The 72089-nt window shown below is 35.3% G+C and overlaps 2 pseudogenes; one reads left to right on the top strand and one right to left on the bottom strand.

Annotated features, from left to right (window-relative positions):
- Nucleotides 1–25389: 25389 nt before the first annotated feature.
- Nucleotides 25390–25507, bottom strand: LOC116864447 (annotated as a pseudogene).
- Nucleotides 25508–52259: 26752 nt separating this feature from the next.
- On the top strand, nucleotides 52260–52374 carry LOC116864443 (annotated as a pseudogene).
- The last annotated feature ends 19715 nt before the right edge of the window (nucleotides 52375–72089 follow it).

Here is a 72089-nt window from a genome sequence, read left to right as displayed (position 1 = left end):
CAGCTGGTGAAAAGCCCTGCTGTTGCAGTCAGTCATTTCTATGGAGTTCAACTTTCAAGTTCATAAGCAAAAGGGTTAGATTAAAGGATTTTTCCTCCCAGTAAATCATTAGCACAAATGCATCATTTCAAAATTAATACTTTAAGATTGAGCTGTATTTTAAGGTTATAGAGTTGCTAGTTTAAAATGTGACACACAATGTATAAGTAATTCATTTCACAGTGTGTTGTATATTTTTAGTTTCCATATTTAGAGCTAAATAGAATATTTTAATTTGTGGAAAATCCATCTTTTGGGAGCATATGCTGATGTTCATACTATATATCTACATGATAATCAAAAATAATTTTGGGAAAAATGTAAGGAGGCCACACAATACATTAAAAGGGGCTACAGTGAGGGGAAAAATAAGGTAGGAATGTGGTGAATGAGGTGCCTTCAGCACCTTTTGTTTGTAACAGACAAACAAACAATGGGACAGTGAAAAGAGAAAACTAGGTAAGAAAGACATCACATTCAGTTACCCACCACAAAAAATGAAAACCCAAGATTTCTCAACTGTCATAGCAAGCAGAGAGGGTGTGAATATGCTTATCTGAGAAATCTGTCACTGATGATAGACGTATTCAGTTGCTGGTATTGTTGTTGATTTGCTTTTCCTATATAATGTTGAATTTTATTCCTGCCATGTTGCTCTCCAGGTGAGTGCACCTGATGGTACATGCCAGGTGCTCTATTGGGATTGAAGAAGATAACACTGACGCTTCTGCATATATTTATTTTCTTTTTTTCATATTTTCTTCCCTATGATTTATCCTGTGCATATTGTATTAATGTATAGTCCATATATATCTACACACATCAAATAGATGAACATAATGGTGCACAACTAAAATGATTTGGAGGCTACTGATCTATATAGTGATTATGTTTCAATTATCATCAAGGTCCCTTCAAGCATAACTTCATATTATTCTAAGTATGCCATTGTATGACTGTTTATATTTGTATTTAGATTAAATATTTTTTCCTTTTTTTTTCAAAGATTTTATTTATTTATTTGACAGACAGAGATCACAAGTAGGCAGAGCAGCAGGCAGAGAGAGAGAGGGGGAAGCAGGCTCCCTGCTGAGCAGAGAGCCCGATGTGGGGCTCGATCCCAGGACCCTGGGATCATGACCTGAGCTGAAGGCAGAGGCTTAACCCACTGAGCCACCCAGGTGCCCCTTAGATTAAATATTTAAATAATTTTATATTTGCATACATGGAGGAAAAGTTTTCTATTATCTACCCAGCATCAATTAAATGCAAGTATCTACCCGCATACCTCTATTATCTTGCTGGCAGTCTGGGTGTATATTACATCTCACCTTTGAAAACCACGATTACTGTTTAATCTTTATTGAAAAGAAATGTTTCCTAAGAGATTGTAGACATAGCTTCATTTGCATATATAATTCAGAAACTGTAGGATGATTGGACAGTTGTTTTAACACCCATTTGTATTTCCATAAGCATCCATAAGTGATAGTAAAGAAAGAAGAGCTAACATAGAAAGAAGCAGCAGCTGGATGAATCCACCAGGTATAGAGACTGAGAGGAACCAGAGACTAGATACCAGAAGAAAGTATACAATACTACTCAACCCTAACTGGCAGGGTGCTCAGCACTGAGTGGTCTTAAGGACCATGCTGGTGGAAGCCAGCACAAACATTACCTCCATCATTAATTGTACTTCAGTTTTTCAGTCAGGGTACTACAGGTGACGATAGACCACTCTTTTCCACAGATGGAGTCTTATAAGAACATAGGCTTTTTGTAGTAAATTAATGAGAACATTCTGGAATGCTCAGTTCATAGCTTCTCTGTTTTGCTCTTAGGATAGAAGCCACTAAGGTATATGTGGTCATTTTTGTTTTCTAATGGGTAGAAGAAGGTGGTTCTAAAGCCAAGCAAAGGGTGAGGAAATATTTTAAAAGTGTGGAGCGTAAGCCATATCCTCAGATTCTGAGATCTCTGGTGTAGCCCAGGAGTCTGCCCTTTGGAAAAGAGGATACTGATGCAGTTATTTAAAGCACTATGAAAATACTTTTCTCTAATCCCTTGCTCAAAAGTTTAATCATGAGAAGTATTTCAGAATTCTGAACTTTTTGCATTTTAGAAAGGTAATATTGTATATATGCCATGTATAACATTATATACTCAGCAGGTTCTGGGGGGTAACATATCAGTATCAGTCATGATCGAGTCAAGAAAAGAGAAATCTTAACTAGATATTTCAGTAGAAGAAGTTTAATATAAGAGATAGTCTACACAGGTGTTGGTGAGATAAAATAACAGAGAAGAAAACACTGGGGCATCCAGAGAAAATAAGAGCAAGAAGAGTTTATGGGAATTTATAAGGTTAGGAAAAAAGAATATCCCAACTGTAGCTATGGGGCTCATTCTACAGGCATCAAAAGAAGCTAGAGGCTGGAACCAACTGTGGAAGGGGTTCTGTTAGGAACAGCAAACCAACAGAAAGAAACAAGTGTCCTCTCCTGTTCCAGCCTCCCTTTAGTGCCACTTACTGGTAAAATAGAATGAGAAACCAGCTGGCAAAGAAGAAATGTGTTTGGAGTGTCTCAGCCCCAGCTCTGCAAAGCCAAATAAGGAAGGCTATATTGGAGTAAGAGACAAAAGCTTAATAACAGGTTACTATGTCTACAACAAAAATAATGAGTATTTACCCCAAGTAGGAACAATGAATAAATTACATAACATCTGCTCAGTTGAAGTTTTGTAGCTAAATGATTTTGTTCCTAATTTGGAAAAAAAAAATAGATACTTTTGGATTTCAAAGTTATGGATAAGGCAGTTTGTACTTGTACTACTCTGTGTTAGAGGAAAGCACGTTCTCTGCTTTTTCAGTCTTCTGGAAAGATGTTCCCTAAGCACACATTTTGCTCCTTTCCTGACTGAACTTAGAGAGGTAGAGTGGATTCTTTGAGAAGAATAACTATCACCACTCAGGTCATATCTGTCCTTTTCCTACTCTTGAGTACAAACTTGACTATGAAAGAAAGAGTTTCCTTATGCTCCTTTATGTCATAAATCAGGCCCATGCTGGACCCTTCTATGTGGAAAGGCTTTGCTAGTTCAGCTTTGTCTATGACTGGAATTTAATAGTGCAAACCTACATGGCAAAGAGATCTACATCCACACTCAGCAATTTGGCCCGAAACAGTAATAAAGTTAATAATTTTACTCCCTTTTTTACTCAGTAGGGAAGTTAGATAACAGTGGTATGGATATTTGGGGCTCTATAAGATAACTTAATTGTTCAACATAATAATGTAAATTATAAAGTTCATTGATGGAGAGGCTATTTTGCAAATATTTTCTACCTCTTAAGGGTATTAGCCTATACTATCCTTTAAAATTGTTGGTCCTTGGGGGCCGCCTGGGTGGCTCAGTGGTTAAGCCTCTGCCTTCAGCTCGGGTCGTGGTCTCGGGGTTCTGGGATCGAGCCCCGCATCAGGCTCTCTGCTCAGCGGGGAGCCTGCTTCCCTCTCTCTCTGCCTGCCTCTCTGCCTACTTGTGATCTCTGTCTGTCAAATAAATAAATAAATAAATAATAAATAAATAAATAAAATTGTTGGTCCTTGGGAAATGTGTACAATGATGCCCTGGCTTACAAGTAAAATAGTTAAAGCATCAGGTGTGTTGAAATCCACCCTGGTAAGGAAATCTAACCTGGCTGGCCTTTACTCACTCTGGATTTGTTTTCTGAATTTGGAGCCCCAAAGCTTCTTCCCAACCTTTCTTATATTCAGCTTGTGGCGTTGTGACCAGCACTTATTGTGTTACTAATATTCTGAGATAATTTCTGGAATCAAAGACTCACAGTTGGGAAATGCGCAAATGAGATAAGAGAGATGGATCCAAGATGATGTCCTCACCTGTGCATATAGTGAAGTTTCATGCAAGGAAATTCTGAAGGAGTGGGTGGCAGTGCCCAGTTTGAAAGCAAGGGAAGGTGATTAGGAACTGGAGGCATGTTCACACCTTTGTGAAGAGGAGCTTAAGCTTTCAGGTAGTCCTTTGGACCCTGAAGGAAAATCTATAGTAACCTTGAACCTTTTATCAACTTTAACTATTGACCATGTTTGCTAAAACTCATAAATAGCCCTGATCCCTGAATTAAAAATTGTACCATGTTTATTTGTCCAGCCAAGATAGTCATCTTGAATTCACTGAGGGGATGATTGATGGTGGAAAAGGGTGGCTTTTCTTATTTGTATTTCTTTGCAGATGCCCACGGAGAGGAAATGGCATCTTTTTTGGAATTTTGACCTTGGATTTTTAGGTGATGATCAGCAGTACAACGAGTACTAATATGTAATAAAACTGAGAGTAATTGGCGGGATAAAAGGACAAATAAGGGAACAAAGAGGTGGAAAATCAAATCCTTCTATGCTAGAAGATGCTGACATAAGAACCAGGTGGATGAATGCTTACATTACCCAATTAATGCAACAAAATTGTAATCTGAAACCAAGGCTGCTAAATATAGACGCACTTTCTGGGCTCTGGATCTGCACAAATACTGTTAAGGAATACAGATATTGGGCATGGAGAGGATTCTGCCAAGGCCATAGATTTAAGGAGCCTGAAGTTATTGTCTACTTGCTAGAAAACATTGTTCCAATTCAAATAGATCCAAATGAGTCCATTCACATGGAGACAAAGGTATTGATAGATGAGCGCAAAGATGGGGAACAAAAAGAGACCCGGGGGCACAGAGTGGGGGAAGATAGAGAGGGTTTCCATGCAAGCCATATCCAAGGTGAGCTAAGCTTTTCTGAGCATATCTTTCTATTGGTCATCTTCAGGTTTATTATGAAGTAATAACTCTGTTACATCTCTTCTATATCATCTTACTACAGTCTCCAACAGGAAAATCCGCCTCAAGACCATAGTTAAAGGGAGGCAGAAATCTACTACTCATAATTAAAGGGTATCAAGGACAATGTTTATTTTCATGTTTGAAATAAAAGTCATCAAAGATATATATTTTTTAGATTTAATTCAATCTCCTAGGTTCTTTAAAAGCTCCTTAAGCCACTTAGAAGTCAAAACATTTATTATGTTAATGAAACAAGAATTTCTCACTTGAATATAAACTATTTTTTAGGTAAGTAGCATTGTCAGTGTCCTTGGTTATTCAAAAAGAAAAAAAAGAAATAAAAAAAGAAAGAGAGAAAGAAAGAGGAAATGTACCTTGACTCCAGCAAGTTAAATTATAAGCATAGACCAAAGATAAAGCATCAGTATTATCAGTTACTCAATTTTAGATTCTTGGGATGACATTCTTCTTTTGTCAGTGTCTAAATCTAAGGGTCACATTGGAGTTATAAGGATGGAAATAATATCATACCAATTAGAACCCTTTATATCTGTAAATGACATCATTGCCTGCCTGCTATGTCTACCTATATAGAGGTTGGGGTGATAGCTCATCTATGGGGGGGAGTTATTCAATAACTATCTTTTCAGTGATTGTGAAAGTTTTCACTCTTGAGTAGTGGCTACAGCAATAAAAAGAGGAGCTGTGCTCTTGTTTGCTTCTCAAGGTGCCTTATACACCCTCTCTTTTGTTCCCTCTTACTATTGCCAAACAAAACAAAACAAAACAGAATAAGAATAAAATAAAACAAAACCAGTTGTGGGGTACCTGGGTGGCTTAGTTGGTTAAGCTTTGGACTCTTGGTTTCAGCTCAGGCCCTGATCTCAGAGTCCTGGGATCAAGCCCCGCTTTGGGCTCCCTGCTCAGTGGGGAGTCTGTTTCTCCCTCTCCCTCTGCCCCTCTCCCCAGCTTGTGCTCTCTCTCTCTCTGCAGTAAATAAATAAAATCTTTAAAAAAAGGATTCTCTTTCTTTCTCTTCCTCTCCCTCTGTCTCCCCCCCCACCCGTGTGCATACATGTGCATGCTTTCTCTCCAAAAAAATAAAATAAAATAAAATAAGCATCACCATTTGGAAACAAGTAGACTAATCTGGAATGTGGAGTTATTTGAAAACTGACCTGATATCTTTAATAATTCATAGTAGCCAAATCAGCCTGCAGAAATTTTTTTTTAGATTAAAATTCAAACAAATTGACTATAGAATGACTTCATGTAATTGGGGAAATTTGGATATGAACTAGGTATTAAAGTACAATAAGGGTAAAATGCCATGATGTCTAAAATTTCCTTTAAACTACTTCAATATGCAAGCAAATATGGCAAAATAATACTAATTTAATCTAAATAGAACATACGGGATTTGCACTACTACTTTTACAATTGAAAGATTTAAAAAAAATAATCACATGAAAGAAAATTTTACAATCTTCAGAGATCTGCTTTAATTCCTTTACACCACTTAAAGTCATCATGTGCTGTGCTGAGTTGGCTTAGGATTCTCTCTCCCTTTCCCTCTGCCCCTTAAATAAATAAATAAATAAATAAATAAATCTTTTAAAAAGGCAACACAAAACCTGTTGTCTCTTTCTTGACGTAATTCCCTGCTAAAGTTTAATAATATATATTTGTTTCATTTTAAATATGTGTAAAGAAGGACAAGGACGTACTTATATCACAGGAGTTTTTTTTTTTTTTTAGATTTTATTTATTTATTTGACAGAGAGAGAAATCACAAGTAGGCAGAGAGGCAGGTAGAGAGAGGGGGAAGCAGGCTTCCTGTTGAGCAGAGAGCCCGCTCTAGAGCTTGATCAGGACCCTGAAATCATGACCTGAGCTGAAAGCAGAGGCTTAACCCACTGAGCCACCCAGGCACCCCGGGGGTTTTTTGTTTGTTTGTTTGTTTTTTGTTTTGTTTTGTTTTGGGTTTTTTTTTGATAGGCTATTTAGCATCTCTCTAAGCTATGAGCTGATTCTATGTACTGAAATCAATCTTTTAATTACATAACTTTGATTTTGGGTAACAAGATATCAGGAAAAACCTAACAGAAAATACTAGAAAAATACGCAAAGACTAGGTATATTTTTTCTGCAAACTTTTTTTTAAAGATTTATTTATTTGCTAGAGAGAGCATGCACTCAAGTGGGGAGAGGGACAAGGGGAGAGATTCTTTAAGCAGACTCCCCGCTGAGCAATGAGTCTGACTCAGGGCTCATACTCATGACCCAGGAGACTACCACCTGAGCTGAAACCAAAAATCTGACACTTAACCTACTGAGCCACCCAGCCACCCCAGGTAAACTTGCTTCTTAATAACTACCTTCTTGAACTCTATACTACTGCTAGATTGTGCCACATGATGTTCTTCTACTCCTTTCTTGTACCTACATACCTTTCTATGTGAATCTCTGTCTAGAAAGTTCTTTCTATGAGTGTTCACATGGCTAATTTATCTGTTACAATATCACTCCAGAAGTTTTTATTGTCTCTCATATTTGAGTTTTACCATCCTTACATTGTACTATAGCAACCTGTGTTTCCTTATGTTAAAGCTTTGACTTCTGGTTTCTGCTTTAACATGCAAAGAGATTGGAATTTATCACTCCTTACAACACCAACAACAACAACAAAAAGGACAAACTGAAAATCAATGACTTTTCTTGGCTCTGTCAAAGAACTGAGGTTACAGAGCAAATTTCTACCCCCAAAATTTGGAGAGAGAGACTCATACCGAAAGACACCATTGAGATCTGCCTATCTGGAGCATAAGTTGCTGGCGTCTTGCACTGGTAGTAACATTTAAATGTTAATTTTGACAAGTGCTGGAGTCTGAATGTCAACTGACACAACATTAAGAAACTCTTGGGGTCAGAGTCTTATGGGAACCATCCCCCTTTTTATAAGCTTTATATCTAGCAACTACCCTTCCACACCTAAGTTCTCATGGTGAAGATCTGAGAAAGATATCCTCCTAATTCTGGCAGGGGAAGGGAAAGTGTAATCATTATGAAAAATGTCCAGAAACTTTTCCGTATAAAAGGTCTATACTCTGAAAAAATGGCTTTGCCAGTATTTTATACTAGTTGGAAGAGGGGCATTCCTTCTCCCATTAGACCAGCTTGTAGCCTTGCTGTCTCACCTGAGGGAGGAGAAACAAAATTCAAAGAAATAATAACAAAAAAAAATACTCAAAATGGATCAGGGATTCAGAAATAAACTAGGGGCAGTGCAGACAAGGAAAGAAGTAGGTGGCAGAGGAAAACAACAACAACAACAACAACAAAACCAACTTATACCACTAAAGACACACTTGTGAATGTCATAGCCCTAAGACACAGGCTCACTAAAAGTGGTGAGATTTAACTAGAAGAGTATAGAAGCCTATCTCCCCTCTACACATTGCTATAACACCAGTATTCCTCCAGTTTAACAGTGAGTTACAACTGAAAGACATTGATACTTTCAGTTGAAAAATATATAGGGAAGCCCAAAGTCAAGAGGAGAGACAACAGTAAGGATATTAGAGGACTTTGCTACCTATAGCTAGAATAACATTAAACATAGCCTGACTCCTAGCCAGATTACCATACATTCTCACACTAAATACCAGATTACCTCAGTTCTTGTTATATATTACACATGTCCATCTTTTAATAAAAAATTACAAGATATGCCAAAAGGCAAGTAAAAACAGTATGAAGAGATAAAGCAATAATCAGAAACATACTCAGACGTAAATGCTGGAATTGCCAGACAGGGAATTTAAAGTAACTATGACTAATGTGTTAAAGGAACTAATGGAAAAAAAAAAATAGACAACAAGCAAGAAGGGATAGTTAATATAACCAGAGACATGAGAACTTTAAGAAAGGGTTATCAAAAAGAAATGCTGGAAATAAAATTCTAACAGAAATGATGAAAGCCTTTGATGGACTCAACAGTGGACTCAACATAGCTGAAAAAGTAAGCTTTTCTAAGCCTGAAAATAGTTCAGTAGAAACTTCCCAAGCTGAAAAACAAAGAGAGAAAAAACAAAAAGAAAATAAAAGAAAACAGAAGAACAGTAGGACAATATTTTTTTTTAAAGTGTAACATACACACTGCCAACATACCTGCCCTAGAAGAAATGTTCCATTTTTCATGAAGAAGAAAAGTGATACAGGTCAGAAACTTGGATCTCTATAAAGGAAAGAAGAGAATTAAAGAATGAATTCATTAAAGCAAAACAAGATCTTTTATTTTTCTTGTTATTAACTTATCTAAAAGATAACTGTTCAACATAATAATAACAACGTTTTATGTAATTATATCATGTGGGTAAGTAATGTCACCGGGGGTGGGACAAAGGGATTGAGAATACTCTTATAAGTTACCTGTACTATGCTTGAAGTGATTTTATTAGACAATCTACTCCTTTATCTTAAAATTTCCTGTTAAAATATATTTATCTTTGGAGACCTGCTGTGAAAGAAAAGATTTTTGAAGTAGATAAATTACTCTCCAGTGATGAAAACAACATAATGACCATTTAGATTTCTCTATCATTGATTTTTAAGCAGCAGAACCTTATAGAAGAGTATTGTAACTAAGCTAACTGGATGAATTTCCATGGAAATTTCAAGTTGTCTCAGATGTAAGTATATAAAATAGATGTAAATCTATTTTAACTGGTGTATATAAAACTTTCTTTTCTGGGATACTACTATTTGTACTCACAGAATGGTACTAGCAATGGCCTGAATCCATAATAAGACAAAGCAGTTTTTAAAAAATGTCTTCTCTTGAGCTAGACTAAAAACCTATTATCATCTATGTATGACAATACTAACTTGAATTTAATTTCTTTCTCACACAGAATAATTTTATATAAGCCCAGCCTACTGGCTCATTGGAAGTTGATGTTCTGCCCTTCAATTAAGTAACAAAGACAAAAATCCTAATCAGTATTAGAGTGTAAACATATACAAAGTACATAATATGAACCTCCAATCACTAACAGGTAACATATGAGGTACTATCAAAGGTCAGTTCATTTGGCACTGACAGGAAACTGAGAAAGCTATAAATATAGATTTATTTTGTCTAGTTTATATTATAATATATATTATATTAGAGTACATATGTTCTATATATGTATACACGCACACATATATATATACATATGTACATGTACACATACACACATATATATATATACACACACCAAAGGACAGTGAAAAAAAATCACTCACATAATGTAATTTAGGGCAAATACTGACATATACCTTTAAGAGTTACCCTTGAATCAGAGACCTTCAAATATCTAACATTTAACAATGAACATATTATAATAAAAACTGAGAAAAAATGTTATATTAATTTTTTTCTCAAAGCTAATTTTAAAATGGGACATACCATATTTGCATAGGAAAACTTATTTAGTTTTATTTTCTCCAGCAATTATTTGCCAAAGCTAATTTATTCTTCCAAAATAAAGTGGAAAACTCCAAGACTACTTGCATAATATTCATACAACATGCTTTTCACAGGGTTTACATAAGAATGTTCTTGCAGTGTAAATGGGTAGGGAAGCAGAGGGCAATGAGGTAAAGACTGGAATCTTATATGTGTTCTAAAAAAGCACTTCCATTTCCCACTTTTCCCCCTAGTAAATGAAGACAGGATGAATAGCTAAAATTACTAATTGGTTTACTGATCAGTTGTACTTTGTTCGATTGATTTGCAATTAATTCTGGTTTGTGGTGCACTGAAGAAGAAGGTTGGCGCCAACCTTTGAGACAACTGATACTTAATACCCTGCTGGAGACTACAGGGCAAGGGCATCCATATTCAGTCTGGAGACAGCTCCTAGAGCCTTTCATGAGGAATTGCTCTGCTTCATCTTTCTAGGGAAGGTGAATGCATTTTATTTACTTCAAGTAATAACAAAATGTAAAAATGCTTTTTAAGGTGATATTTTTAATTAGGAACAAAAATACTACATACAAACAGTTTGGGAGTATAAATCTTTTTGCTCACTTTCTTCACTCCTCTCTGTACCAAAAACTCCACACAAAGTCGGTCATCACGTAGATATGCACCATGCACACAATCCCAGTTAGCTAAAGAGGATCTGTGGAGCTGTTCCCACTAAGGAAAAAAGGGTTAATGAATACTTGAGTGTTAACCTTCCTAGGTTAATTTTAAATGTAATTTCCATTTTACATATCAGGACCAGAGGCTGAAGAAATAAAGCTATAATAGATTACCATTATTAGACAATCATGGGTTAAAAGTGTACCAGGGCAAAAATACCTTATTAATCATCATGATGTGCATTTGCTGACTCTGCTAATATCCTTTCCTGTCCACCCTCACCCCTACTAAGAAAATTGTCCATTTCATGCCTTCTGTTAAGTGATTTTTTTTGTCAATGTCTAATCTTTTATAAGATTTTTCATAGTGTCATCTATTTACCATATTTTCTATAATCAGGAATATATTGATGTCAATACTATAAAATTATATGGCCTTGTTTAACAAAAATTAAAATGATAATAATATATATTTTTCTGGTTCTAAAATCTAAAATCCTCCTGTATAGATATAGCATTGCAAAGTTTCACAAAAATGTTTTAAACGTTATTTGTACATCTTCATAATATACAATGTGTCTCACAGTAACTGCTGATTTTCTAAAATATGTGAACTCATTTTCCTTTCACTAATATCTGAATAGCCACTATATCAGTTAGGATTGCATTATTAATTATTATTATTGTTATTATTATTATTATATAATATTATTAATACAAATTTATTTATTAAGTCACAAGTTCAGTAAATTATATCAAATGTCTACTTTGCCTCCCAGTGCTAACCAGAATGCTAAATATTAAACATCCAAACTCAAAGTCAGTTCCTTAAAGTCAAAGTGTTTAAAGTTTATGATGAAGTCAGTCATGGGAACAGGGAGACGATGTGTGATAAAGACCATGATTAGTGTATTTATAAGGAAGTCTTCCTGGAGGTAAGACATCTAACCCCAGGTTCAAAATAAAAGGATATATATATGAGCTAGAGGAAGTATGGTGTGGATCTGATAGACAAGAAGTGAAGTAGGAAATGTACCAGTCAATATGACAGAAGAGCAGTATGTGAAAACTCAAGAAGCCTGATACAGTAAGAAAACTCTGATTAATATAACTAGACAATAGTTGTATATGTTGAGAATGGGGAAGGGGTGGCAGCGGGTAGGTATTGGCTGTAAAAAGAAGGTTGAAATTATAAAACACAAAATTGGAGATTAAAAAGAAAAAGCCAGATTTTGAAGGACTTATTAGTCAAGCTAATAAGTCATTGATGCTGAAGACAAATAGCAAATTTGACAGTGCATAACATAGTCTGATTTTTAAAAGTATGCAAAGTAAATTATAGCTAAGTAAAAAACTGTAATTTAAAACAAGCTGCTGTAAATCAGGAAAGAAATTATAAGAATATGAATTAAGAATGTGGGAATAAAGGGAGAAGATAGATTCCAAAGGAAGAGAGAAATTAATAGGACATGGCAGTGGATTAGGTGGTGGGTTTGTGTGGGAAAGGGAGGAGACTTGGGTGATTCATGATTTCTGAACTGGTTAGACAGAAACACAGGAGGTTTATACCTCAGGGGTGATGAAATGAAGAGTGCAGTTTTGCACGCATTCAGTTGCAATTTCAGGACATTTGGTGGGGTCATCTAATCTGTCAGGGCTCTGAGAAGAGAAGAGGGTACCAAATTCTCTGTAAGATGTGAATAAACAATTTGTAAGTGAATCCATGGGATTATATATATTCAGTGGGGCCTGATGGGGTGTGAACTTCACAAACACCAAGTGTAAAGACTAGTGAGTCACTTCATGAAGACATAGATAAAAAGTGATAACAAAGTTGAACAGAAACCAGAAGGAAAGATGTCATGAAGTTAAAGAAGTTAGTATTTTAAGAAGGCAGTAGCGGCTGAGTCAATTCTTAGAGAGTCAGCATCATTACTTACATGGCTCCTTTCTTGTAGAGGATACTGTTCACTGTGAAAATCTCTTTAACATTCGAAACTAAGGGAATCCTGGATCCTTCATAGCATGGTTTTCAGTACTAAATCTGGCATCTCTCAGAGCATCTACAAAGTTCTGGAGACATGATTGATATTTGAGTGACTTTTTGTTACTCAGTATTCTTACGAATTCAGAAATAGAATGAAGATTGGAGAACAGAATTTCCTCTCATTTAGTGAAAATCCCAAATTGCAGACTTCATTTGTAAATCATATCTTACCTTAAAGGACAGCACTTCATAAACAAAAATGTAACTAACTAATAGTTGAAAGTTAAAGAAAAAAAAACAGACCTCACAAAAGTCCTAAATTAATACAGGTTATATAAACACTATTAGAATGAGGTATTTGATAATGTCTGTAGTAGTTTTTGGTTTTTTAAGGCTATTTATCTATAGTGAATGCACTTTATTTTTATGTAAGAACATAAAAGTGAGGTTTATTTGTTTGGTCTCCCACCCCACCCCACCCTCGCTTTACTGAGACATAATTGATATATAACATGTGTACATTCAGGATGTAAGATGTATTGATTTGATACACTTACATATTGATAATGGTTACCACCATAATATTAGCTAACACTGCCATCATGTCACATAATGGTCATTTCTTTTTGGTGGTGACAATACTTAAGATCTACTCTCTTGGCAACTTTCAAGTATATAATATGGTATTATTAGCGATGGTCATAATGCTAGACATTAGATTCCCAGAACTTATCTATAACTGAAAGTTTTTACCTTTTGACCAACATCTCCCCATTTCCCTACCTTTGAGCCCTTGGCAACCACTATTCTATTCTCTGGTTCTATGAGTTTGCTTTTTTAGATTCCATGTACATTTTGTATCATTTAGTATTTTTCTTTGTCTGACTTATTTCACATGGCTTAATGCCCTCAAAGGCCATACGCATTGTTGCAAATGGCAGGATTTCCTTCTTTCTCATAACGGATATATATTATATTATATACATGTAAATGTAGATAGGTTGCTGGATCTATTTTTAATTTTTTGAGAAATCTCCATATTGTTTTTCATAGTGACTCCATCAATTTCTATTTCAACAGCAGTGCCCATGAGTTCCTTTCCCCCACAATTCCATCAACACTTATCTTTTGTCTTTTTGATGAAAGCTATTCTACTGCCTGTGAGGTGGTATCTCATTGTGATTTTGATTTGCATTTCCCTGATGACTAGTAAGGTTGCACATCTTTTCATGTACTTCTTGGCCATTTGTATGTCTTTTTTGGGAAAACACCTATTCAGTTCCTCTTCCCATTTTTCTAATTGGATTGTTTGTTTTCTATTGAGTTGTCTAAGTTTTCAGACATTTTGGATATTAAACCATTATTAGATATGTGATCTGCATATATGTTCTCCCATTCCATAGGTTGTCTTTTAATTTAACTGGTCATTTCTTCTGCTGTGTAGGAACTTTTTTAAAAAAAATTATTTATTTATTTATTTGACAGACAGAGATCACAAGTAGGCAGAGAGGCAGGCAGAGAGAGAGGGAAGCAGGCTCCCCGCTGAGCAGAGAGCCTGATGCGGGGCTCTATCCTAGGACCCTGGGATCGTGACCTGAGCTGAAGGCAGAGGCTTAACCCACTGAACCACCCAGGCACCCCTGTGCAGGAACTTTTTAGTTCTATGTTGTTCCACTTACTAATTTTTGCTTTTGATGCTTGTGCTCTTGATGTCGTATCTAAAAAGTGTTGCTCCAATAAGGGAAACCCTCTTGTACTATTGATGGGAATACAAGCTGATGCAGCCTCTCTGGAGAGCAGTATGGAGGTTCCTTAAAAAGTTAAAATAGAACTTCCCTTCAACCCAGTAATTGAACTACTAATTTGCCCCAAAGATACAAATGTAGTGATCTGAAGGGGCACCTGCACCCCCATGTTTAGAGCAGCAATATCTACAGAAGCCAAACCATGGAAAGAGCCCAGATGTCTATCAACGGATGAATGAATAAAAAAAGATGTCTGGGGGCTTCTGGGTGGCTCAGTGGGTTAAGCCTCTGCCTTTGGCTCAGGTCATGATCTCAGGGTCCTGGGATAGAGTCCCACATTGGGCTTTCTGCTTGGCAGCGAGCCTGCTTCCTCCTCTCTCTCTGCCTGCCTCTCTGCCTACTTGTGATGTCTCTCTGTCAAATAAGTAAATAAATAAATCTTTAAAAAAAAAACACATACACACATAATGGAATACTACTCAGCCATCAAAAAATGAAATCTTGTCATTTACAACGATGTGGATGGAACTAGAGGGCATTATGCTAAGTGAAATAAGTCTATCAGAGAAAGACAATTACCATATGAACTCACTGATATGTAGAATTTAAGAAACAAAACAGAGGATCATGGGGGAAGGGAGGGAAAAATAAAACAAAATGAAATCAGAGAGAGAGAGACAAACCATAAAAGACTCTTAATCATAGGAAACTGAGGGTTGCTGGAGGGGTGGGCTGTGAGGGGATGGCTAAGTGGATGATGGACACTAAGGAAGGCACATGATGTAATGAGTACTGGGTATAATATAAGACTGATGAGAAAAGAAAAAAGAAAAAGAAAAAAACAAGTGTTACTCCAAGACTTGTCAAAGAGTGTTTTCCTTATGTTTTCTTGTAGAAGTTTTATGGTTTCATTTTACACATTTAAATCTTTAATCTCATACCAGTTAAATTTTTATGACTGGTTTAAGATAGTGTTCAATTTTATTCTTTTGTATGTGGTTATCCATTTTTCCCAACACCATTCACTGAAGAGATTCTCCATTCCCTATTGAGTATCCTTGGCTCTCCTGTCAAATATTAGTTGACTATAGATGTGAAGGCTTATTTCTGGGCCCTGGATTTCTGTTCCGTGTGTCTGTATGTCTATTTTTATGTCAGCACCACACTTCCTTGATTACTATACCTTTGTAATGTGATTTTAACTCAGAAAGTGTGACACCTTCAGCTTTGTATTTTGAGAAGGGGTTTATTTAAACAGATTTTTTTCAACAGCATGTAATCTTTAGATATTCAGGGACTAAATCCTAGGCTATGGATATTCTTTCTCTGAGGAGGTTTATTTTTCTGGTCACAGAGACTCCTTTTACATTTAATTTTAAGTTTTGATATTGAACAACCATCCTAATTGAATCATGTTTTTAGGCTCTCTAATGAAAAACAACAACAACAACAGCATTTACAATGTTTTTATCAGTCTCTGAGTTACATCAATTAGAGATATTGATTAAAAAATCATGCCCACTATTTAACTGTTATTTACAAATCTGTATTTACAAGTATCATTTGGACACTGAAATGCTTCTAAAGTCAGAAAATAGCGAAAGTCAAATGTGTTTTAATAAATGTAGAAGACTTTTGGGGTACCTGGGTGGCTCCATGGGTTAAGTGTCCAACTCTTGACTTCAGCTCAGGTCATGATCTGAGGGTCATGAGATCAAGGCCTATAATGGTGGGTCTGTGCCCAGCAGGGAGTCTGCTTGAGATTCTCTCTCCTTCCCCTTTTGCACTGCTCCCTGGCACTCTCTTCTCTCTCTCAAATAAATAACTCTTTAAAAATTAAAAAAAAATCATTGGGTACCTGGCAATGTCATCTTATAAATGCAGAACAAGGTAAATATATCATTAGCATTATTCTCTTACTTGTGTCAAAATGAGAGGCAGACAGTGAGCAGTGAGGCTGAAACTCAGTTTTATGGCTCTTTTACTTATCAATTAATTGAAGAGGTTTGGTAAAGCCAGTTGGTTTACATTTCTTGATAATTTTATTAATTTTTTTATTTTTCTCTATCTTTCAAGATATAATTAATTGAAAAATGTAAATTCTCCAGAGATTTGTAACAGCCGCTTAATACACGATTAGCAATGCGATTAGCAAGACACTACTAACAGTACACTATTAGACATTTTTTTCTTATCTTTTTGATTTAGACATCACCAGGTTTCCTGTAAACTTAATCCCTTTTAGAAAAAAAAAATGCCTAGACTCATAGCAGTTTGTGAAATTAATTTTAAGTATGATATAACGTTTTTTTCTCCCACATATTAATTAAGGAAATTCATCTTGCTATGAAACAAGTTTCAGTAAGTAAACAAAGAATGTATTCTGATTACTCTATTACAAGTTTCACTTGGTACCAAGAACAGTCCCATCCCACCTGGAGAGCATTTCACATAAGAGATACTTATTTACATTACTATAGTTTTAATTTCATCATAGGTCAGTTTTCATTTCCAGCACTCCTAATCTTGAATCTTACTCATATAGTTTATTAGAATCTGATAATGGGGGCTTTCCTTCTAAATGGAAATTTGTTTCTTTATGTTATGAATGTAGTGGCCTGCTCCAGATATATAACCGAGAGAGAATAGAACAGGGAAAATAATAAGTTGCTCAGAGTTAGTAGGGCTAATAAATTCGGTATCTGATTTGAAGTTTCCAGCTTCTGGTTTGAAGTTTCCAGATTTGAGTTTCCAGCTTGATTTTAAATTAAATATATTAAGGACACTATAGTCATCGAGAGCATTCCCATGGGAATGGTGAGAGGGCTTCTTGACTCCAGTGTAGGAAAGCTGTCACTTTCTCTTCTTGAACTCTTAACTGATCCCACACCTGCTTATATAAAGGCATCCATACTTTGTCAGAAAGGCTTGTGTGGTTAGCAAGGATGTGAGGCAAGATGGAGGGTTGAGGGAAATGCCTTTGTGAAATTAATAAGATGATTCACATGGATTTTTAATCCTTTAACTCTTCATTGTGATATTTAGTTGTACAACTTCTCAGTTGGGAGAACATGAATCCTTGTGGGACAGTTTTCTGGCTTATGTCATAATTTAGTCAGCATGCCACGTTATTTACGTGTTATGAATCAAGAACCCTGATAGTGGATCTATGAAATCTATAGATCTATTGCTTGATAATGAGAAAGCTGCATGTTATAGTACTTGAAGTATACAGTCATTTACTATTAAATGAGAATGAGTCCAAGAACAGTAATTGGTAGAGAAGATGTTAATGAAACATGAGATGTAATTGCTAAGTTCAAGGCAAAATATTATACCACATGATATTGATGATGAATACATAGGGCCAGAAAATGGAGAAAACCACCATGAGGAAAGAGAGAAGAATCACAGTAATACAGAAATAGAATTAAATTATGAGAGATAGTGGAGACAGCGGGGAAATGAATCATTGTATCTTTTTTATTTGTCTTTAATAATATTGCATCCTTTTTAAAAGTATACTCTTGAAAATAGATGTGTTGTTTTAAGACAGCATCATCTGCATGAACCACACAACAGATCTGTAGTCCCCTAGAGGCCTGAATAACAATAAATACCATGCTTATTAAGAAACACTTGAAGGGAAGAGGAAAAGCTCTGTTGGGAAAAGCATTAAAAAATGTGTTCTAAACAAAGCAAACTTATGAGAAATATGGCTTTTTAGGTCTAAAGTCATAGCCAAGGTGTAACCATCTCGTAGGGACAACCTTTTAATGCAGATCAAGAAGCAGGTAAAGAGGACACGGGTAAGCCATAGTATCCTCAACTCTTATAGACAGGGAAAAGGAGTATATTTTATATATGATTTGGAAACAAGAGGTAGGAAAAATATCACAAACAGAATAGAAGACAGAAAATTGATGAAGTTGTTAGTAAATTAAACATTATAACAGGGCCAGTGTTCCCACAATAGAATTAGCATATGATACTGTTAGTAAACAGAGAGTTCCATGGAGTCTGCAAATGTAGGTGCTGTTCCACTTTCTTCCAATGATCTCCCAAGAGTTTTCCAAAATCCATCAAGCAAGTGGCTAAACTTGGAGCAGCAGGGTCTTTAGGACCCTGTCCAGATCTAAGGTCACCTTCCACTCTGATTATGGTGCTAGTGCTCGTGACCTATTATTATTCCAGTATTAAGGCATCAATGTATAAATTTTTTTTCATTTTATTTTATTTTTTTTTCAGTGTTCCAAAATTCATTGTTTATGCATCAAACCCAGTGCTCCATGCAATCCGTGCCTTCCTTAATACCCACCACAGGCTCACCCAATCCCCCACGCCTCTCCCCTCCAAAACCCTCAGTTTGTTTCTCAGAGTCCACAGTCTCTCATGGTTCGTCTCCCCCTCTCATTTCCCCCAACACCCTTCTCCTCTCCTCCCAATGTACTCTGTGTTATTCCTTATGCTCCACAAGTAAGTGAAACTGTATGATAATTGACTCTCTCTGCTTGACTTATTTCACTCAGCATAATCTCCTCCAGTCCTGTCCATGTTGATACAAAAGTTGGGTATTCATCTTTTCTGATGGAGGCATAATACTCCATTGTATATATGGACCATATCTTCTTTATCCATTTGTCTGTTGAAGGTCATCTTGACTCTTTCCACAGTTTGGCGACTGTGGCCATTGCTATTATGAACATTGGGATACAGATGGCCTTTCTTTTCACTACATCTGTATCTTTAGGGTAAATACCCAGTAGTGCAATTGCAGGGTCATAGGGTAGCTCTATTTTTAATTTCTTAAGGAATCTCCACACTGTTTTTCCAAAGTGGCTGCATCATCACTAGCCATCAGGGAGATTCAAATCAAAACCACATTGAGATACCACCTTACATTACTTAGAATGGCCAAAATCAACAAGTCTGTAAACAACAAGTGTTGGAGAGGATGTGGAGAAAGGGGAACCCTCTTACACTGTTGGTGGGAATGCAAGTTGGTGCAGCCACTTTGGAAAACATATATGCTTTTTAAAATAAAAAAAATCTATACCAAAATGAAAAAAAAGTGCTTTAGGAAACTTAGGAATAGCACAGAAATTTATAGACTTGGGCAATTATAGTGGTGCTATGTATTGTTCTTAATAGAAATTAATTTGAAATAAGACTTAATGGCAGAGGCACCACAAGCATACATTGAAAATGGGAAATTTCCATCAGTATCTACAGGCACTCTATGTTTATCACTAAGCTAAATTTTGGGAGTGGTGGGAATGGATATAAAATGTAGAAAATTTAGAAATCTTCAACTGCATGGGACTTTATTTTTCTCATTCTCATAATGGCAGAGTAACATGTAACCCCGTAACAGATATTAATAAGAAAGTGATTAGAGGATACTTTATATTGTTTCCAAGTAAACATTTTAGAATGGGTAACATGTATATCTTCACTCGTCATGTAACTTGGCTCTTTCTAAATGCTGAAGATTGTGTTGCATTTCTTATATGTTCCATAGCTACCTATATTACAGGCCATACTCCTATTATTTTTCCTCCTAAGATATTAACATATTTTATTTTCATTTTTGTTTTTTCAACCTCCTTTTGGGAAATATTTATCCATTTAACTTCTGCTTTCCAATCTTCCTTTTCTCAATGTTATTTCTTTCTTCTTTTTAAAATTTCCTTTCCTTTTTATTAACATATAATGTATTATTTGTTTCAAGGGTACAGGTCTATGACTCATCAGCCTTATACAACTTAAAGCACTCACTATAGCACATACCTTCCCCAATGTCCATCACCCAGCCACCCCATCCCTCCCACCCTGCTCCCCTCCAGCCACCCTCAATTTGTTTCCTGAGATTAAGAGTATCATATTGTTTGTCTCCCTCTCTCGTTTCACCTTGTTTCATTTTTCCCTTCCTTCCCTTATGATCTTCTGTCTTGTTTTTCAAATTCCTTATATCAGTGAGATCATACGATAATTGTCTTTCTCCGATTACTTATTTCACTTAGCATAATACCCTTTAGCTTCATCCATGTCATTGCAAATGGCAAGATTTCTTTTTATGGCTGCATAGTATTCCATTGTGTGTATATACGACATCTTTTCTATCCGTTCATCTGTTGATGGACATCTAGGCTCTTTCCATAGTTTAGATATTGTGGACATTGCTGCTCTAAACATTCGGGTGCCCATCCCCCCCCTTGGATCACTACATTTGTATCTTTAGGGTAAATACCCAGTAGTGCAATTACTAGGTCATAGGGTAGCTCTATTTTCATCTTTTTGAGGAACCTTCATGCTGTTTTCCAGAGTGGCTGCACCAGCTTGCATTCCCACTAATGTAAGAGGGTTCCCCTTTCTTCGCATCAATGTTATTTCAATACATTTTGCACATTGCCAACAGTTGACTTTATTATTATTGTTGTTGTAATAATAATAACTATTATTATTATTATTATTATTTTATGTCAGATTTCATTTAAAAGCACTCTGTGGTTTTCATTGTCTTTAGGATAAAACCAGAAAATTTTCAAGATCTATCCACCCCACTTAACCTTTCCAGTTTTTTCTTATCCATCTCTCTATCCTATGTCCCCAGCCTTCTACCCCTCCATATACATACATACTCTTAGCTTCAACCAACTTCCTTTACTTTTTGAATATGTCACATGACCCTTAAATTTTAGGACTTTATATCAGACATTCCTTCTGTCCAAAATGCTTTTAGCCCTCATACTTTTCCACACTTGATTAATTATGACTGATTATGAAGATCTCAACTGTTTCATTTTGAATTATGTGTCTTCCCAGTGAGTATAGACTGCCTTAATGAAGACCTAACACTTCCCATCATATCTTGCACATACTTGCTTGATAAATATTAGTTAAATAAATACACATAGAATGCCCTTTGACATCATATGTTCTTTTTCAAATCAATTTATAAGATGACTTTATCTAAATCTTTTTCTCCTTTGCCTGAAGAAATGTCTTTCCTCCTGTTTAAGGCTAGTTCCTCGATAGGTCCTCTGGTCACCATTTCTTCAAACTCTTTACACAAAACCATCTTTGATCAATAACCCCTTCCCACTTAGGTATCTTCAAATTCTCCCTACCTCCATTAAACAGATTTTTTAGCATCTTAAATATTAGTATAAGAAATAAGTGTACTTATTACTTAAACATAAAATAGGTATGCTTATTCCAAACTTCCAAAAAGCAGATCATATGATCTCACTGCTATAAGGAATTTGAAAAACAAGACAGAGGATCATAAGGGAAGGGAGGGAAAAATGAAACAAGATGAAACGAGAGAGGGAGACAAACCCTAAGAGACTCTTAATCTCAGGAAACAAATTGAGGGTGGCTGGAGGGGAGAGGGGTGGGGGGTTGGGGTGGTTGGGTGATGGACATTGGGGAGGGTATGTGCTATGCTGAGTGCTATAAGTTGTGTAAGACTGATGAGTCACAGACCTGTATCCCTGAAACAAATAACACATTATATGTTAAAAAAAAGTGCAAATCAAAACAAAGCAAACCTCACCAACCCGTGTTTTCTTTATATTACTAATATGCTTTGTTGTCAAGCATGCTATGTAGCAGGACCAAATTAAGCTACTCATGTTGCACTGTTTATTGATTAATTCAGTTTGAAACATATAACAAGAAGCAAGAAGAAAGAGATGGGTGAGGTTTACACACTTAAAAGAGGGTATGGGGGTTGGAATGATCACACTACCTAGTCCTGTGGTTTTCAATATTCTAGGTGATACTAAGTTCAGAAGCAAGTAGCGGGTGAGACATTTTAGACAAACTAAAAATAAATAAAGTATATGTAAGCCGACCATAGGAAGAAGTGATAGAAGACAAAGTAAATGCTAAATGTTCCTAGATTTATCGACCTCTCCTACTGACAGTGTGGATGTCAGGACCAGAGTTGATGGCATACAAAGGAGATCAGCAGATGGAACTTTTCCGGAGCTACATTTGCCCTGTTAGAGGGATGCAAGGCTCCCACAGTACTACTCCCACTTCTGTGCCACCACCCCTTAAGCTGCTTCTGCCTGAAATACCTGTCCACATTTGTCTGGGAAATCCTCACCATATTTTAAATGCTTGGTCAAAATGTCTGTTTCTAAGAATCCTTCTTAATGTAAGATCTTGTAATTCTAGTTGCTATTATAGCAAGATGCATTTAATTTATGATATTTAATAGAAAATGCTTTGCATGTAGGAAATTTCCTTATCATATATTGTATATATTTGTATGCCTATAAGATGTTTCCAGATAGTTTGAGTTATTGTTAATTTGTCTTCTTTGAACCACCTATCAAATGCTGCTCTTTGTCAAGGATATATATTTATCCCACACATTGTTTTGCAAATACTAGTATTTAGATTTTAGAGAAAACATCAGTTTTATTTTTAGTAGTGTAAATCTAGGTGTAGTGCCTGCTAATTCAGTTTTATGTTTATGTTTCTTCATTTATGAATATGTGTCTATATATTATAAGTGATTGGCCTATTTATAAAAATATGAAGTTATTTATTATGTTCTTTGCTCTAGAGAGCTAAAATATTATTTTAACTTTGATTAAGCCTAGTATGAATTGCTTATTTAAAAGAGAACTCCCAAAGATAGCAGGGGAATCAAGAATACTTTCCATATTTAAAGATTAAATAAAGGTTGTTCAAGTGAAAGATTATTACCAAATATCTTTTCTTAAAACAAATCCACATATGTCGTGATTTCTTTTCATTAGAGCAAAGTAAGTTACTTCAGTGAAAGTTTGTAAGTTTCAGAAATTGTACTTAGTGATTTAAAACCATACATAGTTAATTGCATAGTTAAATATATGTCCCTGGGACCCTCTGAAAAGGCATGGTCTTAAGACCCATATAATATGTTCCTATTTTCCCAGCACTTGCTTATCTGCTTTTTATCAACAGGAGTTTTACAAGGTCCTTATTTTTGCAAGCAATTTAATACGGAGTCGCTGTAAAGAAACCCCAACAAAGTACTTTGATTTTCCAACATTCTAGGTTACATTCTCACTCTTGTTTTTGCTAAGTTTTCAGCTTTCAAATAATTGGTCAGAATTTTACTTTTTAAGGGCTCCTTGGGTTTCCTAAATCAGTCACCTGATTCTCTACTTATGGCTTCCATATAATTGCTTCTCTAATTTTAGATAAAGGAATAGAAAAAATTTAGAAAAATCATTATATATATTTCAGCTCTGAATCTGTCACCTACACATATTTTTGCTTATTCAGTCTTATGTTCAAAATTCTTTGTAAATGTGTTGCATGCCAATTGTACAATGTTTGAAATTATTTTCTAAAGTTTGGGGTTTTTTTCTTTACAACTGAATTGATTATTCTAAGTATAAATTTGATTAAAAGTGGTATTATTTTCTTGTGAAACTTAATAGTAATAAATTATAATAAAGGGGGAATCAGAATCAAAGACCAGAAAGTGTGCTTGCCTTCCATATTCAAAGATTCAGTAAATATTTATTAAAGTGAAAGATCATTAAAAGAAAATATCTTTCTTTCTATTCAATTTCCCATAAAGGTAGGGGGTGAGCAGTGGGATTAGTAGTCTGGGGTTTCTTGAATTTAATTGCCTAATAGACTTGACGTGCTATTTAGCAACTTTTTTTTTTTTTTTTTAACTAAAACAAATACCTTCTCTCTTGCTCTGTACCTGGAAGTATAGTCAAGCTCACCAAATTGTCTTTTGTATGCCTTACTCATTCTTTTACTTTTTAAAAGGTTAAAAACATAAATACTTATGAATCCCTACCCCTGAAAAGTTGTTTTATATCCCTGCAAAATCATCATTCATCTTAATCCCCTGGCTTATAGGAGAGAAAGAGGTGGAAGGTCTGGGAGAGGATGTTCTTGAAATAGAACAGGTTTTTAAGAAGCATTTTTATCTTCCTAATTAATCATATGACACAAGATGAGTGGGTTATTTGTTTTTGTTTGTTTTTTGAGCAAATTGAAGTTAAGAGGCCTGCAAATATTTGATTCCATGATGAGAATAGAGGTAATTGTGTTTAAGAATTGAAAATACTAATGTATTTAATTTCCTACAATTAATAAAAAGCAAGATTTCTCCTATTATATAGATTATAGCTTGTGCACACTTTTTCCAACTGTTCATATGTAATCATTTAAAAAATAATTATAACAAGAGACCAATAATGCATCCATGAGCTTGGAAAATTGTGATAAAAATGGGAGAATAAGATTTGGGGTGAAACGGACTGAACCTTCATCCCTACCTCTTACATTTACTAGTCATTAATACTTTTCACTTGATTTTCCCTTATGTTTTTAAAAAAGTTAAATGAGAAATAGCACATATATATGTATATATACATATATATATATATATAATTGCTTTCAATATTTAATTGAATATATTTTAATTACCTCTGCTGTTATTTCCTTCTGTGGACATATTTTCCCCCCTTCCTCCTTTACCTGTGTCCACATATATATAGATCCCCCAAAGGCCTTTCCATGTAACTCTTTTCTTTCATCTTGATACGTTACTCCATTCTGAGCTTAATCAATTCAAATGTCTTTAACTGTCAAATGTGCAAATGACTCCCGGATTTCCATCTCTTACACTAAAACTACTTCAGGCCTTATGTTTTCTTATTTTTCAATTAGCAATAATCATGCCTCGGATAAACCTCATTGGCTATGATACTGCCACTGTGCAAAGCTTGTTTTCTTATTTTTACTTTTTCATTTTCCTTCATGACTAATGTTCCTTGAGCTATCCTATTTTATGTAACATTCTTGAGGTACAACCTTTTTTTTATTCACACTTTGTACACAGTTTCCTTGTCTTTTTATCTTTTACTATTGCAAAGCCACTCTAGTTTTACTTCCCAACACCTACTGTAAATTATAATTTATTTTATTTATCTTTTTAATTAAATAGTTAGGTATCTCTGTTTTTTATTAATTTGCTTAGAATACAGTGAGCCTATACTGAGTTTAATTTGGATTGTTATTACAAACAAATCATATTATTCAAAACTAATCCACTCTGCATTTTGGAACTCTTGTTTCCTTATGCAGGCTTAAATAACTAGACATCTTACTTATTACTTTTTTTTTAAGTTAAAAATAATGTTAAATAAATTTCATTAATCAAATTAAAAACTAATTTGTTTTTATTTTTTATTTTATTTTTTTTTAAGATTTTATTTATTTATTTATTTGACAGACAGAGATCACAAGCAGGCAGAGAGGCAGGCAGAGAGAGAAGGAGGAAGCAGGCTCCCCACTGAGCAGAGAGCCCGATGTGGGGCTCGATCCCAGGACGCCACGATCATGACCTGAGCCAAAGGCAGAGGCTTTAACCCACTGAGCCACCCAGGTGCCCCACAAATTAAAAACTAATTTAGAAGAAGTAGGTTGGGACCATAAATTTTCACGTAGACATTTTATAAGTTCTTGATTGAAAGGAGCAGTATAATCCTGAAAAGTGTAATTTCTATGAGTTTGGGCAAATATATAAAATTCTGTGACCTGCCTACCACAGCCAAGAATTAGAAGGGCTCCATCATCCCTCCAAATTTCCTATTGCTCATTTGTAGTCACCTCCTGCCAACCCTAGCCCCTGCCCACTGCTGATCTATCTTTTGTCCATTTAGTATTACTTTTTTCCAAATGTCATATAAATGAAATCATACCATGTGTACTCTTTTGGGCTAGTTTCCTTTACTTAGCAGAATGTGTTTGCAATTTATCCAGATTGTTGTGGGTATCAATAGCTTTGTTAATTTTATTACTAATTAGTACTTCATTATATGGATGTACCAGTTTGTTTAGCCATTACAGGTTGAAGGACATTTGAGTTGTTTCCAGTTGTTGGCAATCATGAATAGTGCTGCTCTAAACATTTGCATACATGGTTTTGTGTAAACATAAGTTTTTATTTCTCTTAGGTAAATAACTAGTAGATTTGCTAGGTTGTATGGTAAATGTGTGTTTAATTTTATTATTTTTTAAGTGTGTTTAATTTTAAAGGGAACTACAAACCTTTCCAAAGTTGACTGTATGTTTTGAGTTTCCACAAGCAATGTATGAGATTTTGTTGTCTTAAATTCTTATTAGCTACATGGTATTTTATTTTTTCTTTAAAAAATATAAAATCATTCTGTTAGATGTAGGTACCTACAATGATGGTATAAAATTTACTTAATTTTGGGCGCCTGGGTGGCTCAGTGGGTTAAGCCGCTGCCTTCGGCTCAGGTCATGATCTCGGAGTCCTGGGATCGAGCCCCGCATCGGGCTCTCTGCTCAGCAGGGAGCCTGCTTCCTCCTCTCTCTCTGCCTGCCTCTCTGCCTGCTTGTGATCTCTCTATCAAATAAATAAATAAAATCTTTAAAAAAAAAAAAAAAATTTACTTAATTTTCATTTCCCTAAAGTCAGATAATTATAAGTATCTTCTAATGTGCTTATTTGCCATCCATATATCTTCCTTGGTGCATTGTCTGTTCAAGAATTCCATCAAATTTTTATTGGGTTATTTTCTTCTTGTTGGAGGTATGGATGTATACATACATAAATATAGGTAGATATATTTATATATATTTATATATTATGTATACATAATATATCTACCTATATTTATATATGTATATGCATATTGTTTTTCTGGATCCATCCATCCATACATACATAAATACAGGTAGATATAATGTATATATAATATATACATTATATATACATTATATCTACCTGTATTTATGTATGTATATACATATTGTTTTTCTGGATCCATAACTTTTATCTTATATGGATTTTTCAAATATTTTCTCCTAGCATATGAAAAAAATTTTTTTGCATACTCTATCTCCAGCCCTGATTCATAATAAGAATTTCTTTTTTTTTTTTTTAAGATTTTATTTTATTTATTTGAGAGAGAGAGAGAGAGAGAGAGAGCAGGAAAGGAGAGAGGTCAGCAGGAGAAGCAGACTCCCCACTGAGCAGGGAGCCTGATGTGGGACTCGATCCCGGGACTCCAGGATCATGACCTGAGCTGAAGGCAGTCGTCCAACCAACTGAGCCTCCCAGGCGCCCCCCTCCCTTTTTTTTTTTGACTTAACTATTTTAGTTTACAACAAAATTGAGAGAAATTTACAGAAATTTCCCATGTACCTTCTGCCCTCACACCTGCATATCTTCCCCCATTCTCACTTGCTAGAAGAGCTTTTTTTGTTTTTTTGTTTTGTTTTTTAACCAAGGTTAATCCTACATTAGCATATATATCATAATTATCCAGAATTAATCCAAGGTTAATCCTACATTGGCATATATATCATAATTATCCAGAATCTGTAGATGACCTTATGGTTTATTCTTGGTGTTCTCTGAGCTTTCAGGATCTGTGGTTTCGTGTCTGATATTAATTTGTAGGGATTCTCAATCATTATTTTAAATATTTGTCCTGTTCATGTATGGTTGCCTTCTCCTTTTGATATTCCCATTATAGTTATGTTATACCTTTTGTAGTTATCCCACAGCCCTTGGATAGTCTGTTCCTTCATCTTTTTTTCCTCAGTCTTTGTTCTTATTTATTTATTTATTTGGTTTTGAGGGCTCTAGTGATATATCCTCTAACTCAGAGATTCTTTCTTCAGCTGTGTCCAATATACTTGTAAGTCCTTCAGTCTCTCTCCATTTTGATTACAGTGCTTTTTATCTCTGGCATTTAAAAAAAAAAATTTCTCTTAGCATTTACGGCTCTCTGTTCTTATATGTTGTTAGCTTTATCCATTAGAGCTCTTAACATAATAATCACTGTTGTTTTAAATTCTCTATCTGATAATTCTAACATCCCTGCCATGTCTGCCACTGATGCCTGCTCTGTCTGTTCAAATTTCATTGTAATTTTTTTTCTTGATAGCCTGATATGATGTAACAGGTAAATAACACTGCTATAAAAGGCCTTTTGCAATATAGTGAGATGAGGAGGGAAGGAAAACATTCTATAGTGCTATAATTAGGTGTCAGTTTTTTAGTGACCCTATGCATCTAGACTGTGAACTTCATAAGTGTTTCTGGCTTTTTCTCTCCCCTTACATGGGACAGGATGACTAAAACTGGCTGGAATTGGGTAGTTCCCTTCCCTAAGTTAGTTTGATTCCAATTAATACTCTAGCTAATTAGGTTCTGGTTAACTAGTTTCCCCTGAAGGCAGGCCTTACTAAAAAGAACTAATGAGTCATTGAACACCACATCAAAAATGAATAATGTACTATATGTTGACTAATTTAACATAATAAAAAAAATTAATTTTAAAAAAAGAACAGAATGCTCTTGCATATTTCAATATGGCTCCTTTTGTTCTTTCCCTTTAGGAAATATGCCTAAGGGAGGTTTTATTTTATTTATTTATTTATTTATTTCAGTGTTTACTGTAGGAAATCTGGTCAGGCTTCTGGAGGCAAATCACAGTCCTGGATGACTAGAGTTTTTAACCCTCACTTGTCTGCACTGAACCACCAACAATTTGTCAGTTAAAGTTCAGGCTTTCCTACCTTGACAGTGGTTCCTGTGGAAATTTCTACTTGTGAGTCTCTGCTGTGGTAAGCTGTGACTTCTTGTATTCACCTGTTTTCGAATTGGGGGCCATTAGTTTGCCCTTTGTCCTCCTCTGTCTTAGGGCTTCAAAAAGAGTTAACGATTGTTCAGTCTTTTCAGCTACTTACTTGTTAGGATAGCATGGTGACTTTCAAGCTCCTTACATGCAGAACCAGGGAATTTTCTTCTCTTAACAATGTCTTTTACAGTGCAAATTATTTTAATTTTTATAAACTCCAACTTATTATTTTTTTCCCTTAAATATTTTGTTTTTGGAGATGTACCTATCTTTGTTTAACCTAAAGTCAAAAAAATTTCTTGTTTGTTTTCTCATAGAGAGATATTATAGCTTTATGTCTTTCATTGGATCTTTGAATTATTTTGAGCTAATTTTTGTCAAGGTAAGATGTTTATTTGGATTTTGTTTATTTGGTTTTTGTTTGCAAATAAGTGACGAGTCAGCAAAAGTAGTTGAAAATCTCTTCTTTTTCCATTAATTATATTTGCATTTTGTCAAAAATCAGCTGGCAGTATTTATGAGGCTGTATTTTTGGAGGCTCTATTCTACTCTGTTGATCTATGGGTCAAGTATGCCACCAAAACCTCACTGTGGCCTGAAGATCAATTAGTGTGTGTCCTTCAATTTTGTTCTTTTTCACTTTTTAAAAAAATTCTAGTTCCCTATTCCCTTATACATTTTTGAATCATCTTGTGCATCTCTACAAGTTAATCTGTTCTATTGGATTTTGATTGAGACTACTTCAGATATATAGATCAGTTAGGGGATAATTGTCATCTTAAGAATATTAAGTCTTCCAACCCATGAATACAGTGTATCTCTCCATTTACTTAAACCTTACTGATTTCTTTCATCAATATTTTGTAGTTTTCAACACAAAGTTACTAAACACATTTTGTTAGATTTAAATGTATATATTTTTATAGTTTTGTTCATTTCTTTTGACTTACAAAGACTTTTACATTATTTTCTTCTTCAGCATAAAAAAAAGTTGAGTTCATTGTTGAAGGCTAAAGATTTTTCTGGTTCAATCTCACAAATTGGCAGTTTTGCATGCTATCATGGATATTTTGCATGTCCTTATCCACATTCATCATTTTGTCCCTCTAACATTAATAATACACTTCTAAAGCAGATTGAAGAAGCAAAATTAAACTTGTATCTCCCCTTTAATTGAGATATGAATTTCCAGGAATGACTCTACTTTTCTTAAAAGCCAGCTAGAAGTTCTTGGCACAAAAATGTTATCTCTTGAATCATAGCCATTGTGAAGTAATCTGTCACACTGACCTGTCACAGATTGAAAATGTTAGTGCTATTCCAAGAGATTTGGCAATCTCTACTACATTTAATTGCAGACATCTTTTGCATATAGGATAAGCCTTTTGTTCAGTTCTGCATCACAGAATTATTTTTTTGAAGACATTCGAAGTAAAAAAATGGAAGATTTATTTCTGATTTCAATCTTTTATAACATAACTAATAAATATATTGCAGCTGAGATGAGAAGCAGATAAGTAGATATCTTCTGTGTATTTCTAAATTCACATATGAAAAAATAAGAGCTATATTTTAACCCAATCCATTACCCAGAAGATCACATATTTCTTTGGTATGAATAGTAAGAATTCCCTTCTCAGAGAAGATAAAATGTGATGAAATATATATGACAGAATTGAAGAAAATTATTATCACTTATTGAGATCATTCTATCCATAATATCTTTCTCGTTTTAAGCATTTTTGGATGGGTTTTATATGTATCATGCCATCTTCCTGAAATACTCTAGGAGAAATATGTAATTATATCCCTTTTCATATGATGACACTGAAATTACCAGGAAACCAAGTCTGGTTTCCTGTAACCCATTAATAGTGAGATATGAGGCTTTGAGAAATGTGATGCACTGTTTCCCAGATCTTACCTGACATCAAGAGCTTGACACTGTTGGATTTTTAAATGGGTTTAGTTACCCTGTCCCTGTGATCATGCAGTCTTGTCTGTAAAAACCCATTACTGTGTTTTCCACATTGCATTATAATTATCTATGTCTGTGTTTATCAATACTCCTAAAGTCTGAGCTTCTTGAAAGCAAGAACTATGCTTGTTTAACTCTGTTGACTAATGAAGCAGAATAAGGATTCCAGCTGAGGATATATTTAACCTATTTGGTCTAACTTTAGAGAGGCCCTGCACTAAGAAATACCAGGTTTGTGAAAGCATAAATATAATATGTGGATATGAAAAGCAGAGAATGGGGTACCTGGGTGGCTCAGTAGTGTCTGCCTTTGGCTCAGGTCATGATCTCAGGGTCCTGAGATCTAGCCCCATGTCAGACTCACTGTTCTGCCCCATCCCCCAGTTGGTGTGTGTCCTCTCTCTCTCTCTCATATGTACATACACACACTCTTTCTCTCAAAGAAATAAAATCTAAAAAAAAATAAATAAATAAAATAAAACAAACAAACAAAAAAAGAAAAGCAGAGAACATTTTACAGGTTCATGCATGGGAGACTTTGTCCCTTCCAATAGAATAGCAAAAGCTAAGCTAAAAATTCAAGTATTCTAAAACAAAGTGTGTGAACCATCTGAAAGAGAGCAAGGCAGCTAGTGTAGGGGATGATCCCTAGAGTAGAAGCCTCTGTGCCTGGCATCTAAAGTCCCCCTATTTAATGATGACTTCCAGATAAGCATTGTAGCTTCTCACTCTCAAGGAAAGACTTTAAATTAACAAGTCCACCCATGTGCACAGAGCTTTGTAAGCTTATATTGAGGGTGGGGGACTCATTATTAAATACGAAGAAATACCCATGCATCACCAAAGATTTGAGAAAAAAACTTGCAACATAAACAGGAAAGATTAAGATAAATGATTTTTTAAATAACCCTAGATAAAAGAGATACATTATTGTAATCCTAGGAGAAATACAATAGAATATAGAAGTATAGTGTCAAACTTAAGTAATACAAAACAAAACTTGAAGTAGAATCCTCATATTGAGTAAAAAAAAAAAAACGAAAATCTGGAATAAGATCCCAATAAAAGGCAGCTAATTAAAAGAAAGAACTCTTGGAAATTGAACATTAGTTTCCAAAATATAACACTAAATAAACAGGTTATAAGTTTAATTGAGAAAAACTTCTAAAGAAAATTAAAAAAGTAATGAGATTCAAAAATTAAAAGAAAAAAATATCAGAATTCCAATTCTAAATGGCAAAAATCTGATCAATAGATTTAACAAAGACTAATTAGAGAAAATGAAGAGAAAGACATATCAAAGAAATAATGCAAGAAAATCTGTCAAGCTAAAAAGAGATTCCGACAAACTAAAATGGCCCACCACAGGCCAAACAAGTTTAATGAACAAAAACCAATTAAACCTACATTGTGAAATGGAGAACAACAAATTAACACCCAGCACCACCACAATAATAATCATAAACATTAAGAGTTAAGAATTGAGTGTTTACAGTAATATGGTATTTTACAAGATCTTCTCAGTTTTTGTCCATCCATATACTTTTTTCCTTGACTTTATTGTTCCAAATCTTTAAATGTTGCTTCTCAGGTTTATGGCCACTCTGCTAAGCCATTTGCCCCTCCACATTTTTCCAAATACATGCTTACCCTGGGCTACTTCTCTCTTCACAAATGATGATGAGATGCCCTGTCTGAAGCACTGTGATTTGGAAGGATTTCTCCTCACTGATAAGGGCTACCTTTGAATGAGTCTATGATATATGAGTGGTTTATATTTGACTTATCCCCACTTGACAAGTTAGCCCATATGAGAATAAAACTCAAAGTGTTTCCTCTGTGTTATCTAGTTTAAGTCCTCTTTCATACACACACACACACACACATACACTTATATGTATGTGTGTGTGTATATATATATGTATGATATGTATATTTATATAAATATAAATATGTGTGTGTGTATATATATATATGGAGATATATATATATATATATATATAAAATCTCAGGGAAAAGCATCATTTCAGTTGTAGCAGATGACAGGGGATCTGGGCTACCTCTTCATGTAGGCTTATGTATACCATAAGATCCTTTTTTAGCTTGATTCCAAATGTGCTGCCTCCACTTTAAAATTGCTATTAGATCTGCCAATATTTGCTAGGTCTAATGGTGCTCATGATGGACAGTTCTGGTCACTAGGTCAATTGATATCCCATGTTTGGCAACATATTCATAGGTTCTGGGGATTAGGGTATAGCAATCTTTGGAGGAGTGTTATTTTTCCTACCACAGGTAGGAACAATTTCAGGTCACAGCACTCTCTCAGGAAGGTTTTGGCTAGGCTAATGTGAAGTCCTCAGGCCATAGTTGCTCATTAAAGGATCTTTCATCTTGAAGGAATGAGACTGCATTACTACCCTCACTGTTTTCGTTGGCTGGAAGCAATTTGCGGGGAGATGGATTCAGTATAAACAGATAGTAGATCCAAAGGGGAATGGCCAATGCTATCAATCAGTTATGGTCCCTGAAGCAGAAGATCTGAGAGGTGCCTTTTTATGGCTGCCATGAAGGCCTATCAAGTACTGCAATCTTATTTTATTATTTATTGGTTTAGTTTTCAATTGCCTACCAGTTACCCACCATGATTCACAAGGGTTTTGCATATTTCTGACTGGTCAGTATTAAATGGGAATTAAGATGGAGATTAACACGGAAATGTGTCATTCAGATCCTTTTTGAGGAAAAAACTTGTGGCCTACCTGGATGTATGGAGTATGGTGACTAGAAATTATCCATCTTTGAGGACTTTCAGAGTCTTTCTTAGCTTCAGAGAATTGCTTTGCTTAAGTCATGCCCATCCAATAAATGCTCAAGGTAGGGTACAAAAGGCCAGAAATTGAATCCTATATGGATCACTCTGACAAACATACTAACTCCAGAACTACCAGCAGCATTGACCAAAATGTTGTCAGTTCTGCATTGAATTTGACTTCTTCTGCTCAGATGTACTTCATCTCCTTCCTTTCATAGGTGCTGATATTTAATAAGCATATTACATGAAACTTCATTTCAGCCTGGTTCCAGAGAACCCAACCTATGTTATACAAGAACAACCACCCCCTCATTCTTAAGGTATTTGAAGACAGTGTTATCACTGCTAACCTATCCCCTACCCAAGGATAAGTGGTTTTTTTTTTTTTTTTAATTTACTATGTTAGTAAGTATGATAAGGGAGAGGTGGGAAATCTTCCCTACTATACAGTGAAAGAATTCATATGAGTTTTCTGCCAATTTCTGCCAATATAGAGTGTGTCCATTCCAATTATATATTTGTGATCTGAGGAAAGGAGCACCAGGAGCAGGGATGTGTTGGAGTTGGATCATGCTGGCTCACAAGAACCAGTCACACACATCTCTTCCTGAATCCACGTCCTCATGTTGAGACCTTGAAATCAGTAATGGTGAGAGGATTTACACCATGGAAAAAAAACAACTGCTATAAAAAATTAGAGCTTTTGATGAAGTCCCAAAAGTTTATTTTGGCTTTTATTTCCTTTGCCTTTGGAGACATATCTTGAAAGAAGTTGCTGTGGCTGATATCGAAGAGATTACTGCCTATGTTCTCTAGGATTTTGATGGATTCCTGTCTCACGTTGAGGTCTTTTATGCATTTTGAGTTTATCTTTGTGTATGGTGTAAGAGAATGGTTGAGTTTCATTCTTCTACATATAGCTGTCCAGTTTTCCCAGCACCATTTATTGAAGAGACTGTCTTTTTTCCACTGTATATTTTTTCCTGTTTTGTCGAAGATTAACTGACCATAGAGTTGAGGGTCCATATCTGGGCTCTCTACTCTGTTCCACTGGTCTATGTGTCTGTTTTTATGCCAGTACCATGCTGTCTTGGTGATCACAGCTTTGTAGTAAAGCTTGAAATCAGGTAACGTGATGCCCCCAGTTTTATTTTTGTTTTTCAACATTTCCTTAGCGATTTGGGGTCTCTTCTGCTTCCATACAAATTTTTGGATTATTTGCTCCAGCTCTTTGAAGAATACTGGTGGAATTTTGATTGGAATGGCATTAAAAGTATAGATTGCTCTAGGCAGTATAGACATTTTAACAATGTTTATTCTTCTGATCCAAGAGCATGGAATGAACTTTTGGGACTTCATCAAGATCAAAAGCTTCTGCACAGCAAAGGAAACAGTCAAGAAAACAAAGAGGCAACCCACGGAATGGGAGAAGATATTTGCAAATGACAGTACAGACAAAAGATTGATATCCAGGATCTATAAAGAACTCCTCAAACTCAACACACACAAAACAGATAATCATACTAAAAAATGGGCAGAAGATATGAACAGACACTTCTCCAATGAAGACACACAAATGGCTATCAGACACATGAAAAAATGTTCATCATCACTAGCCATCAGGGAGATTCAAATTAAAACCACATTAGATACCTCCTTACACCAGTTAGAATGGCCAAAATTAGCAAGACAGGAAACAACATGTGTTGAAGGGGATGTGGAGAAGGGGGAACCCTCTTACACTGTTGGTGGGAATGCAAGTTCGTGCAGCCTCTTTTGAGAACAGTGTGGAGATTCCTCAAGAAATTAAAAATAGAACTTCCCTATGACCCTGGAATTGCACTACTGGGTATTTACCCCAAAGATACAGATGTATTGAAAAGAAGGGCCATCTGTACCCCAATGTTTATAGCAGCAATGGCCATGGTTGCCAAACTGTGGAAAGAACCAAGATGCCCTTCAACGGATGAATGGATAAGGAAGATGTGGTCCATATACACTATGGAGTATTATGCCTCCATCAGAAAAGATGAATACCCAACTTTTGTAGCAACATGGACGGGACTGGAAGAGATTATGCTGAGTGAAATAAGTCAAGCAGAGAGAGTCAATTATCATATGGTTTCACTTATTTGTGGAGCATAACAAATAGCATGGAGGGCATGGGGAGTTAGGAGAAGAGAGTTGAGGGAAATTGGAAGGGGAGGTGAACAATGAGAGACTATGGACTCTGAAAAACAATCTGAAGGGTTTGAAGAGGTGGGGGGGTGGGAGGTTGGGGGAACCAGGTGGTGGGTATTAGAGAGGGCACGGATTGCATGGAGCACTGGGTGTGGTACAAAAAACAATGAATACTGTTATGCTGAAAACAAATAAAAAATGATTATAAAAAATACATTATATGTTTATTAAAAAAAATAATTTAATTAAATTAAAAAAAATAGAGCTTTTTTTCTCCCCAGAGAGCCAGTTTGTAAATATTAGTCAGCATGTTACTGACCAAAGGTATATGTGGAACTGTAGACCCACTTTCAAATGGACCTGAATAAGGGCTTTCTTAATTTCCTGACCCATGTTTGTCCCTACTAGAATGAGGCAAGAGGGCACTGCTTCCTTGAATATTATCATAAATTTGAATCTAATACCCCCTTCTCTCAGTGTGTATTACCCTTTTCAGAAGGACTTGAGGAATCACTACAGTATATATTTGCTCTGTTATGGCAGGATCCTTTCTCATAGAGACCTAGCTTCAGGTCAATAGATTGTGGATCTAAGAATTTAGTCTGGTAACTAAAAAAGACATTTGACATTGCCAACCTCATTCTTAGTATCTTTTGATCATGTTTATTAATTGATTATATATATTTCTTTAGCTGTCTGTGTTTTATGAGCCATCTTCTTAGAGTTCTTTGTCAATCAAACATGCATTCCTGACTGCCCTTCCAACTTTGCTGCTCATTGCATTAATTATACTCACCTTGGTTCAGACAGTTAAATGCTGCCACCTGGACTCTGTTATTCCAGGACTGCTTCATCTCCATTATTACCAGAGAGGCTGATACAGTAATAGCATCTCCTAACTGAAATCTCAATATACATAGCACAGATATTAGTGAGATTTTAAACTATGCTCATGCCATCCTATTAGTCCATCCTTATTGCCTTGGTAAACAAAATGTCCTGAAGTCCTTGAGTTTTCTAATTTGTATCATAAACCTATTCTACCTGTGTATATATGTGTATATATATGACCATCTCATTGGTTCTGTTCCTCTGGAGAACCCTAATATATGCACTGATTTATTTCTTACCTCATATAGTTCTTAATAATATTTTATGTGTGGACTTCAGTATTATTTAAATTTTAAGTTATACAGAATTTTTTGTTTAGTTGAATGACTGTTTTGAGATGGAATTTTAATAAGTCACATCTTAGAACTTCTTAAGCATTAGAATTATGAAATAATAACATGTACCCTTGTATGATAACTGATCTTAAAGTATAGGTGCTATCACTCCAGAAGAGTGGGTTTGTTTTTTCATGAGAATTGAACTGGAGCATATAAATTTATAGTTCAATGTCTTCTTTTGTGATTCTCTGAATAATTACCATCTTCAGTATAAATAGTGATAGAAGGCTTTTTTTCCCCAAAGTATAAAGTAAATGAAAGGTGTGATGTCTTGTAGTTAATTTGGCTTTATTCTGTTGTAGTGGATTTCAAAACACCATTTGGAGCCATTTGGATCTTTCTTCTATACTGTAATATTGCCAATAAACCTGGGACATCAACAACATAAATGTAGACTGAGAAGTAAATCTAGCTCTTAAACAAAGTATTGACCCAGTGTAACCCTTCTTTTGGCAAAGATGCCACACAGAACCATTGTGTTTAATTTAAACATTACAACTCTGAGCTGAGTAACCTGAAGTCTGGACAGACTGCTATAGTTCAAGAGTTGCAGCATTTCCTTAGTGTCAGAATCTACTTAAATGACCTCCTGATCTAGTGCTGAGACACAGAAACATCATTATCTCTTTCTCTCTCCTTCTTCTGCAACAAGATGGGGATAATTCTCATAAGACCACTCTAAACCCCCTTCATCAGATGAGTGACATAGCCTGCTAATCTTGTTTCAGACATTCTCACTGGGAATAATGGTGACCCCCTTGCACAGGTGCTTGTTCCGTCACATGGATGTTGTTACACAGGCACATGTAGTACAACTCTGTGAAGACCCAGGTCATTTTCTTCATAGTTTTGGTGTGAATGCTGCCCAATTGATGGTTCCCTGGCAAAAAGAGTTTGGTCTGCATTTGTGAATTCATTTTCTACTGCCTTATTTTATTTTATTTGCATTTTCCTGTAAGATGTGCCAGCAGGTGGAAGAATGGATCTTTTTCAAAAAACAGATTGAGCCTGCCCAGTGGGATCACATATATAGAAGTAATAGATCTGATGGATGCTATTGCAATTTTTAGCATAGCAAGACTAGCTAAGCATTAGAAGCAAAAACATTATTGAGTTTGAAAGTTTAATGGGGTTCACTGGTAGAAATCAGAAGATAGTCTCAGCATTGAGTTCATTGTTCTCAGCATGGTAGACTTTGATCCTGATTAGGAGCTTTATACCTTGACATATGAAGATAATTTTAACTTGACATTGTGTCACAGATGGTGGGTAATTCTTCAACAGTATTATAAGGAGCCTGTACTGCTTTGTCTTTTTACTACTCAACTAAGATTAGATCTTTGAAAATGAATTCACAGGCATTTATTTACAACTTCTGCTCACCTGTGTACAGCGTATAGTTTAATGTAAACGGTGAACTTGAAGAGGAAAAACAGAGATGGAAAGGACTGAATCATTTTGCATAAAGCTTGAGAACCATTGCTGTAAGGAAAAACCACGGTGGTCCTATTTTTTGTCAATCAAACATGAGGGCAATCAGTGGGAATTTATTTTCTTCAATCTTAAAAATACATTAAAAAGGAAATAGCCTCTTTTTTGGCTTCCAGATGCTGTCCTGTCTGCATGTGGGACATAGAATCTGGAAACCCCTTGGTACCATAGGGTTAGATTAAAGAGCCATGCTCAGGGTAACAGAGAGGAATAGGGAAAGACCACTCTCTCAATGACCCAATTATATTGTCAAGTCAGTAAAGTAGTGAAACAAGGAGACTCCTTTCCTCCTAATTCTTTTTTATTCGAGACAATATGTGTTATTGTTCAAACTCTTTAAACTGGCCATTCTCTTACTTGCAGCCAAATGCTTTGCAACTTATTTGCATAGATTAATGCATTTGTTCTTTTCAAGAAGTTTGTAACATAAAGCAAATATTAATAGCTTCGTTTTAAAAGATGAGTCTCTTGCAGTTCAGAAAAATCAAATGAGCTACTTAGTTAGAAGCAAATCTATGATTAGAATTCTACTAATTAATCCTGGAGTTTAGGGAGTATTATTATACAATGTCACATTGCCTTTCAAAAGGAACACATGCAGAATGACTGAATGCTAACGAGTATACTTTTACTGTATACAGTGCTGCTCTGAAGAAAGACATTTCAATGGGGGAGATCCATTCTGCTCTAAGTAGGTAGCTAGAAGTAAAAAGTGATAATGGGACAATTGCCCAAGTAGGAAAAACCAATTATTGTATATTCATTCTTTCAATTGCTTATTCATTCATTTTTTCATTCATTCATTCTCTCAATATATATGTGTTGAGTACCTTGAAAGGTACCTTGAGTACCTTACCTATATGAAATATACTAACACCTGGTGTTACAAAAATAAAGTATAGATCACCTCACCTGAAAGAATATACCATAATATACTGAAATATAAAGTATATAAATCTTAAAAACACATAAAAATGTGGAATGAAATATTTTGCATCCAGTGGATTTGATCCTGGATGGAATTTCTCCCAGACTCAGGGAGATTAGCAATGGGAAGGAGAGCTAAGGACACAGTGGATAAATCTGAGAGGCAGTACCATGAGTGATTAATATATATTTGTCAGGGAAGAATGTTAACTTTATAGAAGATGGCAAAGGACATCATGATTCCAAGGGAGATAGCTAGGCAAACAAGCAGTTTGGATTGCCCCAACTTCAGAGATGCTAAAAGGAGATAATGAGTTTCAGTAGATCAAAGTGCTGATCTATTCATTGCTCACATCACAGTAGACATTAATAGTACTGGCATTGTGACATTAGTTTACTGTCATGACATGGTTCCACAGAGGTGACATGATGGGCCACATAATGGCCTGATACTCAGTAGATTGCACAGTAGTTAAAGAACTCAGGAATAAGGTGCAATACCTATTGCAGCAGGCAGTACGCAAGCCAACCAACCTCCCTTGATAAGCTAGATCTCACATGGCAAGTTCTCACACTGTGGTTGCCTTGACTGCTTCAGTTGCCTATGTGACTAGCTACCAGAGGATGGCTTAGGGTCAGAGGATGGTGAAACTTGCAGTATGGCATACTTAGCAAAGATGTATTGAAAGACTTGGGGCCTATAGTGAATTCTATCTCCTAAAAGTTTCCTTAGAATCAGATTTCCTGAATGAAGTCTGACATTTGCCTTTACCATTACTGGTTCTACATACTTGGGCAACTTATTCTATCTCTGTCTCTCCATTTGTAATGTGAGATTTTAAGGTGTTTTGTCCATGAGATTGTTTAAAATAGGGCCTGACATATAATAAATACTAAATAAATGTTCATTTTTACTATCATTCAGTACAGTGATATTTTCAGGTTGCTGAAAGAAAGAATGAACATGATTAAAATAAAAAAATGGCAGTTGTACTTTTGTCAGAGTTACGAACTAAAGCATATATATGGTTTGGGGATGCCTGGGTGGGTCAGTCAGTTAAGCATTGGATCTCAGCACCAGGTCTTGACCTCAGGGTTGTGAGTTCAAGCCCCATGATGGATTCCATGATGGGCATGGAACCTACTTGAAAAGAGAAAACAAAACAAAACATATATATGATTTGGACAAATGATATCAAGAGCTTAATGTTGAATAAGTAAGAGGAAGATGATGAATGTCCCCAAATGGTCACAAAGCCAAAAGAATCCATGTAGATGGGTCATTTGTAATTTCAATACACTTGTTTGTTTGTTTCTTGTCAGTAGAGAAACAATGCCTATGCCCATTCATATATTAGTGTACCTCTGGCCATCTTTTTATTCATAATGATAATGTATTAGTACTAGGTTATAGTTATTGAGTGCTTACCCTATGCCTGACGGTTTTTTTTTTTTTCAGCTTTAAGTAGTATCACAGACTAATTTATGTAATTCTCAAAACTACTATTTGAGCAAGTATTTTTATTTTCTCATTTTATAGGTAAAGAAACTGAAGCAAAGAGAGATTAACCAAATTATTCAAGGTCACAGAATTAAGTGTCTGGATTATGACATAGAGACTGAACTATAGAATATGAACACATAACATCTAAGGATAGAACCTGATATTTCAAGCAAGGAGATTGTTTTCTGCAAAAGTGCAATCCATTTTTTGATGTATATACCTGAGATATTTATGTATAAAAAAACCTGTGATTAGTAAACAAATCCTTAATGAGTAAATCATTTTGAATAGCCTTTCCCAAATTTACTGCTAGAGTTCCAGTGACCCATCTGCTGACCTGGAACTTTGGTGTCAAAAGTTCTTCCTGATCTTTAACCATGCATATCTTATAGATTCCCAGACTAGTAAAGGGGCTTTATTTTCTGTCTTGATAGATTTATGGATTTATTTATTGTAAATTACTCACAAGAGAGAGACATTTCATTGTAAAACACTCCCTGGTATTGATTCAGTAAAATGAGGGTGTCATCATTAAACAAATCTTCCCGAATACGCGTACTATTAAGACTAATTGACTGTGTCTCTTTTTTAAGGTTAGCTATGTGTTTCATGTGCTCACTTAGGAAGGTTTTGTCTGGCATTTCTACCCCATCTGCATGATATCTCAGATGACACCTCTTACTCAAGGCTTCATGAAGATTTTCCCTTTCTTTTGATATAAGAAAAATAACCTAGGAATGCTAAAAACAACTAGGACTTTTCAAATTATTTTCACTGAAACATATTCATTTCTATTTAAATTTCTAATGAAACTACAAGAAATTTGATTTTTAAGGAAAAAAAACCACCATTTTATTTACAGAGTTTTTCTATGGGGCATTTTAGAATTTTCTGTTAATGTTGTTTTCTGTTCTCTTGTATTAATTCTTTGATTTAACTAATGGCTTAGAGGAGAGGTTGGTGTCCTCCTTGTTCTTGATTGCTTCTTCAGATAATTATTCCCCAATTCATCTATTTGAAATAAAGGGGTGCTTGGCTGGCTCAGTTGGTAGAACATCAGATTCTTGGTCATGAGTTCAAGCCCCATGTTGGGCATAGAGACTCCTTAAATAAAATAAAATGAAATCAAATAAAACTAAACTAAAATAAAAAGGTAAAAAGAAGTTAGTGCTCTATCACTGAATCACTGGCTCCTTTTTCATAAAGTGCATACTTTTGCACACGACTCATGGTTTTCTCTCTTATCCGTGGACATGTCAATATCCACAGGACTGACTCACCCAATTCCCTGACATCTACCTTTCTTGATTTGTTTAATGTCACTTCATCCACACTACCAAAATCACATGTTGAACAGAAATAAACTCTTTTACCCAAAATCATTAAAATAGAGCATGAGATTCCCTGATAAAATTTTCCCATTATTCCAGCTTGAGAGCTCAAATATCCCTCCTGGGACATTTTCCTGAGTTCTAGGAGGCTCTTCTGTCTACCTATCTGGTCCCCTTCTCTTTTTATTTTTGTTCACATTCAGTTTAGGTTGCGTGGTATATCATTTCATTAATAATCTTCCTACTTTCTTATATTATCAATTTGGCAAAACAAACCCCCATCCTGACTGAACAAAAATATTTACTTACTGTTATTTTGCAGCTGATTATTGTTCAAGAAAGTATGCATTAGAATAAATTGGTACCCCTGTCAATTTATGATTACCAATCTCCTATGCTCCTTAATCAGCATAGAAATTCTGCTTTTCCAGTTGACTCTTTCTCCTGATACCAACAACAAAAACTATTTTAAACCTTCTTCACTATCTTCAAAACAGTAAATCTGCCATTCCCCTCTAATTACTCTCCACAAATAGCCATATTTTCTCCAACACAGAGAAAATAGAAAGCATGAGACAAAAATTCACTCAAATGTTCTTTAATTTTTGGACATTTGTACCTATATTCTCCTCGTTCTCTTCTTTAAGAAAAGTTGTTCATCTTCCCTCTATAGCCAGTCTTTACACCATTGTTCTGGATCCCATACATCATAAATTTCTCAAAGATTAAGAGTGCTAGTGGTTTGGAAACCAGCCTGCCCTTATTTCTGTAAGGAGATATTTGAAGGGCCAAGAAGGAAAGAGTTCTTTACACTAGGACAGTGGAGCCTAGGATACTTTACCCAAGGGGGGAAAAATATTTATTTGCAAATAATGGTTATGTAATTGTACGACAAAAGTCAAATCAAAATCATGCTCAAAGAAGAAATATATTCTGTGCAAATGAGATTAGACTGTATTACCATTGAAGTATTATTCATAATATTCTTTTGTTAAGATGAGCTTGATTTTTAGGTAAACAAGTGAAAAACTTAGTCATAGCTCTCCCTGATAGGGAAGTAAGCCAAAATGGGAGTATTTGCTTTTACCCTCACTTCTTGCTTATAAGCCATAGCACTTCCTATTTTGAAGAAAAGAAGCAAGTAGCTAAAAAGAAGCCTTTGAGATAATCTAGACTAAGCTGAAATACTTGACTCTGTAAGGCACAAAAAGAGACCAAGGTTGAATATAAGAATGGTGGGGAAGGGAGGAAGACAAAATTGGGGTAGCAAGGATGAATGTCCTGAGAGCAGTTGATAGGAGCAGATTTGGGACTTAAAAATGGAAAGGGGGAGGGGGGAAAAAAAAAAGATGGAACATTCTCAAAGGTCCAAGTCTGTGAATTGAGAGAGAATAGAAAAAGTCAAAGGTAATTTTCTCCACATTTTCTATTCTGTATTATTCTTTTGAGAACACTTGCTGTTTCATTGAAGAACATGGTTTTCCATCTTACAACCTGTGTTGTGTTAGGTCTGCAGAAGATTAGCCTAATAAGCAGAATTTAGGAATGGATCTGGAATTTCGTCTTAACCATCTTGAAGGAGCTCTGATGGAGACAAGAGACCAAGCTTTTGTGGCTTACCTGAGAATTGCTACACAATTTCTACGGATCATAGTTTGACCCAAGTGCCATGAGCATCAGAAAAAATCCCTCAGAGGTTGAAAACAGTAAGAATAAATTTCCTGCCTCTTCATACCCTTACTGCACCCAAATAACTCTATCAAAGGTTAACATGAACCTCCTTGGAATAAGAAAGAAGGACCTGTCATACCTGGGAACTCTTAAACAATTTATTTCAATCTTATCTCTGTCTGCTGGTGTCATTTCAACTCAACTCTCTTACTTCCTAAGACACTAAGAACAGCAACACATAGTCCAGTCTTCCAGCTATTACTGAATTTCTCCTCTTTAATTACAAGGTTTAATAGAACAAAGTGGTTGTTCCACTCACTTTTCCTATTTCTCATGTATTTACACCTCAACTCTCTCAAATTTCATTTCCCTTCTTGTCATTCTCTTGAAATAGTTCTGTTCACCTTCCAATTAGTATATTGAGTTTTTTTTCCCCCAATGTACTCAATACTTGATCTTCTGATTGCATTCTAATGGTCTTTTAACTTTTGGCTTTGGTCTTTTGGCCAAAAGATGGGTTCTCAACTGTTGCAGGATATTCCAGGCAGTTGAATGAAAGAAATTTCATTTTGTTCATTAATATCTTGATTCAATGTTGTTTTTTTTAAATAACTTAACAACTTGTGTTGCCAGAAAAAAAAATTTTTTCTGATGTCATGCTGTGATGTAAATATAGGACATCTTCATTTGGATGAAATTCTTATAGGAATTATTATAATTAGAAAACACAAGGGATGCTTTAAAATATGTATCATGCCATTTTATCTAAAGACAATTTTTAGTAAAATTGGAGAAAATGAAAAAAAAAACATCATTTGGAATATTACATTTTGGATCTCCTGAGCAGGGTTGTATCAATAATAAAGTCACTACTATCAAGATTAAGGAAGATGTTCCATTAATTTTAATTAAGTAAACCTGCCTATGGATTGCCTTTTGAAAAAAAAATACTTAAGAATTTTATATCTCCCTTCAAATTACTGACACAGACAGAGGTGTTAGGTCATTTCTTAGACTTTTTCATCACACCCAAAGTGAAAGGGAAGTGGAAGCATGATGAGAATCAGCCTCATTTGCCCATTTTGAGCTTAATAAGGCACTTTTACACAGATACTTAGGGCTCTCTCATGGCTGCACTAGTTCTAATTAATGCTTGCCACCTATCATCCCTGGGCTTAAGAACGAAACCAAGAGAATCCCCTAAGGGGGAGGAAAATGAATTTTTAAAAATGTCTCTCTGAAAGATTTAATATAAGTACTTTATGAAACAATATGAAATGATTGAAAAGATGTCTATATGGTTTCCATTAATATGCTCACATTCATGCTCTGTTTGTTGAATAATTAACAGAAATAAATGAACATCTCTTTCCATGTATGATGCAAACATTACGGACAAGTCACATTTTAATTTCATACTTGATGTTTCAGCTTCTGCTATGTTTTTAGTTAGTGCTGGCCTATTAAGCTGCTAATTTATCTACTGTTGTGAAGGCCTCTGGAAATGCTGCTCCATAAATAATAGAGCAGTGATCCATAACCACCTCCCCTGTAACAGCATCGAGTCCACTGCAGCTAATAGGAACGAACTGCCGGTTGCTAGGTGCCAAAATGCTGCTTGCCTATTTAGGAAGTGATATAGTTTTGTCTCCCTGCTAAGATGACAAAACTGTAATTAGAGATTAATCAAGAGCTACATTAGTGCCACAGTTTCCTGCAGTCTGACTTTTGTTGCCCACCAGCAGTTAAGTGCATCTGCCTGTATTTACCAGTTCTCTGGAGATTTAGAAATTTATTGTCATATTTACAGGAACAGCTGCCGTGCAAGTTGTCAAATCATAAAGAACTAACTCAAGAGAATGCATATAATTAACTACTCTGTCTTTAGTCTATTTATTTTTAAAATGAGGCTTCATTTAAAAAGATTAAATAACATATTACATAACCAGCTATTTTTTTTTTGTTCTTGGATTTTGTTATTTTTCATTAAAACATTTCCATAGTAATTTATACTGAATAAATAGAGATCAATTCAAATATTGGAAGGGAGACAAATATATGCTGGTAGCAAAGGAGACTTGAATCTTGTAATTTTTCTGGGAGCTGGGCTGGTGATGTATGTTAACATCATTTAAGATCTATACTGCTCTGTTTTTTAAAGAAAAATAATACTGAGTTATATGGTATTGATCTTTATTTTGAAGTTTCATTTGCTTTCCTTTTAGATTTTTTTCTATGTGTGCTTTGGGACAAATTATTCTGTCATTTCTATTTACATAGAAATTTACATATTTACATATGTTACATTTTTATTTTTTCAAATGCTACAATATTTGGCATGTTAATCACTAGCTTTTTTCTTTATTGAAAGCCTGATACTCCCAGATGGATTCTTGGTTTAGTTGAATACTATGGCAAATACATTGTCAAAATTAAGACTATTGAAATAATTATAAGGTTATGAACAACAGTAAGTAATGAATGTCTTAGTACTTTTATGTTTATATTTATATGTAATTATCTTAAAACTTGAAGTGGAATTAAATATACTATGTATTTTTTATTGTTTTAGTTGTTTTAGTAAATAGTTTTGAGTGAAATCATTGGAAAATTATATTTTTATAACTAAACTTTATAAAATTACATACATATCACACACAGACACAATGCACATATTGAAGCATGTTCATATTAATACACTTTGATTCCATTTTGATTCTTCTAATTTACATCAGAATTTTGGAGCAGTTGTAATTCATTCTAATATTCAATCTGTTAATACAAGACTAGTGCCATTAGAACTTGGAAGTCTTTAATCACCTTAAAAACTAAAAGTTACTTCAAAATAAGCTGAAGTTTTGTGCTCAGATTTTTTAATTACAGTGCTGTTATTTCATGTATAAAATTCTCTTAGATATCCATTTCACTAGTTTTGGGCCCCATAGGAAAAGTATAATTTTCTCAGGGTGCTTGATGCTTTATTTACTCTTCTTCCTTAAAAGCAAGGAAGAAAAAATTGCTTGTTATTGCTGTGATTGTCACTGTTTCTAAAAGAAAAAAAGAAAGCATACTATACAAGCATACGTGTATATACATACACATATTCAGATAAAAAATTGTCAGAAGTCTTTAGAATTATAATAAAAAAGAACTATAAGATCAGTTACAGAACAATTTATGCTGTCAAATTTATTTTGGAGTTTGCATTTCTGTTTTCAGTCTAATGTGACAAACTTCTGTGTATTCGAGAAATGTTAATTTAGAAAAAAAATGAAATAGAAGAAATGAAATAAAGAAAGAAATTTTGCATCTGTTACTGAAAGAGCCCCAAGGGGACTGAACTGAGAGCTTGAAACCGATCTCCGGCTGCTCACTATACTTTTGTTTGCAGTCGAGGGAAGTCTCGAAGCACCAGAGCTGACTCTAACCTGGCAGTACATTACAAGTTGGCCATTAAAAAAATATGAAATCAGACTTCTGCTGATAATTTATATGTATTGGATTATCATATGATACAATTTTCAAAGAATACGGATTTATTCAGAATATGGTTGAAATCAGAGAAGTTCATTTTTGGAAATACCAGAGACTTCATTGATAATTTTATAATTCATTTAGCTGGCATAGAAAACATTGATTTTGAATAAAAAGACAACATCCTTCTTATGTGTGTACTTACAGATATTTTAAATACCAATAATATTTGCTTCAAATAACTTGTTTAAATATTTAATCACACTGTTGGAGTCTGTTGGTAAATACATATTTTAAAATATAGAGCATTATAAAATGAAAATTTTATTAAATAGAGTCTTATGGAAAAAGATGGAACAAAGCTGTTAAAAATAATTAATATGAATTTTTCTCCTTCCTTAATATGTTCCCTTCCATTGAAAAATATGGTTAGGACTTAGAGTTCTTCAGTAATGTTAAGACTAGTTATAAGCTGAGGTCGCAAATTATTTTACATAACATGTCATTATCAATGCAGAGGAGCATTTTTGTGCAATGAAAGAGGGCGTGCTTTAGCAACTAATCACTAGACATAGTTTCGTTATTATGTTGTTTGTTCGGCAGGTTATTTAAGAAACATCAACAATAATAGTAAAAATCTTGTTATTTTTCTCTTAGGGAGAATTCCAACACGAATATTAAAACCTGGGAAATGTCCATGAGCCTTGGATTATCAAATTCCAATGATTTAGGGTAGACCGAGGCTCAATATCCTTTCAACTGATATACTAAATACTTCATGTATTAATCCATTTATTAGTGTGATGTGTTAAATAATTTATTAGTTGACTAATTTATTAATGTTATAAAAGCTACATACAAACAATGCCCACCATAATTTAGAGGACTAAACTAAATTCATGAGAGTCAAACATGTCCTGGGGTTGAATGCTATTTTGCTATATTTTTGTTTTATAGTCTCAGTAAAATTAGTTTCTCATGCCTCAATTTCCCCATCTGAAAAAAATGAAGAAAATAAAATTAGCACACAGGGTGGTTTGAGGTTTATATTATTTGAAACATGTAAAACATTTAAGGTTCTTGGCACATATTACTGTTCCAAATATTTATTTATATACAATCATTGTTATGATTCCTAAGAGTGTCCTTAGAACCCACACCTGAGACCAGGGTTCTTCTGGGAGCCAGGGCCAAGAGGCTTTGAGTTGCCAGAACTGAAGTTCTAGGAAGAAAAGTAAGGTAGCTGCATGATCAGGGCTCTCAGGGAAACTGCAGGCCACCAAGCCCAGCCATTTCACCCTCACTTTTACTTCCTTCTCTAGACTTTCTGGGTCTCTCTGCTGTCTGCTCCTTGGCTTTCCAGATTTTGTCATGTGCAGCTGGCAGGAGAAAGGAACACCAAGGAGCAGTCAGCCAGAGAACAAGCCCAGAGCTCAGCCATCTTAGCCCCATCACCTAACCCCAGAGTCATGCATTAGCAACTTGGTGACTGGGTCTGCAGGCTGGGAAGCAAGGACTGTGCCACGTGACAGATTTTAGTGGACCAATGTTGAAGAGACACAGTGGTATCTAACCATGGCGGACAGTTCAGAAAGTGGATGATGAACTTACCCCGGCTGCCATTGGTCAGTGTCTCCAATGCCTGAGAAAGCTGATAGACTCATTCAGTTAAACATGAGGATCAAAAAGAGAGAAGAATAAAAACAGACTTGGTGATACCATGTTCCCTTAGGAAAGTGCCTCCAAGAAGACAGCAGGCTGCAGAAAAGCCAAAGTCAGCAAATGACAGACCAGCAAGGAAGGGTGAGTGCGTCAGCCACTGATCATGTGTCTAACATGCCAAGGACAGCCTTGGGGTCCAGAGCCCAAAGCAGCTACTTGATAGCTCTCAGACAAGAGTGGACATGGGGAAGACCCACACCCAGGGGGCAAGACCCACACCCAGGGGAGAAGACCCATGTAACTAGGAGAGTCTCACCTGCTCTGGGATTGTCTGAATTTTTGTCTGGGCAGCAGGAGGGGGCCTTCTGTCTTTATACATTCTTTGCCTGAAAGAGTCAGAGGATGTGGTTCTCTACCCTCTCACCTTGGGATAGTCAGGACAACCATCCTAAAGTGATAAGGGAAATTCAGATTGTGCTCCCTATACCCAAAAGAGAGGCTGCTGGCTCTCACACTGAAATGGACACCTCCCAATTCATGAAGAGCTTTACAGTGGAGGAGGCAAAGGCTATGGAGGGAGCCAGCTGCTGCCCCCAGCCTAGGGGTTGAACTTGCTCCCTGTTGAGTACCAATTCTCAACACTGCAGATGTCAAAGGGCGGCTGGAAGAGGCAAGATTCTCTACTACCAACAAGAAACAGGCACTCTTACATGCTCTTCGTGGACAGGTAAAATGGGACAACCTTTCTAGACGTAAATCTCACCATCAAGTTTTAAAATGTACTTTCCCTTTGATTCCCTGTTAGGAACTTGGACTTGTAGAAGTATGCCAAAATAAATATACAAGGATGTCCAGTGCAGCATTGTTGACAGTAGCCCCCAACTAGAACTAATCAAAGTCTTTATCGACAGAGAGACCCATTAAAAAATTATGATAGGAATGCCTGTGTGGCTCAGTCGTTAAGCATCTGCCTTCAGTTCAGGTCATGATCCTGGGGTCCCAACATCGAGCCCCCCATCAGGCTCCCTGTTCAGTAGGGAGCCTCCTTCTCCCTTTCCCTCTGCTTGCCGCTTCCCTTGGTCATGTGTGCTCTCTCTCTCCCTCTCTCTCTATCAAATACATAAATAATAAAATATTAAAACAATATTTTGTGCCCCTTCCCACTCCATGTGCATACTCTCTTTCTCTAAAAAAAAAAAATGATGATAGAGGACTGTATGGGCTAACTAGAAAGATCTTTAAGAAATAATGAGTGAAAAAAGTGAAGCTTAGAACAGTATATAAAATATGATCACTTTGGGGTTTAAAATAAAATGAATGCATGAAATATAAATAGAGATACTCAGGTATGCACATGCACATAGTCTTTGTTTTCCTTCCTTCTCAAAGCAATTATAACAACTTAAGTGGTTTCCTTTGGAGACACTGAAAGTAGAAGAGAAGGAAACATTCACTTCTCATTCTATATCTTTCTGTAATTCAAAGTTTCAAAACTTAAACAAGTTTTGTTATCATTTTTATTGTCAATAGCCTGTTGATGCTGCCTTTCTGTGACCCTAAGGTAATCTAGTTGGAGCATGGCAATCAGAAAGAAAGACCAGGAAGCTCCGTTTCTTTGCTGAGTAGCTAAATGTACCAACCCTAGCACTACTGTATTTTAGGACGTAATGTGATGTAGGATAAAAGACTTTCCTATTGAAGTCAGTTGAGTCGAGATTTTATGTTAGTTGCAGTCAACGTGATCTAAGCTGATAGAAAAACTGTGGAGATACAAAAGTCATGTTCTGGGCTCTACAAGGCATGAATTGAGATGCAAAAGTCAGCTCATACTCTGCTACTAACTTCAGCTTCAAAATGAGATACAATTGACTGTTAAACATATGAAAAACTCAACCTCACACTTAAAGAAAATTGCACTTTAAAACTAGAGCGAGATGCCATTTTTCATCTCCATATTGATCACATATCAATTTTCATCTCCATACTCCATATTGATCACATCCATACTGTCAAGGGGAAGTCAGGACACTGATTTGTTGCTGATGGGATCATAAATGGTGTAAAGCTATGAAAGGCAATTTAATAATAACTTTCAAAACTGAAAAACTGAACGTTTTAGTTTACTGGTTTGCTTACTAGTTACATCATTGTTTATAAATGCAATTGTCTTAAAACTACCCAGTTGCCCATCATAACAGGAGCAATTAATAAATCACATTGAATTCTATGAAGTCATTAAAAAGAATGAAATAATTGTACATGTATTGATATGAAAATACATCAAATGATATTAAGTAAAAAATGCAGAATAGTTCAGCATGGAATACTACTGTGTGTGTGTGTGTGTGTGTGAGAGCAAGTTGCAAGGTTATTCTAAAATGTGTAAATCATATGTGGAATGATAAGCAAGAAACTGATAACATCAATTACCTTAAGGAGGGGAGTTAGGTGAATACATGGCAGATGAGGAAGAAAGATGACTTTCACTATATACCTCTTTGTACCTTCTGAATTTTGTGCCATGTATTTATATTAGCTGTTCAAATGATTAATTAATAGAAGGAGGCGTTAACCACAATAATAAAAAAATAACTAGGTAGCTTCTCAGCCGTTTGGTCAAAATCAAGTGTAGTATCTGTTCTTACCAGTTTAATATCTGATATGCCTTCTATCTAATAGTAAAAGAATATCTTAATTGAAGAATATCGCAAGATGTTAAACCAGAAAAATTTATTATTTCTAGAAGTGCCAAAGTGTATTTAATTTTTAATATTCATTTAAAAATGTTAATAAAGATGGACTGAGTCTTCACATAATAAAGTTGGCCTAACATGGAAAAAAAAGAAAATCAGGTAAATACAAAAATGTGTAGAGAACAAGTTGAGATGTATTTTCACTACCATTCTACAACTACATCACTATTAATATTCCAATTTGATTTATTATAAGAATACAGTTACACATAAATGTGGAATGTACATATTTATTTAAACAAAAACTCAGTTATGCAATTGGTTTGTATTCTGACTTGTCCCTTTGTCCCATTTAATATACTTTGAACATTTTTAATGCAAATAAAGAACTATTAAAAATAATTTTAATGGAAAGATAATAAATAAATAAATAAATAAATAAATAAATAAATCCCACTAGTGTTTTGTTTGGAATTGTGCTAAAAGGAAAACATACTTCGGGAAAAAAAACAAAACAAAACAAAACAAAACGAAAAAACACTTTTCCTTACAAAATCCAGTCTTTCTAGGTGCCTGGGTGGATCAGTTGGTTAAATGGTCCAACCCTTGATTTTGGCTCAGGTCATGATCCTAGGATTGTGGAATCAAGCCCAGTGGGTGGCATAGTGGGCTCAGAGCTCAGTGGGGAGTCTGGTTGAGGATTCTCTTTCTCCTCTTCCCTCTGTCCCTTCCCTGATCTCTCCCTTCCTCTCTCTCTCTCTCAAATAAATAAATAAATCTTAAAAACAAACAAAATAAAACCCAGTATTTCCATCAAACAACATGGTGTGTCTCATCTCTGTATACAGCTATATTTTTATGTCACTCAATATTGGGCTTTTTTTTTTTTTTTTAAGATTTTATTTATTTATTTGACAGTGAGAGAGGGAATACAAATAGGGGAAGCAGGAGAGGGAGAAACAGGCTTCCTGCTGAGCAGGGAGCCCAATGCAATGTGGGGCTCAATCCCAGGATGCTGGGATCATGACCTGAGCTGAAGGCAGAGGCTTAACAACTGAGCCACCCTGGCGCCCCACAATACTGGGCTTTTAAAAATATTTTTATGAGGATTTTTTTTGTGTGTGTGTTATAGAAATTCAATAATATTATTTAATTAAACTCTGTGATAGTTCTATCAGGTAGATATTATTGTTAAAATCATTATGTGGGATTTAGAGAGTTTAAGTAACTTACTCAACATCCCATGCTAATGAGTAGCAAAGGACATTTCTTTTTTTTTTTTTTTGGTATTTTTTTTTTCATCTTTATTTTTTTTTTTTTACTTTTTTATAAACATATAATGTATTTTTATCCCCAGGGGTACAGGTCTGTGAATCACCAGGTTTACACACTTCACAGCACTCACCATAGCACATACCCTCCCCAGTGTCCATAACCCCACCCCCCTCTCCAGACCCCCTCCCCCCAGCAACCCTCAGTTTGTTTTGTGAGATTAAGAGTCACTTATGGTTTGTCTCCCTCCCAATCCCATCTTGTTTCATTCATTCTTCTCCTATCCCCCTTACCCCCCACGTTGCATCTCCACTTCCTCATATCAGGGAGATCATATGATAGTTGTCTTTCTCCAGTTGACTTATTTCACTAAGCATGATACCCTCTAGTGCAAAAGACATTTCTAAATGTTGAGTAAGTTTAAGTAACTTACTCAACATCCCATGCTAATGAGTAGCAAAGGACATTTCTAAATAACCCCAAGGCCATAGGCTCTCCTGTCATGCCTGTTGCCTCCCAATTATTGTAGGTAATAACTCATGAGGAATTTTAATCCCTTGAATATTATTCAATATGATATAATGCTGATTGCATTAGTAATTATAACAATTTAACAGACTCTTCCCACTTGACTTTTTGTATAAAAACTAAATATATTTCTGAAAAATAGTTATAACATGAATAATTATTTTGCTAGTTTATCATTTTATTTATTTATTTATTTATTTAAAAGATTTTATTTATTTACTTGACAGACAGAGATCACAAGTAGGCAGAGAGAGAGGGGGAAGCAGGCTCCCCACTAAGCAGAGGGCCCGATGCGGGGCTTGATTCCAGGACCTCGAGATCATGACCTGAGCCGAAGGCAGAGGCTTAACCCACTGAGCCTCCCAGGTGCCCCTGATTAATATGTATACTACACCAGGAAATTAACTTTGTCCAGGTTAAGTTTTGTAACTTGAATATGAAGTCCCAGGTACATTCTTTTATTAATAAATGAAAAAAAAAAGTTGATTCGAACCAGTATTGCCTTCTGCATCATTAGTATTCTATTCTTCAACTTCTCCACTGGCCGAGCAACTATTGATGTTCTAGAATTTTACTTTGTGTAACTGAAATCTCCGTGATAAGAGATTTGCTCCTGAGTCTTTGTATATATTTCTGAAGTGGTTTCAATTCTTTATATTTGAATCATGACACTGAGCTGTATTTTTCACTTTTGGTCACAGAGGAAAAGTGGTATCTATGGCAACAGAAAGTTGAAGTGTGGCTCCTGACAGGGTTTTCATGTGACAGAAATGACAGCCATCTTTGTTAAGTAATACTATGCTAAGATGCTATCTTTTGTGTCAACTTTACTGTGATATCCAGAATTGGGGAATTACAACTTAAAAGAAAAAGACAGCTCAGCAATTAAAGGGTGTATTATAATGTCTTTAGACGCAGTTCTTGTGACCTGCCTTTTGGTTCAGTGTTTGATTTATAAAGCAGCATGGGCTAGTGTTCCAAAATCATGATTAGTTAATTAAAAGATGTCAGCATTGAGCCTGGACCAAACATGTTTCTTATCAAACTAAAATTGCACGTGTGGGTAATTTTGACTTCTTTCTTATACAATGTATTATAAAAATGAACAGTTCAAGTTATTCAGAGCTTGTGGTTAGCAAGATTTAATTACTATTATTTAAGGTGACTTCTTTTTTCCTTTTCCTTTTATTTTTTTTAAAAAGAATGCCCACTGTCTTCCTCAACCCCCCAACATAAAACACAGAAACAAACAGAGATAGGTAGATACACACCCCAGGCTTTTTTTTTTTTTAAGTTTAGATTGAGTTTGTTTGTTTTTTTAATTATGGAAAAATATACATAATATAACATACCATTTTTAAGTGTTCTGTTTGGTGGCATTAAGTACCTTCAGATTGTTGTACCACCGTCATCACTATCCATTCATAGAAATCCTTTCACCTTGCAAAACTGAAACTCTTCACCTCTTAAATAATAATTCCCCTTACCCTCTCTCTACCTCCCCAGAAAACCTCATTCTACTCTCTGTGTCTTTAATTTTCACTGTGCTAGGTACCGCATGTAAGTGGAATCAAATAATAGTTATATTTTTGTTTTTTATCTCATTTAGCGTAATGTCCTCAAGTTTTACCTATTTTGTAGCATGTGTCAGAATTACTTTCCTTATTAAGGCTGAATAATATTCCATTGCATGTATATACCACATTTTGTTTATCCATTCTTCCATTGTAGGACACTTGGATTTCTTTCAACATTTGACTATTTTAAGAAATGCTGCTATGAACATGGGTGTGTAAGTACCTCTTCAAGTCCCTACTTTCAATTCTTTGGGGTATGTAGCCAGAAATGGAATTGCCACATCATATAATAATTCTACTTTAAGTTTTTTTCAGAAGGTGTCATGCCGTTTTCCATAGTGACAATACCATTTTACATTACTTACAACAGTGTACAAATGTTCCAATTTCTCAACATCCTTACTAACACCTGTTATTAATGGTACATATCCCATATTAAACAGTATCTCAGTATTTGAGGATAATGTAATAAAAGAATCTGTGACCTCTGGTATCAATGTGCCTAGGTTCAAATTCCAGATCTCGAGTTTACTATGTGATACTAGGCAGCATTTAACTTCCTTGAACTTTAATTTTGTTATCTGTAAATAAGGATGATAATAGTACATACTAAGGGATATGTTCTTGTAACACAAGTGGGATATTGCATGTAAAATACTTCACACCAAGACTCATTTATTTAGCCTTTACTAAGCTTCAGTTCTGTAAGTGAAGAATAATATTTTCTTAGTTCAGACTGCTATAACAGACCATAGACTTAAGCAGCAAACATTTCTCAAAGTTCTGGAGTCTGGAAGCCCAAGATCAAGAGGCTAGTATGGTTGAGTTGTTGGTCAAAGCTCTCTTTCTGGGTTACAGATGGCCATCATCTCATTACATCCTCACATGGTTGAGACAGAGAGGGGAGAGAGAAAGAGAAAGAGGGAGGGAATGGGAGAGAAGGGTGGGAAGAACAGAGGGAGGGAGGGGGAAAGACTTGCTTTTTTCCTTTTCTTCTCCATCTTGCGGGCTCCAATCCCATGAGCTAATTACTTCCCAAACCTCCCACCTCTAAAGGCTGTCACATAAGGGCTTTGTCATATCAGTTTTGAGGGGACATAAACATTCATTTCATAACACGAGGTAACTAATGTTAGGAAGATCTCAGTCCCATGTAACAGAAAACTAAAGAGACGAATTAATGCTTCATTTTATTAATCCAAATCCTTTTCTTTTTCAAAGCCCTCACTTGGGCTGTCCCACCATGAAGATTCAGTAGTCATCTGCCTTTCATTTACTGATTTCTTTCCCATTGTCCATTTCGTTCCTTATATTCAAATCAGTTCATCAAATATTTTTATTAATATATTTTTATGTGTGTATCATTTTTACTACATTATTAGATTCTTAAGGGCAGAAATTATTCCATATATTTTTTTCTTCCCTGATTCCTTTTTTAAAAAGATTTACTTATTTATTTTAGAAAGAGAGAGAGCAAGAAAGCAAGAAATAGATTGGGTGAGGGGAAGGGCAGAGGCAGAAAGAATCTTAAGCAGACTTTATGCTTTTTGTGGAGCCCAACACAGGGCTCCATATCAGGACCCTGAGATCATGACCCTGAGATCTTGTCCTGAGCCAAAATCAAGAATCAGACACTTAACTGACTGCACCACCCAGACTCCCCTCTTCCTGTCTTAAACTCTATATGTGACATTGTTAATTGATCGATGTGTATTTCGCAGTTTGCTAATCATAATATTTGACTAGTCCTAATAAAATCCTGTTCAAATGAAATTTGCATGTAGTTTTTAAAAAGGCTAATCAATAGGCTGAATGTTTATAATCAGAAAGAGGAATTTTACTAATTAACCTATGTCATTTCCTATATTGAAATTAGGAAACACAAGTGTTATTAATTCACTGATACTTAAAATTCTCATACCTACAGAGGCCAAGTTAGCTTAGTCATTTGCATAGATAAGAGACAAAAAGTTTGCTTTCCTGAGATCTAGTTGAATGTTCTAGTCATACTATGTTGATCTCTATATTGACACTGTGCCCATTTTCTGATTTTCTACTTTTTTTAGATACATCTATTGCTGAAATGGTGTTTCTCAAGGCTTGCTTTGATGTGTACTGAGATATACATATTTGGCTTTCTGTTATGTTTCAGGCATATAGCACTGAATGAGTTCTAAAGTTGAGTGACCCTGGATTGGAATAATGAAATACCAACTCTGAAAATTTCTAGCTACATTATTTGAAAAATATACAAATGTTGGGGTGCCTGGGTGTCTCAGTTGGTTATGCATCTGCTTTCAGCTCAGATCACGATCCCAGCATTCTAGGATGGAGCCCCCTGTTGGGCTCCCTGCTCAGTGGGAACTCTGACCCTCTGAACTCCCTCTGACCCTGCCCCCTCTTGTGCTCTCTCTCTCAAATAAATAAATAAAATCTTTAAAAAATATGTACAAAACTTTGATAAATTTTATGGTAATTGCATGAAAAATGAGAATAATACTAGCCATGGAATTGTAAGGTTAGAAAGGATAGCATGTACAAAATACTCATGAAAATGCCTACCATATGACAAGCTCAAAATAAATGTTAGTTATTACAACTGCAATTACAAATGCTTTGAAATAATATGTTTCTCTAAATCTAGGCTTCTATCTCCTATAGGCTGGATTGTATTAGTATTTTGGGGGCTCTGAATCTTTAAGTGAACATAAATAATTTTACAGAGAAAATCAAACCTATAGTTTTGGTACTGTATACCACCACTACTAAGCTATTACTCCTGCCACTGCTTGGTTTTTCCATGGTGTGGGCAGCTGAGTGTCCATACAGAGGCTGAAACAATGTTCAGGAGAGAAGCAAGTAAAAAGCTAGCATGGGAACCACTGAAGGAGAGAAGATAGTTGAGAACCCACCCCCATGTATGCTGTGGGCCAATACAAGGGCTAAGTTCAGGCATAGTAGAAGATAGAAATGTTGGAGGTCACTCAGGGCTAAAAGTGTGAGAAACAGAAAATATTACCCTCATGAAATAAACAATGACTTTGAATTTATTATAAATAAGTGAATGCCTTTATTATGAATTTTAAGATTTATAAATGATATAAAAGAATAGTTGTCTTATGTGATGTATATAAAATCAAGGCAGAAACTATGAATTTGGAAAATATATCAACCTCTCAATGATTATTCACTAATGAGGGTATGTACTTCATCAGAGGGAAGAATCTAAGTGGAAAACCTCTATAAACTGCTCCTTTTTAATATCTACAGACTAGGTTATCCCTCAACTAGTTCTATTCTAATGAAGAAATATTGAAAGTGTCTTTAGTAATGGTAACATTTTACATCAAAAAGCATTGGAAATAATGGATTAAGATGCAGAATTTAACTTTAGCCAATTGAACTACACCAGTACATAATAGATATCCTGATAGATTATCCAGAATATTAAATAGATAGACTCAACATAAGAAAAAAATGGATATACATATACATTATTCAGCCATACTAATATAAATTTCATTTCAAAGCTTATAATATTTCTGTCTTTAATGAAGTGTTAAACATATCAAAATTTAAAAATCAGTATAATTCAATTACACATGGAGAAGAAAAAATTTCTAACAGACAGAGATTAAAAAGCCAACATTTAAAACTGAATTGGAGACACACAATATTTTAAATATTCACTGAAAATTAGAATTATTTTCAGTATCAAATTATCTTGCATTTTATTTAAATACCATTAGGTATACACACTTTCTACTGAGATTTTGGATACGCACATATTTTTCTGGTAGGAAGAGTGAAGAAGTCAAAACAAGTTTTTAAAAAGTAATTTTTAAAATAAAAAAGTTCCAGTGGATTAGAGAAGAACTCTGGTATAGCTGTAACTTCAGCAATCACTTGGGATCAAACGCTAAATCCACAAGGCAGCTGCAAAGTACAGATGAACAATTTTGTTCTCCACAATTACCTTGATTGTGGATAATCTGATTTGGACTGCTGTATGGGTGTGTGTGTGTGTGTGTGTGTGTGTCTAATCTTATAGAAGAGTTGATGCCTTTGGTAGCTGAATTAGGTCAAAATACAAAAGACAAAATAGATAATAAGTAAGAAACATTATCAAGATTTTAAATCCACAATTGTACTCTATTTCCCCAAACCCAGAGCTTTGATGAAAATTGTTTATTGCATGGCTAAGGTCTTATCTGAAGACATCTTCTGGGCTTTGAAGATTTTATCATAGTCTTAGAAATAAAAAATTGAGCAAATTGCAGTGCTTTTCTGTAATTTTGTAAAACAGGGTGTTTCAAGATAAATTATACCAGTGGACTGTATCTGTCTTGTACCACAAAACACATGTAAAATACCTGTAATTTAGTCATTTCAAGGCATGCATGAAAAAGGTAATAAACACAAACACAGACATCCTAGTTTGCAGACATGCAGACTTCACAAGTTAGAAAGATCTCAGGCTTACTAAATATCAAAGATGAAATCTGTACTGCACACCAAAATACTGAAAATTGCCTTCAAATTTAAGGTGCAATTTATTTCAAATGGGGTAAAGTTGTAGCTGGAAGCATTGAAGCAAACAGAGCTACACCTAGACTTATTATTTTATATTTACAATACAAACCCATATACACACATGTGCAAACAATATATGCCCCAAATTGTGCTCTTTATTATTTAGTTTTTAATGGCTTGACACTTCTAATATTTAATTTATATCAAAAATTTTTATTTTAAGGCATATTTTGGCCTTCAAAACTTTATGATTTCCACATTCTTCTTAAGATTTTTTGGGGTGCTTGGAAATTTTTGTTTAGAATAAAATTATGTTAAATAACATTAAATTGTAAGACTATCTTGTTCCTTGTAGTAAACTCAGTTCAAAATAGAATTTTATTTTATTTGTATATAACATACATTTTATGAATACTTAAAATAAATATGTTTACTTAAATACATAAGTAAATTTATTCAAATATATAATATAATATTAATATTAATATTTTTAAAATAAATATTTTTTCTTTTCATTTCATAGATAGTAACCCTGATCTAATTTTCCTAATTTCCTAATATATGCAGCCTCAGTCAGAAAGGACATGAAAAAATATATATAAATACAGTAAAACTATAATTGCAATATGGGGTTTCACTGAACTTTCTTATTATGAGATGCTAAAAGAAAGGAAAGATCCCTGAACTTGTTTCTTTCTTTCCTTCTTTCTTTCCCCTGCATCAGATTATTGAATAAGCATTTTAGTAGTATAAATATTACTGTTTTCCTCACTAACAGCAAAGGATACATCTAAATAGGTGGAAAATTCCACAACTGCAATAGGACAGAGTTTCAATGGGCAACTTAGCATGTGTAGAACGTTGAACTTGATCTTTGGAAAACACACCTTTTGTCTTTTTTACCTATTCAAAAGACTAAATTAACTTGGCCTCTTAATTGACCTTTAGTAATTATGAGAATTCAAAGTATCAGTATGATAATAGCACTTGCCCTAACTCTGCCAAGTTAGGTAAAAACATAACATAATTAGTAAAATTCAACTTTGGTAACAAGTGAGACACTAGCAGTAATGTACATACTGGAGTAGAGAAGTTTTTGCTTACAAAGTGACAGTGATAGTTAAGGGTGTAATTGGGTAGGTGTTGGAGAACTGGTTAGAGTCAATTTTATAGAGTACTTTCTGACACTGTATATTCCTCTTGTGATCTTGGCTACTTCAAAGGCGCTCCCTTTCCTTAACAGCCTTGTGTTTATTGCCATGGTTTTTATGGTAGCCCCAGGAAAGCTTTTCTTATACTTCCATAGGGCCCGCTTCATGAGCTTGTGACCTGTGGTGTTAGACAGGGTCTGCCATTCGAAAGGACCTTGTGCTTGGTTTAATGTCATTGTGGTGAACTTTTTTTAAAAATTTTTTAATTATTTTTTTATTTTTTATAAACATATAATGTATTTTTATCCCCGGGGGTACAGGTCTGTGAATCGCCAGGTTTACACACTTAATAGCACTCACCATTAGCACATACTCTCCCCAATGTCCATAACCCCACTCCCCTCTCCCAACTCCCCTCCCCCCCTCAGTTTGTTTTGTGAGATTAAGAGTCACTTATGGTTTGTCTCCCTCCCAATCCCATCCCGTTTCATTTATTTTTCTCCTACCCCCTGAGGCCCCCCATGTTGCATCTCCACGTCCTCATATCAGGGAGATCATATGAGAGTTGTCTTTCTCCGATTGACTTATTTCACTAAGCATGATACCCTCTAGTTCCATCCACATCGTCGCAAATGGCAAGATTTCATTTCTTTTGATGGCTGCATAGTATTCCATTGTGTATATATAACATTGTGGTGAACTTTTAATAATATAATTGTTGAACTTGTTTTTGTAATTGTAAGCGAAATTCAGAGGGACAGTGGAGTGTGCAGATGAACAGAGAAGATGCTCACATTACACACGTCTGCAGCATTTCATGCTGTGTTATTTGCACTGAGTATCACAACGCTCAGGAGCACAGAATTCCAATGGACCCATCGGTGTGGAGGTTCAGCCAAGCTCAGAGAACAAGCTAAGTGTGCTCTGCTGCTTCCACTGAGTTCATGTGGCTACTGACAAGAAACCATGCTTTTCTGGTATTCAAGCCAGAACTTGCTTTGAATATGGAAAGAAGGTGATGGCCTTTTAAAACCCCAGATGATCAAGGAAGCCTATCATTCTTTTTACCTATATTACTTGCCTATATTAGCCAATACCTGAGTTAAAAATAAGAACTTAGAAATAAAGGAAAAAACAGGGCAACCCACAGTTCCTCTTTCTTTTGGTTCTTCCTTACTAATTGATAAAAATGTGCATGTGTCGAGTGAAGCAAAACTAGTTGAATTAGTTTTGTGCCACCTTTTCACTGTTTTGGTAAGAATGAAATGCATATGCAAACACAAGCCACGGAGAACGAATTGTGGGCTTTTGGTGATTCTGTGTTTGAGTTAGATGTTCTTTTTATTTTTTTTTTTAGATTTTTTTTTTTTTTAATTTGACAGAGGGAGAGATCACAAGTAGGCAGAGAGGCAGGCAGAGAGAGGGGGAAGCGGGGTCCCCACTGAGCAGAGAGCCCAATGCGGGGCTCTATCCCAGGACCCTGAGATCGTGACCTGAGCCAAAGGCAGAGGCTTAACCCATTGAGCCACCCAGGCACCCCGAGTTAGATGTTCTTATCTTTTCAGTTAAAACTGGCATTGTAGAGTGTAGAGATGAATAGTAAAATCCATAATAATAATTTTAACTTTATGTTGTCTTACAATAACATTAAGTAGCAAAATACATTATGGCAAGTTGAGAGAGAGTGTGTGGAAGAAAGAAAAGGTTTTATATTTTAGCACCTTTAGTGGTTTTTTGAACAAGAAAACCCTGCATTTTTATTTTTCATCGGGTCCCATAAATTATGTAGCTGACTTATATTTCTAAATATTTTTAAAAAATGTGTATTGAATGTTTACTGTTTGTATACCACGATGCCAGGAACCTGGGGTGAGGGATGGGAGGGCAAAGTGTTATATAAACACTTCATTATATCTTCACAAATCCTCACAAATATTCTTTAAATTTAAGTGGTAAGATCCTTATTTGCCAGATGAAGAAAATGAGGCCTATGTCATAAAGAGGCAAAAGACAAAGTCGGGATTTAATCTTAATTCTGACTCCAGAACCCATACTCTTCCCACCCCTTACAGTGAACATATAATTAACCTTCCAAACTGGGACACTTATGAAATGGGATGATAATAATAAATACTTCAGGACTATTGACATAAAGTGATTTAGGATGCAAGTCAGGATTTGTGATCACTCTAGCTATAACATTCTTCTTCACATGTCATTAGCCATTGATTTACCTTTATGATACCCACTATACCTGTAGGAGGGCAGGTCTGGTTCAGCACTTGATAGGTATTTCATGATTATTTGCAGAAGAATAAACAACTCTTTGATGAGTAGATCTTAAATGTCATATGGCTAAGGTTTTTCTGGAGGTAAAACCATCAAGTTAAGTAAGTGTAGAAGTTGAAAAATTAGATAGAAAAAGATTAAATAGAGTTGTAAAATATTTTATTTTATTTAGTTTTGTGCCTGATAAACTTCAGATATTATTTCAAATTTAATATGGTACCAGGTTATAAACCAAATGGAAACGTTAAGACCTTTTCTCATCTTTAAGTGTTCAGAGTTTTAGAGAGTATCATTACTTGGGTTGTCATAAGATTTTCTTTTCCTCAAGATTCAACTTCTATGGGATACTATGCCTAGATAGCACAAAGCCAGGTGGGGATTTGTAAATTAACTGGGAACTTAATCCACCGCCCAATCTGCGCTGGACTGAGAAAGAAAACTTTCAGATTATTTATGATGCTTAGATTGTTAAGAATAAAATCATTTGCATTACTATCCTTAGGAATTTTCTTTTTATTCAACTTTTTATTTACTACTTTCAGGCAGAAAGTGACTTGTGTTTATTCATCAGTATATCCTGAATAGTAATCAGTGCAGGTCTCAGAACAAAATCAGGAATAAATCAATATTTATAAATGAAATTCACTATTAGAAAATTTATGGACAGGGCACCTGGGTGGCTCAGTGGGTTAAAGTCTCTGCCTTCTGCTCAGATCATGATCTCAGGGTCCTGGAATCAAGCCCCACATGGGGCTCTCTGCTCAGCAGGGAGCCTGCTTCCTCCTCTCTCTCTGCCTGCCTCTCTGCCTACTTGTGATCTCTCTCTGTCAAATAAACAAATAAAATCTTAAAAAAAAAGAAGAAAATTTATGGAAGTATGAATACAATTCTAAGAGTAACTATTAAGAAACTTCTTATTAAATGTAATGGTTTGGAGAAAGAATTAAGATGCTTCCTTGGTAATTAAAGATGTGATTTTCATGTTCCAGAGGAGAGAGAAAGAAGTTATATACTCTGCTAGATGGAAGTTATAATATTTTCAAGATTTTATGCATTAAAAAAAATTGGATGCTCATAAAATTTTGAGACTTACAATATTTAAAGCATGGTTGTCCCTTCTTATTCTATTTCTACCTCTTGCCCTAAAATTATTGAATGAGGAAACTTCCTGTCCTTCACTCAGCTGATTACCATTTCTGGGAACATTGCCTCTGAATGCAGGACATACAGAAATGACATCTCACTGCTGGATGTGCTGATTCACTGGCACTAATATGTCACTTTCAGAAGCATTCCCTCTCACAGATATTTCAGCATGGCAGATTCGTGGGTCGAAGGGTAAAAGCAGGTTACCTGTGGGCAGAAGCAGATAATGGGCATTTTATTACCCAGACATCTCTAGTTTTAAAGCTGCTATTCTCAAGGATTAGACATATGACCTCCAGTCATGATTTTGATTCCATAAATTGAAATTGGTTGTAATACTGTTCATTGTTCACATGTGATTATGCATGAAGTTAATGTTATATGATTTTCCATCTGAGGTGATTTATTAACCTTTTCTCTTCCCTTACTCTCCTTAAATCCACTGTATTCAAGTGCCCACAGGAATCTCTTAAATTCCATAAAATTATTGAATGATAATTAATGAACCATTTAATAATACAACTTATATTTCTTTATTATATTTGGGATTCAGAATACTCACCTTATAACCCAAAATACCATTTTTACAATCAGGTGTTTGGATAGGTGCTAAGTAGTAAACATTGTATTCACCTGGTAAAAGGTAACTAATTATAACGAAGTTATAGCGCTTATTATTATAACAGCAAATTTTTCTGTGTGCTTATTTTAAGCTCCTTATTATCCTAGGAGTTCAAACATACTAATTTATTTAAGAAATTTACAGTGTTTGGATAAAATAAAATAAATGCACATGTAATTAAAACATAAGTAATTCAGTAGTAAGTATATAAAGACATTCAAAAATGTCAAACAGATTTGGAAGGAGAACAACTACTAAGCTGCTGTAATTACAAAAGGCTATAAAAAGTTACTTCTTGGGTGTTTTCCACATGCTATCACTGTGCTAGGTATATCAGAAACCTCCAAGAAGACCTATCCCTCAAAGAAGTTCAGGAAATAAGATGCATATGTAACATATAATTAGAGAACTAAAGAAAATGACACATATTTTAAAATTATGTATATACTTTTTATGTTTTTACATTTAAAAACCTCTCCTATGCCTTACTTACTCTTCTCAACTTTATAAAATAGGTACAATTATTTTATTTAACAGCAAAAATGAAAACTGAAGAATGAATCTTCCTGATTTAAAGCATGTGCCTATTTAAATAGATGAGCCAAAGCAAGTAGCAAACGTAGCCAACATTTATTGTATACATACTATGTATCATGCAGTTAAATCCAAAACAACACTATGCTATAAGCATATGACCAGGACAGTAAAAGTGATGGGCCTGTTTTAATGGAGAGGAGTCTGTAATTCCAAACAGTAAAATAACTCCTAAAACTTTCTCTTGCACACTGACCCCATCATCTGGCAAGTCATTTCAGCTTAAATATCCCTTTCTTTCAGAAACCTTCCCTTAAATAACTATGTCAGTTGTCACCCTTATGAGCAAAGCACTTTGAATTGTACTGTCAAGCCTTTGACATACTACATTGCATTTTTTTAATTAAAAAATTGGACTTTCTATCAAACACATATGAGAAGACTATCCTAAAGATAATCAGCCAATGTGGGTATTAGAATACCTTTTTGTTTTTAAATCATTTTTTTAAATTTATTTTCAGCATAACAGTATTCATTGTTTTTGTACCACACCCAGTGCTCCATGCAATCTGTGCCCTCTCTAATACCCACCACCTGGTTCCCCCAACCTCCCACCCCCCCACCTCTTCAAACCCTTCAGATTGTTTTTCAGAGTCCATAGTCTCTCATTGTTCACCTCCCCTTCCAATTTCTCCCAACTCCCTTCTCCTAACTCCTCATGTCCTCCATGCTATTTGTTATGCTCCACAAATCAGTGAAACCCTATGATAATTGACTCTCTCTGCTTGACTTATTTCACTCAGCATAATCTCTTCCAGTCCCATCTACGTTGCTACAAAAGTTGGGTATTCATCCTTTCTGATGGATGCATAATACTCCATAGTGTATATGGACCACATCTTCCTTATCCATTCGTCCATTGAAGGGCATCTTGGTTCTTTCCACAGTTTGGCAACCGTGGCCATTGCTGCTATAAACATTGGGGTACAGATGGCCCTTCTTTTCACTACATCTGTATCTTTGGGGTAAATACCCAGTAGTGCAATTCCAGGGTCATAGGGAAGTTCTATTTTTAATTTCTTGAGGAATCTCCACACTGTTCTCAAAAGAGGCTGCACCAACTTGCATTCCCACCAACAGTATAAGAGGGTTCCCCTTTCTCCACATCCTCTCCAACACATGTTGTTTCCTGTCTTGCTAATTTTGGCCATTCTAAGTGGTGTAAGGTGGTATCTCAATGTGGTTTTAATTTGAATCTCCCTGATGGCTAGTGATGATGAACATTTTTTCATGTGTCTGATAGTCATTTGTATGTCTTCATTGGAGAAGTGTCTGTTCATATCTTCTGCCCATTTCTTGATATGATTATCTGTTTTGTGTGTGTTGAGTTTGAGGAGTTCTTTATAGATCCTGGATATCAATCTTTTCTCTGCACTGTCATTTGCAAATATCTTCTCCCATTCCGTGGGTTGCCTCTTTGTTTTCTTGACTGTTTCCTTTGCTATGCAGAAGCTTTTGATTTTGATGAAGTCCCAAAAGTTTATTTTGGCTTTTGTTTCCTTTGCCTTTGGAGACATATCTTGAAAGAAGTTGCTGTGGCTGATATCAAAGAGGTTAGTGCCTATGTTCTCCTCTAGGATTCTGATGGATTCCTGTCTCACGTTGAGGTCTTTTATCCATTTTGAGTTTATCTTTGTGTACAGGGTAAAAGAATGGTTGAGTTTCATTCTTCTACATATAGCTGTCCAGTTTTCCCAGCACCATTTATTGAAGAGACTGTCTTTTTTCCACTGTATATTTTTTCCTGTTTTGTCGAAGATTAACTGACCATAGAGTTGAGGGTCCATATCTGGGCTCTCTACTCTGTTCCACTGGTCTATGTGTCTGTTTTTATGCCAGTACCATGCTGTCTTGGTGATCACAGCTTTGTAGTAAAGCTTGAAATCAGGTAACGTGATGCCCCCAGTTTTATTTTTGTTTTTCAACATTCCTTAGCGATTCGGGGTCCAGACTCTTTCTATGAAGCCAGCATTACCCTGATCCCCAAACCAGGCAAAGACCCTACCAAAAAGGAGAATTTCAGACCAATATCACTGATGAATATGGATGCTAAGATTCTCAACAAGATCCTAGCAAACAGGATCCAACAGCACATTAAAAAGATTATCCACCATGATCAGGTGGGATTCATTCCTGGGCTACAAGGATGGTTCAACATTCGCAAATCGATCAATGTGATAGAACAAATTAATAAGAAAAGAGAGAAGAACCACATGGTCCTCTCAACTGATGCAGAAAAAGCATTTGACAAAATCCAGCATCTGTTCCTGATTAAAACGTTTCAAAGTATAGGGATAGAGGGAACATTCCTGAACTTCATCAAATCTATCTATGAAAAACCCACAACAAATATCATCCTCAATGGGAAAAAGATTGCAGCCTTCCCGTTGAGATCAGGAACACAACAAGGATGCCCACTCTCACCACTCTTGTTCAACATAGTATTAGAAGTCCTAGCAACAGCAATCAGACAACAAAGAGAAATAAAAGGTATCCAAATTGGTAATGAAGAAGTCAAACTCTCTCTCTTTGCAGATGACATGATTCTTTATATGGAAAACCCAAAAGACTCCACCCCCAAAGTGCTAGAACTCATACAGCAATTCAGTAACTTGGCAGGATACAAAGTCAATGTACAGAAATCAGTGGCTTTCTTATACACTAACAATGAAAATACAGAAAGGGAAATTTGAGAATAGATTCATTTACTATAGCACCAAGAACCATAAGATACCTGGGAATAAACCTAACCAAAGAGGTAAAGGATCTGTACTTGAGGAACTACAGAACACTCATGAAAGAAATTGAAGAAGACACAAAAAGATGGAAGACCATTCCATGCTCTTGGATAGGAAGAATAAATATTGTTAAAATGTCTATACTGTCTAGAGCAATCTATACTTTTAATGCCATTCCAATCAAAATTCCACTGGTATTCTTCAAAGAGCTGGAGCAAATAATCCAAAAATTTGTATGGAACCAGAAGAGACCTCAAATCGCTAAGGGTATTAGAATACCTTCTTGATGATTCACGTGTGTGATACTCCCTGGCAGCTTTTTCTTGCTTATGGAAATATAAATATCACCAGGATTTTGAAGGTCCATCAACAATGCAGTTAAAGCTCCCACTTTGAAGGTCCATCAACAATATTATTTAAGACTTGATCTGTGCAGGAAAATATGGCATAGTGGTGATAGGAATAGTATATATGGGTTATGGAGTAACATTAGGAATAATAAAATTAATAGCTATAATTTCTCCTGTATGAAATGGGTACAATAACAATATTACCTTTAGATTCATTGTGTTTATGTTTTTATTAAATGAGATAGTTTCATTAAAGTAATTTGGAGTTACTGCCTCATAGTAGACTTATGAAACATGATATTATTATAGTACTACTCCTATAATAAAGTTGTATGCTTCTATATAAATGTGGTATCTTATGTGAAAAACTTAACAAATAATCTTCTTTAATTTGGAGTTACTGCCTCATAGTAGACTTATGAAACATGGTATTATTATAGTACTACTCCTATAATAAAGTTGTATGCTTCTATATAAATGTGGTATCTTATGTGAAAAGCTTAACAAATAATCTTCTTAAGAGATGATAAGGTCCTAATAACATCATAATAAATAAAAATCTCATGGTGGTGGAAACTGGTCTGAAATTTATTAATTTACAATGAGAATAACTACTGTTATGCCAGCTATACAATTTATGTTGCCATGGTCTGCAAATAATTGAAGGCAAATTTGTTAATGTGTCTATAGATGTTCAGCTATATTTGGTTAGGAATTGTCATCATATTCCCATCACCCAGGGGTTACTGTCAATGTATATTTTTTTAAAAGATTTTTTATTTATTTATTTGACAGAGATCACAAGTAGGCAGAGAGGCAGGCAGAGAGAGAGGAGGAAGCAGGCTCCCCGCTAAGCAGAGAGCCCAACGTGGGGCTCCATCCCAGAACCCTGAGATCATGACCCGAGCTGAAGGCAGAGGCTTTAACTCACTGAGCCACCCAGGCGCCCCCAATGTATATTTTTTTGAAAGAATAAGTAGAATAGGTTTAACATAACTCAGATAAAAAATGAGCTACCATGTGGTCTGTGTTAGATCAGTATCACATTCAAGCAAAATACCAGTTCAATACCCAGAAAAACAATATCATGCATGACATTCAGTATAATATTAAAATATCGTCTTCATTTCTTTTGGCAATCCATAAAAGAAATTTTCTGCTTTTTACCTTCTCATTACAAATTCCTACCCAAACTCCTAACCTCAATATTTACCCATTATTTTCCCTGCTTTCTAACCCTTGTTCCATTTTCCTACCTTTTCAGGCTATCATTTTCTTTGAACAGCTGCTCTTTCACATTTCTGATTGGGAAGAGTCCTAAAATACTTATTTTTTGTTTCTGTTAAATAACCATCATCTCCTGAAAATCAAGAACAATTTGTATATTTTGCCACCCAAAAGTTCTCCACAGCCAAGCTGCTGCTTCTTCTTCTTCATTTCCCTCACCTTCCCCACGCACCCTGTTCACCAGGTTGAAGTTGGGTTCCTCCCAGATGTGGATGGGAAAATTGTGCAATTCATCTTGCTGTGTCTCTTGGTGTAATTCAGCCAAAGCAGATGTTAGGAAATTTGAGCTATTGGAGAAGCAAACATATCTGAAGCTGGGTTTAATGCTTCCCAAAATCACTAGAGCTAATTCTTCTGTAAGAAGAAATACAAAGAATGAAAAAGAATCCTTTTTTATCATGAACGAAGTTGCTACTAATTATTCCTTTTTTTTTTTTTTTTTGCAACTAAATAAAGCAGGGACCTCGGTATTCTAATCCATAAAATTTCTAGGAAGTTTTAGTTTGTGATTCAATCACTCTTACACTGTCTGAGGGTTCTCTGGGACATTATGAGATTAGTACCCTATTAGATAAAGTAATTCCTTTGTGATCAATGTTGTCTCTCAATAAAAACAAGCAAATTAGGGGGTGCAATTCCTAAATCAAAATAGTTCTGATCTTATCTTCTGTTTGAGTGATGGTATTTATCCTTGACTATTACAACCTTGAATGTTGATATATGATGCAAGAAGAGTGAGGTATGTCTGCATGCATTTCATGTCCCTGAGTATTTGGATGTCTCAAGTCCATGATCCCTCAGATATCTCATTCTCTGAGAGTTTCCATGAGGATATGTTTCTTTTCCTCATCTCTAACTGTTTTCAGTGATATTTGAAATATAGGGTCCCCTCTACTGCTGGTGATTTCTAAGCCCCATAAAAAATTACTGGCCATCCAGGTGTCTTATTTGCCTGAATCCTGTGGTTTTTGTTTTTATTGTTGTTTTGCTTTTGTTCTAGTTATCAAAACAGTACCCCATCTCTGTAGCTAAACTGCTACAAAATCCTTTAAAGCATAAAACCCTTAGAACAATAGTTTTCACCTAGAAATGCAGTTGTGAATATCCTGTAAGGATCCTAAAAACTCTCCACCATGAAATACATGATTTGTAGGGGGTCAAACTGTCCATCAAAGAAACAGAAGTCCTTGGAAATTTGAGAAAATAATATATATGTTTTAATGCTAGAAGTAAAAAGCCTCACTTGCTCTCCCACATATTTCAAATTCTGAGACCTGCTCCAGTAGGCATTTCAGTAGCATTTTCCAACCAGTTACAGTACTTCTTTTCATCCATGGAAAAGTGTTCTTCATAAATTTTTTAGATCTTGTAACAAGACAACAATGCAATTTTACCTATAGTTGTAAGGGCTGCACAATCTATTGTTTCTCAGTGACAATCTATTTTCTAGTAGTTCTAGAATAATTCAGGAAAGATGAGTAAAATGTCTTGAACTAGACTGAGCATGACAGCTGCACATTTACTTTACATTACTTTTCCTTTTTTTGAAGATTTTATTTATTTGAGAGAGAGTGAGAGAGTATGAGCAGGGTTGGGGGTGGGGTACAGGCAGTGGGGCAAGGAGACTCCTCACTGAGCAGGGAGCC

Source organism: Lontra canadensis, unplaced genomic scaffold (genome assembly GCF_010015895.1).
Source record: "Lontra canadensis isolate GAN:19392208 unplaced genomic scaffold, GSC_riverotter_1.0 scaffold5, whole genome shotgun sequence".
In the NCBI taxonomy this organism is placed as follows: Eukaryota; Metazoa; Chordata; class Mammalia; order Carnivora; family Mustelidae; genus Lontra; species Lontra canadensis.
This window is presented reverse-complemented; position numbering and strand designations above follow the sequence as displayed.